Source organism: Amphibalanus amphitrite, unplaced genomic scaffold (assembly GCF_019059575.1).
Source record: "Amphibalanus amphitrite isolate SeventyFive unplaced genomic scaffold, NRLGWU_Aamphi_draft 001560F_arrow, whole genome shotgun sequence".
Classification (NCBI taxonomy): domain Eukaryota; kingdom Metazoa; phylum Arthropoda; class Thecostraca; order Balanomorpha; family Balanidae; genus Amphibalanus; species Amphibalanus amphitrite.
Genome location: NW_024883053.1, coordinates 78,133 through 142,083, shown reverse-complemented (window position 1 = coordinate 142,083; position 63,951 = coordinate 78,133). Strand labels below are relative to the sequence as shown.

The 63,951-nt window shown below is 47.3% G+C and overlaps 2 protein-coding genes across 3 annotated transcripts in view; both read left to right on the top strand.

Moving 5' to 3' along the window:
• Positions 1–3,237: 3,237 nt before the first annotated feature.
• LOC122373837 (acetylgalactosaminyl-O-glycosyl-glycoprotein beta-1,3-N-acetylglucosaminyltransferase-like) lies at positions 3,238–29,671 on the top strand. Its single transcript, XM_043352213.1, has 4 exons — positions 3,238–3,424; positions 15,635–15,771; positions 15,981–16,176; positions 28,597–29,671. Exons 1-4 carry the CDS (start codon positions 3,280–3,282, stop codon positions 29,622–29,624), a joined length of 1,506 nt encoding a protein of 501 aa, XP_043208148.1. The 5' UTR covers positions 3,238–3,279; the 3' UTR covers positions 29,625–29,671.
• A 31,287-nt stretch (positions 29,672–60,958) lies between these two features.
• The window catches only part of LOC122373841, a 20,708-nt gene continuing 17,715 nt past the window's right edge, over positions 60,959–63,951 (top strand). For both annotated transcript variants that reach the window (XM_043352216.1, XM_043352215.1), the window contains exon 1: positions 60,959–61,039. In XM_043352216.1, the coding sequence (XP_043208151.1) occupies positions 61,031–61,039 (9 nt within the window). In that variant the 5' untranslated portion in view covers positions 60,959–61,030. The remainder of the gene's footprint in view (positions 61,040–63,951) is intronic.

Below are 63,951 nucleotides of genomic sequence, written 5' to 3'. Positions count from 1 at the left end.
GGCAGAGTCAAAACAGGCACAGAGGCCTGGCTCGAACCAGCCTCTCCTCGGCTAGTTGAATTGGTCTAGGTCTCTAACTTACGTGTTGTAGTGTGGTTTTAGGCTAGTCGCGTCGATATACGGCACAATCATTGGGGGCAAGATGGTGAATACAACCTAGAGAGGGAGAGAGAGAGAGAGAGAGAGAGAGAGAGAGAGAGAGAGAGAGAGAGAGAGAGAGAGAGGGAGTGAGAGTGGAGAAAGAGGGGAGAGAGAGAGAGAGGGAGAAGAGAGAGAGAGAGAGGGAGAGAGAGAGAGAGAGAGAGAGAGAGAGAGAGAGAGAGAGAGAGAGAGAGAGAGAGGGAGCAAGAGAGATCGGAGTATAAGACAAATTGTCAAGAGGTGGTCCATTTCGATGTTTCCCCGTACTCGCTCAGTTTTGGCTAGGTATTCACGCCCGTTAGGTAAATGTCGCCCTTATCGCCCTTGCCATCACTCCTGATCTTTCTTACACGCATGCCGCTAAACTTTCAGGGTTTTATTCACGCAATACACCTCAGAGTAAAACAAACCAAATTCAAGCGCAAACCTCCTGATCACCAGACGCGCCCTCGCTTCGATTTTTGTTTCAAAACAGAAATAACCTCGCGCTATCTGTTACCCAAATCTACACACCCGCGCAGCAAACCTTCCCATCGCGCAACATAATTCGTCACTTCCGACCAGCCCTGACGCAATGATTCGACAGCGATTCAATTAAAAACTGGGCCCCCAAGTCCTATTGAACTACCCAATAAATTTACCCAATCAATCAATTATAAATATTCACGTCTTCACGCTTTGTCTCCCCCCCCCAAAAAAAGAAGCTTACATGGTGTTGTCGCTATGTGCCTAATCCTTACGCTCAGCCCGAGAAAGGTAGCTCTGAACCATCAGCCGGTTGGTGCAAATCACGGAGTGAATATATGAGGGACGGGAGCTGAATGATTGCATGTTGGCAAGGATTGAGCAGACTTCCTTTCTGTGGCGATTCTTACTTGAACGGCGTTGTTGACCAAGCCGGTCACCGAGAGGTCGATGATGATGGCAGTTTGTCCGTTGTCGATGGCTGGGAGCGTGCACTTTCCTCGATCCAGCTCTCGATCACTGTCGTACTGGATCTTCCCTCGTCAGCTGCTGCCCGTCGTGCTCCTTCCTTTGTGCACTCCGTGTCCTCTGCACTCCGCCCAGTCGGACTCGATGCTCCGTGCACTCCGGTGCCCTGTGCACTCCTCGATCAGACTAGATGCTCCGTGCACTCCGGTGCCCTGTGCACTCCTCGGTTCCTCCTCCATGACTGCCTCGTTCCTTTATACCCAGATTACTATCGCGTTGGTGTTCCAGGTGTGATAAGCATGGCTAGATATTCGTCGGTGTGGCGTGATAGGCCTAGTATCTTTATCTGTATGATGACTCATGAGTGGCATCGGTCCTGGTTATTGACTTTCTTCCAGCTGGTTGTAATTGGGCCGGGTGCAGTGCTTATCACTTTTGCTATCTTCTTGCCATCTGTCGTGCACACCTTTGTTCTGCTGGGAAGCTGAGGTACACTGTCCGGCGTCGGCGCGTTATTGCTTGGTTTGGTTGTAGTCACGATATCTCGGGTATGTATGGTCCGCCATGGTCATTGAACTTCCCAGCTGTTCCTGTTTTGGCCAAACGCTTGTGATATTAGCGAATTCGTCAGTTATTACTCTGTTTGCTGGACGCTCATTTGTCCCAGCTGCCGTCCAGTATCAAAAGTCCCCGACCGTCGGCGTCGCTGCTCGTCAGGTGAATGCCAGATATGGGCATTGGCGTGTCCCACTCTCGGCACGGAACATCTGCTCTTCTGGACGTACATATTTGCACCTCCGATTCTGCAGGGAGGGTGACTGGGACTTTTGGTTAGCATCTGTCGGCGGCTGATAACTTCGTCGGCGTGAGTGTAATTTTGATGGCTTGACGCCTTCTATTTGCGGCACTTGCGGCATGATACGGCCCGAGGGGTCCCTGCGTCAGCTGTTTCTTGTTTGACATGCTCACACCGGTGTCGATCCACTAGGTCGAGGCGGTGGCGGTGGCGATATCCCAGGCGCAGGTGCAGAGGGTTGGCGCACAGGATGCCGGCCGATTGCGCTTTGGAGAGATAAAGTTCCGTTATGAGCTTTTCCTGTAGATGCGGGCGGGGAGGCGGCAGTGTTTACACCTCTGCAGTGCCAGGTGTAGCCCGTTTTTGACGTGGCCACCCAATTGGCGTGCGACCGATAAGAGGGGTCGGCGCTACGTCGGGTCCAGGTGGGGTAGGCCATCTGCCGCCTGCGCCCTGTTGACCCGCGTTATCCATGAAGGTGTCGGGAATTGAAGCGCCGTTCTTCTCAGATGATTTCACTTTTGCGTGTTTGGCTTTTAGTCTCACACCAATATGCATGCCTTATAATTCTGTCAATTCCTGTAAGCTGTGATTCGAAAAAATGTGGCTTCCGTCACACTACGCGCCGCGGTTTTCCCGCTATTCGCGAAAAACCTCAGGGGGGGCGGATATCCGCCCCCCGTCGGTGCGCGGGTTAACAACCAACTTCAAAATTTGACCTCACTTGACCTGACCTTGACCTGACCTCGACCTGAAATTCATCCAGATGTGGTCCATATCACCTATTGAGTGTGCCTATTGAATTCTATGAATAAAATGACCCATAAAACATGTGTCGCACATGACCTTTTCTATATTTTGTTTTTCGTGACCTGACCTGACCTGACCTGACCTTGACCTTGACCTCTGAATGATATTGTATGCAGCGAATATTGTCTTGGTAGCCTAAGAACACGTTTTGGGCAATCAGTCTCAGTCCATTCTTCGGCAACTACGGTGCAAGGCCGATACTGTAGAAACTTGCAATTTGTACCCTTGACCTGACCTTGACCTTGACCTCAAGGCTCAAAATTTAAATTAAGTACATGTTTTTAGTTGTTCGTGATGAGATCTTTCGATTGGCGTTTGAATTTTCCAAATCGGACCATTAGTTCGGGAGATAACAGGGGGGGGGGTAAAATTTACCCACCCCCAGCCCCGCGCGTTCGGCTGGAGACCCCAGCCCCGCGCGGGTTAACAATAATTTTTGTCTCTTTTTGTTTTCTGTCACAATTGCGCTTCAAGGTGACATTTTATTTTCTCCTGTTACTTATGTCATGGCAACCACCTGTCTGACACAATACATGCCTTCTCTCCCATTCAGATGGCTAACGGTGATCTTTTCTGCAAGTGCTCACCCTGTCAGGCATATGACTGCTTGGCACTTGCTACTGGTGGCAGTTCTGGCTGGCACAACTTTTTTGGCAATGGATTCTGTGCTGCCCAGATACGTTTTTCAACCTGTGATGGAACGGGAACTGGGCACACACCTTTGGTCACTCCGCAATCAGCTAGGTAAGTAGGGAAGCCAAAATCGAAACAGATACACTATACATACAGCATGTACATTCACCTTTTTTGGATCCGAATCGGCATCTGGTCAGTTAGTTTCGGCAGATCTGCATTAGGAACGTCAGCTGGAGTGCGTTTTTGACAACCCACACCTCAAACTCGGCATAGTGCAGCAGCGTGACATGGGGCATTTAAAGGCAGTGTGCCAGCTTTCCTGGACCGTATGGAGTTAATGGCCCAGATAAGGAGAACCGGATTTTTAGAACTTATCCATACCTTCAAAATTCATGGAAACGTCTTAAAGTCTTCAAATTTTGAGTACCCCAGTGCGAAATTCGCTCCGACGGGTTGTCGGTCGTACCCCAACCACATTTCACACCACTATGAACAATAAACGCACACACTGAAATCGCTATTACCGATATGCTCATCCAATCAAGTTTCGATAAACCCGTTCATCATCATCTCCTGTGGTTTCGAACACGCCTGTTAGATGGTGCGGTAGACCGCGCCCAAAGCCAGGGCCCCGGTAACGTGAGGTAGCCGAGTCGGGGCAGCGTGCGCTGACCCAAGCCGGGGCCGCGCGTCCTCCCGGTGTCATGTGATAGCCCGGGGCTGCCCGCGGGGATACGGTAGACCGCGCCCAAAGCTGCGGCCCCGGCTTGGGTCAGCGCACGCTGCCCCGACTCGGCTACCTCACGTTACCGGGGCCCTGGCTTTGGGCGCGGCTTCTGCTCATACTTAATGGTGCGGTGGTGGTGCGTCGGGCCGCGCGCTCTGACTTCGGCCAAGAAAAATGCGTCAGCTGATCATTGTCATTTCTGCCACTTGCGTATGGTGAAATGGGGTCATAACTTAAGAGACGGCTTTTTCATATCAATTATTTTACATAAAATGATATTTCAAACCATAAATAATGTTCGACAGCCAAATAAAAGAAACAATACCAATACAGGCTTACAGTTTAAGGCTCGACATTGTGTTGTCTACGATTAGACAGCTGATAACTCATTCCCGTACTTACGTCGTAACTCTATAATGACCTTTGCTTATTGTCACATGTGCGCCGCATTCGCGATTGTTGCCGACGCCTGTTTGCAGGTCAGCCCACTACAGTTGTTATACATATCGAAAAACCGATAAACTTTTAGGCGAAAAAGGCACTATTCCAGGCCCATTTTTGATTTTTTGCGATATTAAGTAAAAAAAGAAGCTTCTTATCCTAGGAAAAATAAAATGGGAAATCTTTAAAAGGTGGCACACTACCTTTAATATCGACATTGAGCGAGGTTTCGACACTGGCCAATGAATTTCGCCACCGCGGCATACGACTGCATGACATCGGGCATTGGAAAAAGGCGAATTTCATTTTACAATGGCAATGGTGATGCAGTTTCGTTGGCGGTATACACCTTTTTGCATCTCAATTAGGCATCTTTTCATTCCATTTCGGCGAACTGTATTCAATATTAGCGATCTCTCATTTGCTTCGAATAGGGGCATTTTGTTTCGTCATTTGGGCTCTACTTTGACATCGGGCACACCACATCGATATCAGGCATCATTTCGGCAAGGGGCATTCAATTTCGACAAGGCCTTACGTATTTAGACGTTAGACATGGACTTAGACACGAGACATTTAACCCGCGCCCAGCTGGGGGTCCTGGATTTCCACGCCCTGCTGGGGGGGGGGGTGCTTGAACACCCCCCTTCTAACTCGGCTCCTGGGCCACGTAGCGATACGCGGAAAGCGGCGTTCGAAAGAGCGTCAAAAATAATGACGAAATCACTTCGGTGAATTTTTTGGTCAGGTCAAAGGTCAGGTCACCAGAGGTCATTGAAGGCAAAATTTCGCCGATTTTCAGGTCGAATGGCGACAATTTCCAAGAAGCCAACGCATAACTCGGGAACCAATAGAGCTACAGCGCCGCGGAAAAGCGCATTCGATAGCCCTATTAACGCCCTTTCTGAGTAGTTCTCTCAGAGTTGACCTAACGTCAACGTTTTGCCTGCAGGGGGCAAAAACTGCAAAAATAGCCGATTTTTTCGGAAACAGTTTTTCTGCAATACCTTTTGACCCAAGCCTTGTACGAGCTTACTTTTACCAGCATCGTGTTCCTCTCGTCAAGACGCATCGAATGAACTATAATTTGACCTTGAAAGGTCAACTTGAAAATTTGACCTCAGGTCAAGGTCATGACCTGACCGGAAAGGGTCATGTTGCATATCAGTCGATCCGTATCGTCGAGCTGAACACATCTATGGCGTTTTCATCGCTCTAGCATGCCTCTATCAAAAGTTATTTGCGAAACACTGTTAGATACCATTCGTGACCCAAGATGACCTCAGGGCATAAACAGGGGTCACGGACACCATTTTCATGTTCAGTGTGTCTAAACCACTTATAATGCAGTGTTTGGAAGTGTTTATAATGTCTTTCGTCCAAAAGAGGCGCATTTCAATTTTCTCCCATTGTTTTATAATGGGGAGGTCGCAAAATTAACCTGACCTTAGGTCATCGATATCAAAATTCTGAGATGAACATTTTGTACATGCTATTGCTCTTAGCAATCGCTGAAAGTTTCAAAGCGATCGGTCACTCGGTGTAGCTATGACAGACATTGAAACTTTTTATGAGGTGAGGTCACTTCAAGTGACCTGGTGACCTGACCTTGAACGACCTTGGTCTGAAATTTTGACAACATGTGTAGAATTGATGTATGATAAGGTGTACCAAAAACGGTGGCGCTCCGCGCCGCCGTTTTTGAGATATTCGCGAAAAACCACAAGGGGGGTGTTCAAACACCCCCCAGCAGGGCGCGGGTTAATCTCGTCATTTTACAATCAAAATTGTAATTACCTACTTTTTCAGTCATTCAAATGGAATGAAAACTGCCAGTCATCTCTGGCAGTTTTAGAGATATTTTGTTAATTTTTGGCATGTGTGGGGCCCGTAAGGGGTTCTCTGACATATGTTCCGTTTAAAGATCCCTAAACTTGAAAAATAACTCAATAAATCTAATTATAAGTTAGAAAACCCATAAAGCTATGGATTTTTATATTTTGGAAATTTCGAGATAACCATTTTATTTTCCATGCTTTTTAATACCTACAGTTCGATTGTTGAGTCGTTAAAGGTAGTGTGCCACCTTCCAATGATTTTCCATTTTATTTTTCCTAGGATAAGAAGCTTCTGTTTTTACCTAATATCGCAAAAAAATCAAAAATGGGCCTAAAATAGTGCTTTTTTCGCATCAAAGTTTATCGGTTTTTCGATATGTATAACAACTGTAGTGGGCTGAACTGCAAACAGGCGTCGGCAACAATCGCGAATGCGGCGCACATGTGACAATAAGCAAAGGTCATTATAGAGTTACGAAGTACGGGAATAAGTTATCAGCTGTCTAATCGTAGACAACACAATGTCGAATTTAAACTGTAAGCCTGTATTGGTATTGTTTCTTTAATTTGGCTGTCGAACATTAATTTATGGTTTGAAATATTACTTTATGTAAAATAATTGATATGAAACAGCCTTCTCTAAAGTTATGACCCCATCTCACCACATGAAAGTGGCAGAAATGACAATGATCAGCTGACGCATTTTTCTTGGCCGAAGTCAGAGCGCGCGGCCCGACGCACCACCACCGCACCAAGTGAGCAGAAGCCACCTGCGGTAGACCGCGCCCAAAGCCAGGGCCAAGGTAACGTGAGGTAGCCGAGTCGGGGCAGCGTGCACTGACCCAAGCCGGGGCCGCGGCTTTGGGCGCGGTCTACCGCATCCCCGGGCAGCCCCGGGCTATCACATGACACCGGGAGGACGCGCGGCCCCGGCTTGGGTCAGCGCACGCTGCCCCGACTCGGCTACCTCACGTCACCGGGGCCCTGGCTTTGGGCGCGGTCTACCGCACCACCTAACAGGCGTGTTCGAAACCGCAGGAGATGATGATGAACGGGTTTATCGAAACTTGATTGGATGAGCCTATCGGTAATAGCGATTTCAGTGTGTGCATTTTTTTTTAATTTATTTCATAGTGGTGTGAAATGTGGTTGGGGTACGACCGACAACCCGTCGGGGCGAATTTTGCACTGGGGTACTCAAAATTTGAAGAATTTAAGACGTTTCCATGAGTTTTGAATGCATGGATAAGTTCTAAAAATCCGGTTCTCCTTATCTGGACCATTAACTCCATACGGTCCAGGAAAGCTGGCACACTACCTTTAAGTTGAAACTCTGATTTTCTGCGATTTTTCTCCGTGAACAACTTTTTCGACGAAAAATCGCCGAACATGACCTCAGTTTGACCTCTATAGCTCGTGACCTGAGATGACCTGGGACCTATTTTTTTCAGGAGTTGTTACGGAGTGAGCGAAGCGAGCGGAGTCTTTCCTTAGATTAACGGAAATTTCTGAGCATGAGCGGCCGGCCGGCCGTGCGGACGCTTTTGCGAGGCTTATATCTCAGCAACCACTTGACCGATTTACACGCGGTATTTTTTGTAGGGTAGCTTCATTCCTTTTACCAAGTATTGGACTAGTCCCGATGCATGTGGGTGACCCCTTATGCACGTGCCACGTGCAAAACGAAGAGGTGTCAGTTTTGTAATTGCTGTAATATCTCGGTAACTACTGGGCCGATTGCGCTGAAAGTTGGTATGTAGGTAGGCACTCACTAGGCACTGCATATCCATGTGCCAGAGTTGGGGTGCTGCTGCACGTGCGCACGTGCAGGGGTCGTTTCCGGATCTCGAGAACGGCTGGACCGATGGCGCTCAAATTTGGTACACGGTTAGGGACCAGTTACACCTTTTTTCAATCCGAATCGGCATCCGGTCAGTTAGTTTCGGCAGATCTGCATTAGGAACGTCAGCCGGAGTGCGCTTTCGACAAACCACGCTCCAAACTCGGCATAGTGCAGAGGCGTGACATGGGGCATTTAATTTCGACACTGGGCGTGGTTTCGACACTGGCCAATGGATTTCGGCACACGGCATAGGATTTTGACATCGGGCATTGGAAAAGGGCAAATTTCATTTTACAATGGCAATGGTCATGCAGTTTCGTTGGCGGTATAACAAGTTAAATCGTACAAATTTCAAATAGGGGAGAGTGGGGCAATGGCGACACCATAAGCATTTTGCTCAATAGCTTAGCTATTTGAAGCTATTTTATGGTGATTTTGACTGTGGTTATAGCCAAAGGAATAGGCTTTCAGATAGCACCCAGTTTTAGTATCTCAGATCACTGATGACAGATTCAGAGCCTACGCGAAAATGTGGTGAAAAATGGAGGTGCAAAAAAGCGAGGGGTAATGCCGGCCACTAAGTGCAATAGCACAAAAAATCGAAATATCGTCGCTGGTATTCATCCTTAAACCGTTCTTTTGATGGAAATTTAAGTGAGAATTAAAGGTAGTGTGCCACCTTTGAAAGATTTCCCATTTTATTTTTCCTAGGATAAGAAGCTTCTGTTTTTACCTAATATCGCAAAAAAAAATCAAAAATGGGCCTGGAATAGTGCCTTTTTCGCCTATAAGTTTTTCGGTTTTTAGATATGTATAACAACTGTAGTGGGCTCACCTGCAAACAGGCGTCGGGCAACAATCGCGAATGCGGCGCACTTGTGACAATAAGCAAAGGTCATTATAGTGTTACGACCATACGACGTACGGGAATGAGTTATCAGCTGTCTAATCGTAGACAACACAATGTCGAGCCTTAAACTGTAAGCCCGTATTGGTATTGTTTCTTTTATTTGGCTGTCGAACATTATTTATGGTTTGAAATATGATTTTATGTAAAATAATTGATATGAAAAAGCCGTCTCTTAAGTTATGACCCCATTTCACCACACGCAAGTGGCAGAAATGACAATGATCAGCTGACGCATTTTTCTTGGCCGAAGTCAGAGCGCGTGGCCCGACGCACCACGCGTATTTGGAAATTCCGACCTCGACGAGCATCAGAAGCCACCTAACAGGCGTGTTCGAAATCGCAGGAGATGATGATGAACGGGTTTATCGAAACTTGATTGGATGAGCATATCGGTAATAGCGATTTCAGTGTGTGCATTTATTGTTCATAGTGGTGTGAAATGTGGTTGGGGTACGACCGACAACCCGTCGGGGCGAATTTCGCACTGGGGTACTCAAAATTTGAAGAATTTAAGACGTTTCCATGAGTTTTGAAGGTATGGATAAGTTCTAAAAATCCGGTTTCTCCTTATCTGGGCCATTAACTCCATACGGTCCAAGAAAGCTGGCACACTACCTTTAAGAAACGACAACTGTATTCAGCAGTTAACAGTACACTGCACTGCAACACAACACTGCACTCGCTGCAACACAACAGTGCGGCACCTACAGAGCAGCAAACTAACACAACCGTAAACACAGCAAGCAAACTAACACAGCCGTAAACACAGCAACCCGAAACTTTGAGCTTTAACGACGGAAGTCGCAAACAAAACCACGTGGAGTCATTCCGGACACGCGTCCGGTATTACCCCGAGGTCAGCTTTATTTTAAGAAAGCAGGTAGCAGTCAAAGGCATTGCGCCGCAAACGCCTCACATCCAGCAGTCGCCTAAGAAAGGCTTAATTGAAGGTCATTGCAAAGCAGCACTTCTGAAAATGCGTTGACACATTTCACAATCAGCAAATAGATGCAACAAAAATTAAAAATCAGATACGAAAAACACATTTAACGCTATAAAAATGAAAATAATGGAGCTACCGTGAAAAACTTGCACCACGTGCTAGAATGGCGCTCAACTGAAATGTAAACAATATCAGCTGATTAGTGATGGACAAAGTACTCACTAGAGATGGGTGGCCGGCATTACCCACCGTCCGCCATTGCCCCACTCTCCCCTAATGTTTTTTACACAGATGCGTTTTCAATGCTTTCCACTAGAATATATAGCATTTTTCCTTTTCTTAGACTTCCCTTGGATAAATGGAGCACAAAATACGCCAAGGCCGTGGTTTTAAGGTCTAAACGTTTTTTTTTTCTGTGAATGGAGTGTGAGTAGGCTAGCAAGCCATGTCAGAGTCGTGAGGTGAGAGGATCATGCGGAGGAAGCATTTGGGTGAGTCTACCAGTGACCGGTGAGCTGCGGCGGCTGATAAGGCGCCGGTACATATAAAACTGTCCCGCTACGGATATGCAGCCAAAGCGATCGATGGGTCAGCCCGTAGGGTTTCCACCTTTCCAGATGGCAGTTTTTTGTCCAGAAATACAGTTGACCATGAGTGACCACACCGCCGTCCTGCAAACATTGTTGCCGCTCTCCGGTGACACGCCCATTCCCATCTCGGCAGACCTGAGCCATCCGCGCTGGCGGTCAGCGCCACTCACAATGTGTCGACAGATCGACACAAATGAAAAAAAAATCAATATTTTTGTTTTTCATGCAAGAAATACGGCCAAAACATTGTCCACTTTAGATGCGTTGAAAGGAGCGAGGCCCCGAATGACCCCCGTCGCCCTTTGGATTCGCCAGTGCTTCCACATTGTCACAGAGTGACGCAAGGATGGTGACCTCGAATGAGGTCAGCTTGTGTGCCGGAAGCGGTTGATGTTAGGGACGAACCGGTGTTCCAGAGCGACTGACGAAATTAGGTGCCCGTTGCCGTATTCCAATGAACGGATGCCGATTCGGATTGAAAAAGGTGTGGTTACTTAGCAACCTAGCGCCCATATTGAGTGTCTCTTTACAGTACCGTGGAACATTTTAACGCACATTCTTAGAATGCCTTTCCGAAAATATAAGAGTTGCTTGATTCACTGATGAGATAAATTGACCATTGTCTAGCTTGGCTGCCAGCTGCCGACGTAAAATGCAATATGACAAAACATAATGCCCTTTGTCGATATTAAATGCCCCTGCCGTTGTTCAATGACCCTGGTCGAATATCAACAGATGCTAGTCTAAATCCGTGAAACGTGTCGAAATGCGTGCTCCAGTGTCGAGTTGTTGGAGTGCCTGTCGAGATAAGGTGCCCGCTGCCGTATTTGAATGAACGGACGCCGATTCGGATTAAAAAAAGGTCTAGTAGGGTGCCGTGCACAAGTCAGTTGGAACCCATTTTGCACGTGCGCACGTGCAGGGTGCCGCTTCCAGATCTCGAGAACGGCTGGGCCGATTTTGCTCAAATTTGGCACATCGCTAGAGACCCGTTAGTAAGGTGCCGTGCACAAGTCAGTTGGAGGTACCCCCTCGCATTTTCGCACGTGCAAAGCCCACCCTCTCGCTCGCTCCGTGTCGCCCCAAAAGGCGTTATACTGGTGTAAAATTGATGTGCAGAGAGGTACTGAAAGTTTCAAGTCGAAATTCGCTGCCATTTTTAGTTATCTGCGAAATACCACAGAGGGAGGGGGCCGAGGCCCTTTGGGCCTCCCCCCAACGGGTCGCGGGCTAGCTTGGCTGCAAGCTGCCGACGTAAAATGCAATATGACAAAACGGAATGCACTTTGTCGATATTAAATGTCCCTGCCGTTGTTCAATGACCCTGGTCAAATATAAACACTGCACATAATATCGGTTAGGTATCGGTATACCAAAAATTCGGTATCCGATCGACACCTCTAGTCTGTAGCAAGGGCGGGAGGGGGTAATTTACAACAAAGTGCTGATTGGTATCAGAAGTGGAAAGTTGGTTGCCCCCCCCTTGTCTCAAATTGTTCCGCCGCCTATGGCACGTGAGCTGTAGCCTCGGGTGCTCGCAGCGGCAGAGTCCCGACACAGTCTTTCTCGGAGAGGCAGTCCATTCATAATCAACATATAGTCGCCCGAGTTATGGGCGACGGCGCATTAGGAGCCCTCTATAGTTAGCATTGTTTTATCTCAACCTTCGCCCCAATGGGGGGGCATATGTTACCACCCTGTCGCTTTTTTTGCGTGTGGATAAAAAACCGCGGCGCGTAGCGCCGCGCCGCTTGGGGTAGCTTTTTGTACATCAATTTTGGACATTGTGTGAAATTTTTGACCCCAGGTCATGTCAGGTCAGGTCAACAGGTCAAGTTAACTGTTAACTGTTAACAAGTTAACTGTCAGAAAGATTTTAAACTTGGTGGATTACATGATGTTATGGGTGCCTATAATTTGTATATCTCGGACTTTTTATATCCGTGACCTAAGGTCAGGTCAGCGGCGTGACCTTACCATTATAAGTCAATGGAGAAAATGAAAATGCCTCTAGATCCATGTGTACGCATAGGACCCGTCCAAATATTTCAGAATCACAATGATTTGGACCACCCGTGACGACCAAGGTGTCTTTTTTTTTTGCTGATAGCATCTACACCTTTTTAGGAGCAATTTCGAAAAGTTAAAGACCAAAATCAAAACGTTCACGTGCATTTCGGACGCAAGCTTTTTGAATTTGGTCTTTAACTTTTTGAAATTGCGCCTAAAAAGGTGTAGAAAGCAGGGTTGTGCTTGACTCATGAGTCGAGTCAGAAATTTGACTCAACTCTGACTCAAATGAGTCAGATTTGAGTCGAGTCGGATACAATGTTGAGCTGTTGAGTTGAGTCAGAGTTGAGTCGGACAAAAATATTAAGGTGTTGAGTTGAGTCAGAGTTGAGTCAGTAATAACTTTTGACATTAATTTGAGGAGTCAACTCACTTGGCTCAACAAAAACATTGAGTCAAATTTGAGTCGACTCATATTTTCATTGAGCCGCTTGAGTCATGAGTCGAGTCAAGGGAAAAAAGCAACTCCTTGTATGAGTCAGAGTTGAGTCGGGGCTTTATGAAGTTGAATGATGAGTCGAGTCGGCAAATTTTTTGAGTCGAGCACAACCCTGGTAGAAAGGTCATCCGAGGTCATTTGAGGCTACAAACAGATTTTTGCCAATAACTCTCGATTGGAAAGAGATAGGACGCTGGGGATGGTCTCATTGTGTTTGTCTTGTTGAGACGCATCGAATGATATGCAACATGACCTTTTCCGGTCAGGTCATGACCTTGACCTGAGGTCAAATTTTTTAGTTGACCTTTCAAGGTCAAACTATAGTTCATTCGACGCGTCTCAGCGAGAGGAACACGATTCTGGCAATAGAAATGTTGTGGCTTTTTTTAGTCAAAAGTTATTGTCAAAAAACATATTTCGTAAAAACAGCTATTTTTTTAGTGTTCGCCCTCTGAAGGCTAAACCGTTGACCTAAGGTCAATTTTGATAATGACCTTATCAAAGAAGAGTTCAAAAGCTATCGATTGTTTTTCCGTGCGTTTTTCTAGCTATCATAGTTCCTGAGATAAGTGCATGTTTTTCAGAAATATAATGACATTTGGCAAATTTTGACCCTTGATGACCTCCAGTGACCCCAATATTGCTCTAAGATGAAAAATGACCGAATATTTTCAAACGTACGCATTAAGAGCTATCGACTGCTTTTTACCGCGTCTTTCTAGCCCTCTTAGTTTTTGAGTTAGAGGTGGGTGGTAACATATGCCCCCCCCCCACACTTGGGCGAAGTTGGCTGAGACCGCCACTGGGGCGCGGGTTAAGGACATGATCACTACGTTTCCATGACACGTCTAAAACGAGTTAGCGAAATTTCACGCGCGTTTTTCTCGGAAACTATTTACCTTATGCAAAAAATGAGCATACGAGTATATATGAGTTTAGCTTGCACCTAATCCTATATTTACATTGTTAAATTATGCCTAAATGCTATGATGGAGGAAATCCAATTTTCAAAATCGGCTTAGCTTGTGCCATGGAAACGTAGCCGATGTGGAGTTTGTTAACCCGCGCCCTGCTGGGGGGGGGGGGTGTTTGAACACCCCCCCTTGTGGTTTTTCGCGAATATCTCAAAAACGGCGGCGCGGAGCGCCGCCGTTTTTGGTACACCTTATCATACATCAGTTCTACACATGTTGTGAAAATTTCAGACCAAGGTCATTCAAGGTCAGGTCACCAGGTCACTTGAAGTGACCTCACCTCATAAAAAGTTTCAATGTCTGTCATAGCTACACCGAGTGACCGATCGCTTTGAAACTTTCAGCGATTGCTAAGAGCAATAGCATGTACAAAATGTTTATCTCATAATTTTGATATCGATGACCTAAGGTCAGGTCAATTTTGCGACCTCCCCATTATAAGTCAATGGGAGAAAATTGAAATGCGCCTCTTTTGGATGAAAGACATTATAAACACTCCCAAACACCGAATTACAAGTGGTTTAGACACACTGAACATGAAAATGGTGTCCGTGACCCTTGTTTATGCCCTGAGGTCATCTTAGGTCACGAATGGTATCTAACAGTTTTTCGCAAATAACTTTTGATAGAGGCATGCTAGAGCGATGAAAACGCCTTAGATGTGTTCAGCTCGACGATACGGATCGACTGATATGCAACATGACCCTTTCCGGTCAGGTCATGACCTTGACCTGAGGTCAAATTTTCAAGTTGACCTTTCAAGGTCAAGTTATAGTTCATTCGATGCGTCTTGACGAGAGGAACACGATGCCGGTAAAAGCAAGCTCGTACAGGGCTTGGGTCAAAAGTTATTGCAGAAAAACTGTTTCCAAAAAAATCGGCTATTTTTGTAGTTTTTGCCCCCTGCAGGCAAAACCGTTGATGTTAGGTCAAATCTGAGAGAATTACTCAGAAAGGGCGTTAATAGGGCTATCGAATGCGCTTTTCCGCGGCGCTGTAGCTCTATTGGTTCCCGAGTTATACGTTGGCTTCTTGGAAATTTTCGCCATTCGACCTGGAAATCGGCGAAATTTTGCCTTCAATAACCTCTGGTGACCTGACCTTTGACCTGACCAAAAAATTGACCGAAGTGATTTCGTCATTATTTTTGACGCTCTTTCGAACGCCGCCTTCCGCGTATCGCTACGTGGCCCAGGAGCCGAGTTACAAGGGGGGGTGTTCAAACACCCCCCCCCCCCAGCAGGGCGTGGAAATCCAGGACCCCCAGCCGGGCGCGGGTTAATGTAATAAGTGAATGAGGACTTTACGGGTCGGCCAGCTTTAGAATTGTATTTACAAAGCTTCGTCAGCGAGTCGTAATCGGGTTCGGGCTTTGTTTTGTAATTACAATTCGAAAGCTCCGACCCGAACGATTGCTTGTGGAGTAAAATCCTCATTCACTTATAAGCTTTGTTTTAGTGTTCCCAAGCATAGCATAGCACAAGCCTCTGATGTTCCAGCCAGCACTAGTGGGGGTGTCCTGACATGCCACGTGGTTTTCCAGCTGCGGTGCAGACCACTGTGACATGCCCTCTCAACGGTCGGCGCTTGCTGCTCGGAGACGCCACGGCATGGGCGTCGGATCGGTCGGCTGGCGGGGCGCCTCGCCTGTGCGCTGTTTGCGAGTGTGCCTTGGACAACGTGAGTATGCACTGTTTTCTTGAGTTTGATGCCTCTCATTGCCTCACCTCTCCCATGACGCGTGACTCTTGATCATCATTTTGATTGTGTGATTTCCTACTTAGAGATGTGTTTCCTATTGGCAGGCATTTATATTGTGTGCATTATTCAAGAAACATTGCGTGAGTAGATACCGATACTTAAAGCCACCAATGTGTCACCAACCGCAGGCATCGGTAGAGCCGGAGGCGACGCTGTCGTGCACGATCCATGACTGCCCGATGTACGGGTGTGGCCCGGCTGGCAGTCACCGTGCTGAGGCCGCTGGAGGGAGCGGGGCGGAGGGAAGCGACGGCCGCTGGTCGGAAGCCGACCCCGAGCACCGGTGCTGCCGCGTCTGCGCCGCCGCCCCGGATGTCAGCTCCGGTAAGTGCCGGTCGTTGAACACCGCGGACAAGTAGGTGCAGTGGCCAGTGGGCATATGTAACTACTTAGACTCAACTGATACTCTCTTGTTGGAACCCTGTAGTGCGACGTCTGGCGCAGAGAAATACGTTCTATATGCTCAGTTGGTTTATTTGCACAATTTATGCAGGTGCCTGGACTGGAGGAGAATTTCACTCCATACTGCCGTACAGCTTCCTAAGGACCATGGCAATGGCGTTGACAGTTACGCCATTATACGAGTATATACAGACACGGACACGCCGTAAACGCCTCGTTGTGCTGTACACTCACCTACTACTGTTAACGCCAGACCCCTTGAGACCCTAATTTTTCGCGATTGCTTTTAAATGCGTGAAGGAATTTCAACCAAGTTCAGGACATGGCCGTTTCAAGACAGGCCGAAACTTTTACAATTTAGATATTTTATCGCCATTTCAATATTTCAGGCACTTGTCATTGACTCGTAATGTTAAATTTCGAGCAAGATTTTCATCCGGTGTGTAGAGGCTATCACCAGTCAGTCTGTGATACGTTATGACGTCACAGCTAAGCCCCGACTCTGTGGTCTTGGCCTGCGGCGGTTTCGGGCCGGCGCGCGGTCACTCTCGCTGTGGCGGGGAGCGGGGACGGGCGACGGTCGAGCGGTGCCGAAAGCCGGCGGAGTTGTGCGTAGCGTCTTGGCTGACAGTGCCCAGAGAGCGACATGATGACTAAGGAGTCATAAATGCTCAATGCGCATTGCTTCTACAATGCTGATATGTTCGCTGATATATTTTTTATAAGCTGCAAATGACGGGCAGATGGCATATAACTGACATAAGGTTAGGAAATATTCACCTGTATTTAAAGCCTATGGCGTTGCAGATAATGCGATAATGGGATGTCGGATGTCACCAAGTAGCTGCCGATTTGTACATCGCTATGCAACCATCGAACAACGCAATAATAAGTTAATTGTCTGAGCTTCACATCATACGGCTCGCTCGTATTTCAAACAGATACCCTACATCGAAAATCGTATTTGTTAGGAATCGTTAACGTTTGTTCGAAGCACGACTGAGTAGTAGGTTGAGGAGTGATGGTCCTCTTGGTCCTATATACAAGAGTTAACAAGAGCCTAACATTTACTTGACCGTCTGCTGCAATTGACTCATAGCACGTGAAGCGTCAGCGAAATTCATAGTCCTTCACAGATGGCAGGGGTGTCGTTTGTACAGAGGTCGCTGATGGGCACGGGTCAATGCCGCAGTCGTGGGCGGAGCCTAATGTCATATGACGTAGAAAGCCTCTATCCAGGATGGAAAAACAGTTAACATTACGAGTCAATGACAAGTGCCTGAAATATTGAAATGGCGATAAAATATCTAAATTGTAAAAGTTTCGGCCTGTCTTGAAACGGCCATGTCCTGAGCTTGGTTGAAATTCCTTCACGCATTTAAAAGTAATCGCAAAAAATTAGGGTCTCAAGGGGTCTGGCGTTAACAGTAAGTGATGTTCGCCCCCCGACGGCCCAGCGTTTGACTGGAGCGGTAGACTGCGCCGTCTCACACCCAGGCTCAGCGGCACAGCACATCCCTCTGGCCTCAACGGTAGACTGTGCCGCCTCACACCCAGGCTCAGCGGCACAGTATATCTCTCTGGCCTCACACTCGCTACAGACGCGTTTGACCGGGTCAGGGACGCGCCGCGCTGGTTGCCTTATCGCTCACAGTCACATATCTGTGGCTAGGGGGCCTGCTGCGAATCGCTGGTCTTTCTGTGTCGACTCGAATATGATGCTTGTAAGTAGTCACGATCGCATTTAGCTCAGTGAGATTAGTTATAGCAATTTACATCGTTTATTTTCTCCCGGGTGGGGTGGGGGTGGGGGTGGGGTGTTTGGCCACACTTGCCAATGTTTGTGTGTGTCTGTAACGGAAACTGCGGCGCACAGCGACGCAAAACTTGGCACAACTTATGAATTTCGTATCGTGTCTGGAATTGTTGACACCTGGTCACATCATAAAGTCAGGTCAAAATGCTCCTCTTTTTAGCGATGGCACCCGGATACAGGTGAATAATGGCACACCGAATCACAAAATTCCACTCTTGACCCATTTTATGCCCCTGAAGTCATCTCACATCATGATACGTCTCCGTAACCCTCGCCGGCACGGGGGGAAGTTGATGCACCCGCCACCCCCCCCCCCCCCCACCCAAGGCTTCAAGCGAATAACTCGCGTAAAAAGCAGCCGATTGTGACAAAGCTTTCAGTACCCTCGCATTGATCAATTTCACATCTACCCTGAAAATTTCATGACCCTGACCAAAATGACCGTTGACATGTGACCTACTTTCCGAGGCCATGTTTGGCCGGAAGCGCGATTCGGCGTATGTCGGCTCGCATTAGCCGCGCGTTTGCAAGCTTTTCGTGGTTTCAAACGTTCATACATGTGATTTGGTGTTGCTCCCATGCAATAGGGTGGATGGCAAGGTCACCTGAAGGTCAGGCCAGGTCAGGTCATTGATCTTTGGTGACCTCGGTTCACTTTTTCGAGTTTTACATATATCTATGCTGGTTTTTGGAGATGAATTCGAATTTAGAAAGCATTTGAACATTTACGAAGTAGTTTTGGAGCCTTCGTAACATGTTACGAAGCTGTCAGAGGCGGTTGACAGGTACCACGAATATCCGTCACGACCCCTACTGGTTGACCTGACCTGACCTGACCTGACCTGGTCTAAATGCTTAAAGACATCATCTGTGATCAAAAGTAGCACGATATTGGTGATCAGCAATCCCCCCCCCCAATAAAAAAACATAGCAGCGACACTCAACCAATGACCTAGAGCCTTAAAATTGGGCATCATCGGCTTTCTCTCGTCACGGGCAACACGCTCGTTTTTTAAGCGACGCTCTAGCTCGATCAGGGGCCAAACGGCAAGGGGGGTCCAACCGATCCCCCCCCCCTACACTTTAGAAGCTGGCAAACGCCGCACACATGCGAGGGTTAAAAATGGGATATAATCGGTTTCCACTCGTGACGGGCAACACGTTTGTTTTTTTCCATAAAGCTCTAGCTTGATCAGGGGCGAAACGCGAGTGGGGTTGTACCCTCCCCTCCCCTTGTGCCGTCGAAGGACGCAAAATGGCCTGTGCCGGCGAGGCAGGGTTGTGCTCGACTCAAAAAAATGTGCCGACTCAACTCATCATTCAACTTCAAAAAGCCCTGACTCAACTCTGACTCAAACAAGGAACTGATTTTTTCCCTTGACTCGACTCATGACTCAAGCGGCTCGATGAAAATATGAGTCGTCTCAAACTTGACTCAAATCTTTTGTTGAGTCAAGTGAGTTGACTCAAAATTGACTCAAGTTGTTGAGCGGGGGAGGTGAAAAAATCTGGCAGCAAAGCCAGGACTAAGAATATATATATATATATATATATATATATATATATATATATATATATATATATATATATATATATATATATATATATATATATATATATATATATATATATATATATATATATATATACTGTTTCTGGAAAGTTGAGTCAGCTGACTCGTGTTTCTAAATGTTTGACTCAACTCAATGTCAAAAGCTATTTTGCTGACTCAACTCTGACTCAACTCAACGCCTTAATATTTTTGTCCGACTCAACTCTGACTCAACTCAACAACTCAACATTTTATCCGACTCGACTCAAATCTGACTAATTTGAGTCAGAGTTGAGTCAAATTTCTGACTCGACTCATGAGTCAAGCACAACCCTGCGGCGAGGGTTAACAGTTTTTGACAATGTCTTTAGATAACACATGATAGAACGCTGAAAAACACCGATGCGTTCAGCTCAATGATAGGAATCGAATGATATGCACAGCATGACCTTTTCTATGAGCTTGACCTGAGATCATTTTTGTAAATTAAATTTCAATGTAGGTATGGTTCATTTGACGCGTCTTCACGAAAGAAACGCGATTCCGGTTAAATCAACGTAATAAAAGCATGACGCCATAGGTTATTACAGAAAAACTATCCGCAAAACGTCAAATTTTGAAAGTTGTTGCCCTCTGGAGTATAAACCATTTACTCTAGGTCCAATCTGAGAAAATACACACAAAAAAAAACTCAAAGAGCTATTCAATGCGCTCTTCTACGGCGCTGTAGCTCTAACAGTTCCAGACTTGACTTATGCGCCGCTTGTGAGAAGTTGTCAAAATGGGGAACCAGAATTCGTGATAATTATAATGCTGGTGACGTGCAGTGACCTTAGCGATAATCTGATGGAATAATAACCCATGAAAAATCCAACAGTGGGTTATAGATTGCTTTTTACTGCGTCTTTTTCTTTTTTGCTTTCTTACCTTCCGAGATAACCATGCGTGGTCAAATACTTGTGTAGCCCCCTCCCTCACCCCCCACCATGGTAACGTTGGCTGAGAGGCCCACCTGTCAATTGCTCGGGATTCACCGACCACCGGCGCCACGCAACCACTCGACCGTTTTCTCCGAAGCGCCAGTGAACAACCTCGCGACCCACGTTCTCCCCTGCCTCGCAGACAAGCTGTGGCTGAGCCCTCACCTCGAACTGGTCACATGACTGACCTCGCCCGAGGCTCATCAAGTGACCAAAGCGCAGACTGGGCGCCGCGGTGCCATGGGGTCGCCACCTATCAGAACAACAGTTTCACTGCGATAACACTCGAAAACTACCACAGGTCCGTGGCGCTGTGGTTAGAAGGTGGGCTTGTAATTGAGAGGCGGTGCGTTCGGATCCTGCGGACGTCGTAACTTTTCTACAGAAAGAAGATCCGTGCCATTGAACTCATAGCTGGCTGTATGAACTCATAGTTTCCTGTATGTCGTTGCATACCTTACCTGTTAACGCGTAGCATTACTCGAAATCATCTACTAGTGTGTATAGAAAGGAAGCATATTGCAGCGACTTCATTAGATAAAGCCCAGTTTCTTATGTCTGCAGAGAGATGTCATCAAGGATGCTAAGTGGTGTCAAGGCATGCCGCCAACACCTCCGCACGTTCCACCATTTACACAGGCTTTGGCCTGCAATTGCAAACTGTAATTGATACCTAGGCTGTCGTCCCACAGCCGTTAGGTCGTGGGCCCCGGACCTGGCTCCGCCTTGTGTTTACAGTGTTAAGTCATTTACCACCGGTCGGCCGGTCACGTGACTGACCAAGCCCGAGGCTTGGCCGGGTGACAGAAGCGGGCCGCGTGCTGACTGATCGTTTCGCTGAGTTCGATGCACCTCCACGGGCGTAAAACGCTGGGCTGCGCGGGCCTACGAGGGTGTGCCGCAGCGGCAGAGATCGTTCCGATAGTGGGATGGGAACGTCCCGATAGGACAGCCCGTCCTGCCGCTCAAACGGTCACCCCGGAAATGGTGTAATCGAATGAGGAGTTTCCGTCACCTGCACCGGTCGTGTGGTGGGGTGACCGCCGTCTGGAAAGGGAAACGTGAGGAGCATGATGACTTCGTCCCGAGGAGGACAAGAATTAATTTAATGCCGCGCTAGGAAAAACAAGTTCCCAACAAAAGCAATCACCCCAGCGTGGCCCGAACACACAACCCTCCAATCTATAGTCCAGCACCCTGCTGCTACGCCATGGAATACGCACAGACCAAGGCACAGACTCCCAATTTGAAAGTAGATAAGTTTGTCGGAAGCCGCGGAGGTGTATCAATTGTGGGCGAAACGATCAGTCGGCACGCGGCCCGCACTCTGGTCAGACAGCCGGGGCTCGGGCTAGGTCAGTCACGTGACCGACCGACTGGTGGTGAAGGACTCCACACTGTAAACACAGGCGGAGCCAGATCCGGGAGCCAAGGATGAAACTAACGGCCGTGGGGTCAGGGGTGCCAGATTATATGTGACAGGTAGGGCCTTGGCCTACAGTTTACAGATGCAGGCTTAAGTGAAAATGGTCCTTGTTATTGCATTGGTGCAACGAGCAGAGATGTTGGCGGCACCTTTGACACCATTTACGTAACATTTAGGAAATGACATGTCTATGCAGTTGTAAATATGTGGGATCTAAGTAGGTATGCAAGTCGCTGCAATAGGTATGATTTTCTATTCTTGATAATTAAAATAAATGCAACGCATAAACACTAAACAGGTAAGGCACGCAACGATAAACACGAAGCTATTAACCAATCAGCTGTCAAGTTACAATAGCACAGATCTCCTTTCTGTAGAAAAGCAACGACTCCCGCGCGATCCGAACACACGACAATTCAAAAGCCAGCCCGACGCCATACCACAGCGCCACGGATCCGCGGGCTGACCCGGCCCGGCCGGCTGCAGTGTCGATAGGTCGCGACCCTATGGCACCGCACCGCCCAGCCTGCACCGCCCGCCCAGCCTCGGGCGAGGTAAGTCATGTGACCGGTTCGAAGTGAGGGAACCCACACAAAATCCAGTAGTGAGTGAGATACGGAGCCCCGGGGCATAACCACGTGCCTGTAGTTAGGGACTTGAACCACCACCAGGGTCTCGAGGGCCGAAGTTTATATGCGGACAATATAAATAAAGTTTTTTTATAGTCTATATTACCTATAAAGTTTATATAGTTATCCTACAAAGCTGCACTTGTTTGTAGGCGAGTGGCTGCTGGCGGTGGTGGGTCTCGTGATGATGTATGATTGATGCGTTTTATAAGCAATTAAATAAATAATCAGGACACAAGAGACGGGCCAACACAGAAGTGAGAGCAGACTTTGGGTTGTTTGCTTTTCTCACTCTTTTTTTAGCGGGATAGCCGGGTTGTTTTCCATTGCCGCGCAGTTCCTTTCAAGCGCTGACGGATTTGTTCAGCCGCAGCTTGGCTACGGGCAGGGGAGAACGAAGGTCGCGAGGTCGTTCACTGGCGCTTCGGAGAAAACAGCTGAGTGCAGTGGTTGCGTGGCGCCGGTGGTCAGCGAATCCCAACATCTGACAGAACCAAGGAGCTGTTCGTGACCGTTTCTCTCACTCTCTCTCTAGACCAATGTCAACGGCCAGATATTTCGACCATTGTGTCAAGGCCACAGGTAGGGTTCGCTAACGGACCACCACGGAGGGTTTTTGAGAATATAGAGATAATATTCTGATAATATTAATGTGAAATATTGCCATGAATGGGCTGCAAAGTGCCAACATGGACCACAGCCCAATCTAGCCGTCAAGGTTTAGGTATTCCATATTCTTCATAAAATAGTTACAATAAACACAGTTATAGCATAGTTATAATGAGCCTTGTATTAGGCATACTATAAGAAAGGATGAAGGAAAATTAGGAAGGAAATTTCGAATAAGTATGAGAGTGGTTCAGATGTTCAGAGATTCTGAGGGCAAGGCAGAAGGATGCCGTGTTTTGAAGCTGCACCGGCAGTTTTGTAGCCTATCCGGATGAGATGAACGGCATGGCATCGCTCTCGCACGGTTCGTCGGAAAGTGAAATCATTCACAAAAGAAACGACATATACCATTCGAAAGCTGACGGTGGGACGATGCCATAAATGTGTTTTTATCGAAATCGTTTGATGGCCTTTTTCAAAAATTGTGTTTGTAATAATTCTTTATTCAACCAGCTGTCCAGGACATTCTTAAAAACATATGCATGTTTGTTTCGTTTTCCAGTGAAAGCTGAATGCCAAAGAAACAATATGTAGCAATAAAATATCCTCAAATATTAATATGCGCTTCTCACAGCCGGCAACAGGGCGCAATCACACAACTGAGCGTCACGATGGATCAAAGTCATCCACACAGACGGCGTGAAATGACCCTTATCGACTCGCCGACCCACCGCTACACAATGATACAAATGGGGTTCACGACTCACGAGTGGCCATAAATGCCGAAAAGGCCCAAATTTCAAGTTCACCTTATCGAATAAATCGTAAAATGGCCAGTCAGGCAAATGTTTGGAGTGCCTGAAAAACATGATTTTCATGTTTTTGTCAAAACCGACCTCGTGTATGATTGTCAGAAGTCGTGACATTTTCTATGTCGTAAAATGACTGTCAGATACTCGCAACTTCAAACGCCGCTAGCGTGCGTTCATTTCATACAAATGGCAAATATATATATATATATATATATATATATATATATATATATATATATATATATATATATATATATATATATATATATATATATATATATATATATATATATATATATATATATATATATATATATATATATATATATATATATATATATGGCAATGATCCACAAAGTCTTCTGCTTTTGATGCAGGGTCACAAAAAGCCGTATCTCTTTTGGTTTGGCGTTGATCCAACTATTTGTCATCATATTGCAATCGCAGTTTTTTATTTATAAATATTTGCTTTCGTTTCACCTACAGCAGTTTACACAGTGTGAGCCCGTTAGTGCACCATACCATAGCATTCCCTAATCATTTTTAAGCCGTACTGTGAAAGAATGAAGGCGCTAGCACAGGGCTGACCGGCGCTACTTAAGTTTTCGTCCGTTGCGGTCGGGTGCCGCGGCGCGGTGGTCGGCCCGGGCGGCCGCGCCGCGGGCGGGCGGCCACAGCGGGGTTTCGTCGGTGCATCCCTCTGCTGTTCCTAAATCAAGTGTCCTAGCGCCTCGTGACAAAATCCAACGGATTGCTCTTGACAAGATCTCGTGCGTGAGCATATTACTTTTGAGTTAAGGTCAATATTTGACCCACTTATAGCAGGTCAAAGTTAAACGTCTGTCGAAATTGCAATCCGCGGTGAAAGCAATCCGCCCCGACTGCGACACCCGACCGCAACGGACAAAAACTTCAATAGCGTCGGTCTGCCCTGTGCTAGCGCCTTAATTCTTTCACGGTGTGACTTAGAAATGGTTAGGGAATGCTATGGTATGGTGCATTAACGGGCACACACTGTGTAGACTGCTGTAGGTGAAACGAAAGCAAATATTTTTTAGTAAAAAACTGCGATTGCAACATGATGACAAATGACTCGATGACCGCCAAACCAAAACAGATGCGGCTTTTTGTGACCCCGCATGAGAAGCAGCAGGCCTTAGGAATCATTGTAATGCATGATTTTTGCAGTTTGTATTAACCCGCGCCCGGCTGGGGGTCCTGGATTTCCACGCCCTGCTGGGGGGGGGGTGTTTGAACACCCCCCTTCTAACTCGGCTCCTGGGCCACGTAGCGATACGCAGAAGGCGGCGTTCGAAAGAGCGTCAAAAATAATGACGAAATCACTTCGGTCAATTTTTTGGTCAGGTCAAAGGTCAGGTCACCAGAGGTCATTGAAGGCAAAATTTCGCCGATTTCCAGGTCGAATGTCGAAAATTTCCAAGAAGCCTACGCATAACTCAGGAACCAATAGAGCTAGAGCGCCGCGGAAAAGCGCATTCGATAGCCCTATTAACGCCCTTTCTGAGTACTTCTCTCAGATTTCACCTAACGTCAACGGTTTTGCCTGCAGGGGGCAAAAACTGCAAAAATAGCCGATTTTTTCGGAAACAGTTTTTCTGCAATAACTTTTGACCCAAGCCTTGTACGAGCTTACTTTTACCGGCATCGTGTTCCTCTCGTCAAGACGCATCGAATGAACTATAACTTGACCTTGAAAGGTCAACTTGAAAATTTGACCTCAGGTCAAGGTCATGACCTGACCAGAAAGGGTCATGTTGCATATCAGTCGATCCGTATCGTCGAGCTGAACACATCTAATGTGTTTTCATCGCTCTAGCATGCCTCTATCAAAAGTTATTTGCGAAAAACTGTTAGATACCATTCGTGACCTAAGATGACCTCAGGGCATAAACAGGGGTCACGGACACCATTTTCATGTTCAGTGTGTCTAAACCACTTGTAATTCAGTGTTTGGGAGTGTTTATAATGTCTTTCGTCCAAAAGAGACGCATTTCAATTTTCTCCCATTGACTTATAATGGGGAGGTCGCAAAATTGACCTGACCTTAGGTCATCGATATCAAAATTCTGAGATATACATTTTGTACATGCTATTGCTCTTAGCAATCGCTGAAAGTTTCAAAGCGATCGGTCACTCGGTGTAGCTATGACAGACATTGAAACTTTTTATGAGGTGAGGTCACTTCAAGTGACCTGGTGACCTGACCTTGAATGACCTTGGTCTGAAATTTTCACAACATGTGTAGAATTGATGCATGATAAGGTGTACCAAAAACGGCGGCGCTCCGCGCCGCCGTTTTTGAGATATTCGCGAAAAACCACAAGGGGGGGTGTTCAAACACCCCCCCAGCAGGGCGCGGGTTAAATGAACGCACGCTAGCGGCGTTTGAACTTGAAAGTATCTGACAGTCATTTTACGACATAGAAAATGTCACGACTTCTGACAATCATACACGAGGCCGGTTTTGACAAAAACATGAAAACTATGTGATTCAGATGCGACATTTATTTGGTTAGCCATATAGTGATTTACTCGGTTTGGTAAACTTGATTTTTTTGGTATTTATAGCCACTCGTCAACCCCATTTGCATCACTGTGCGATAGGTCCGCCTGACCGGCCACGGAATACGTTCGAGTCTCGTCCTACTAAACAAGTGTCATATTTGTTTGTTTAACGATCCATATCACTATCAAAGTTTTCAGGATACCGGTGAAGAAAGTTCATTCTTCTGCTAGATTGACTTACAACATGCTTTAACTTACATTTTCTTATACAGGTTTTGCTCCGTCCCGCTGCGCTCAATGCCCGCGCGGGGAAAGTTAGCGGGGTTTCACTGTCAGAGGTTGTACCAGTGACAACTGTTTGGCCCTGTGACCGGTCGAAGGTTACCCCGCCCCGCCGGGCGCTACCCCCACTTCTGACCAGTTGAAGTCGATACAGCCTCTGACAGCTCAGCGCGGCCAACTCTTCTTGTATGGGCATAGCTGAGTTGAGCAAAGTAGACAAAAACAAATGCAAATTCATACATGATGTGAAAATGACAGAGCAATGAAGCTTCCTCTCAGGTATCCTGAACAGCTCAAGTACCGACTTGAATTGTTAAACTAACAAAAATGACGTCTGTTTAGTAGGGCGACAGCCGAACGTCTCTTCTGTGGCCTGTCAGACAGCTGAGAGCGCCGGGTCTGCGCGTCGATAAGGGTCATTTGACGCCTTTGTGTGGCTTACTTTGATCCGTCGTGACACTGTGTTGTGTGATTGCGCCTTGTTGCCGGCTGTGAGAGACACATCTTAATATTTCAGAATACTTTTTCGCTATGTATTGTTCTTTTGGCATTCAGCTTTCACTGGTAATCGAAAAAACATGACTATGATTTAAAGATTGTCCTGGACAGCTCGTTGAATAACATAAAAGATTTTTACGATTTTACAAAAACGCAATTTCTTAAAAAGGCCATCGAACGATTTCTATATAAAATACTGTTTTGGAATCAGCTCACCGTCAGCTTTCGAACGGTATATTTCGTTTCTTTGGTGGATGAAATGACTTTCCGACGAGCCGTGCTGGTTCAACCGCCAACGCATTCCACCTATAAAAATAAAACCAGCATAACGCCATTTGGGGCGACTAACGGAGCGAGCGAGAGGGTGGGCCTTGCACGTGCGAAATCGCGAGGGGTATCTCCAACTGACTTGTGCACAGCACCCTACTAACCGGTCTCTAGCGATGTGCCAAATTTGAGCACAATCGGCCCAGCCGTTCTCGAGATCTGGAAGCGGCACCCTGCACGTGCGAACATGCAAAATGGGCCCCAACTGACTTTTGCACGGCACCCTGCTAACCGGTCCCTAACCGCGTACCAAATTTGAGCGCAATCGGTCCAGCCGTTCTCGAGATCTGGAATCGACCCCTGCACGTGCGCACGTGCAGCAGCACCCCAACTGTGGCACATGCAAAGGCATTGCCTTGTGGGTGCCTACCTACATGCCAAGTTTCAGCGCAATCGGCCCAGTAGTTACCGAGATATTGCAATTGTTACAAAACTGACACCTCTTCGTTTTGCACGTGCCACGTGCATAAGGGGTCACCCACATGCATCGGAAATAGTCCAATACTTGGTAGAAGGAATGAAACTACCCTACAAAAATTACCGCATGTAAATCGGTCAAGTGGTTGCTGAGATATAAGCATCGCAAAAGCGTGACCACGGCCGGCCGGCCGCTCATACTGTCCGTTATTCTACGAAGACTTCGCTCGCTCCGTAATGAGTGGTAAGGCGGCCAGCGCAGCGCGGCGCGTCCCTGACCCAGCCCAACGCGTCTGTGCCGAGCGTGAGGCCAGAGGGGTATACTGTACCGCTGAACCTGGGTGTGAGGCGGCGCAGTCTACCGCTCCAGTCAAACGCTGGGCCGTCGGGGGGCGAACATCACTTAGTAGGTGAGTGTACAGTAAAAGGCGCGTCTTTGACGCCTTCCATATGCCCATTCTCCTTCAGAGCCACGGAACGTCACGGTGGAGCCGCCGCGGACGATGGACCCGCTGGTGCCAGTCACGGCCGACATTTACCCGGGCACCTTCCTGCACCTGCCGGCGGACCTGTGCGCCGAGGGACCGCCGCTGGCCCTCGTCTCTGTGACCTCCCAGCCGGCGGCGGCCGAGCGCAGGGCTCTGTTCCGGCGGCTGTACGGGGCCGCCGCCGCCGCCGCCGGCCTGCGCCTCGTCTTCCTACTGGGAGCGGATGAACCGGTGACACACGCCTACAACCAGTTCGCCGACGAAGAGGACTGGTCGGCGGAGAGTGCAGCGACCGGTGGCGGCGTGTCGGACTGGGAGCGGCGGCGCGCTGTGCAGGCGGCAGTGGACGCAGAGGCGGCGAGGCACGGTGACATTATTCAGAGCGCCGTGCCCGAGCATTACTACCATCTGGCCTTGAAGACGGTCGCCCTGCTGGACGCATTCAGGCGGGTGTGCTCCGGCGCGCGCTTCCTGGTGAAGACGGACGATGATGTGCTGGTGGACGTGCCGCTGCTGGCGGCGGAAGTTGCTGCGCTACCGGACGGGCCCGCCGTGTACGGCCGGCCGGCGGCCTCGCTGCAGCCCAACCGGCCCAGCCTGGCATGGCAGGGGTACGGGAGCAGCGTGCGCGAGTGGCCGGCCGACTCCTACCCTCCCCTGGTGCTCGGCAACGGATACCTGGTGGCGGCGGCGGCGGCGGGCCCGCTGCTGCGCGCCGCGCTCGCCGCCCGCTACCACCACCTGGAAGATGTGTTTGTGACGGGCGTGGCGGCCGAGGCGGCTGGGGTGGAGCGCCGCCCCTGGGAGCGGCATTGTCTGTACACCAGCGGTATGGGGGGCCGCCGGAGAGCGACGACAGTGTGCGAGGTGGCCGGCTGCGCCCTCACCCACCGAGTCAGCTACGAGCACCACGCCGACCGGCTGCGGGCCATCCTGTACGCCACTGAGCGGCTCGACACGGAGACGCTGTGTAGGAGCAACCGGACCCGGCCGGCGGCCGGAGGGTGACGGCGCGGTGCGCCAGCGTCTGCCGCTGCGGGGGCGGCTCTGGCCCCTGATACAGGTGCCGCTGATGGTGATGGTGGTTTATAGATATTTCCAGTGCTGTTTTCTGGCTGTTTAACAACTTGTGATACTATCGGTAACAGGTGTCGTTTCGTGTGCAGTGCACCGTTTTTTTTTTTTTTTTGGCGCATGAATGTAGTGTGCGATTGGACTGTTTTCAGTCAAAGCTACGTTGTTAAATGTTACACAGGCGTGGTATGAAATTTATGCCTGTCTGTGTTTGCCTCTTGGCTAGGGTCACTTGAATAGCAAAATTAGTCTTTCCAACTGGTGACCGGCCTAGATGTCTTGTTTTAACATGTCAAGTGTGATCGGATGATTCAACGGAAGGGGCTGTGTTTAAACGTGATAAAAAGCTGGCTTCGTGATCTTGAAAAGAAATTGATGTGTTGACTGAAATACTTTGTAACAGTATTCTGTTTCGACAGTATTAAGTGTGTTGTGATAATTTCCATTGGATATTTGCTGTTGTGGTTGTTGAGTCGATTTTTGTTGAGTTCTTTCTTTTCTCGCCTAGTTGCCTGCGATATGATGTGATCTTACAGAGCTTTGGGATTAGGTATAGATTGCCAAATGCCAACCTCACGCTTGTCTTTGGCATATTTTGCATTGATTATTTACCGAACAGGTTTAAATCGAACGATTTCGACTTCGATTTTTTCATTACGATGGGAGTACAATTTTTCCAGTACATGCGATGTTTTCCATCGGTGAAGACCGCCGAGTGCCGACATCACCGTGGTTGTTTTTTTTTCTCTCTCTCTCTAGCGGCTGTGAGCTATAGAACAATGTAATCGCTTTTGTTCAGAAGCCGTTGTGCATACTGCATGATATGCTGTAGGATGCGTTAAGTACCTATCTATAATCAGTATAACGCCTTTTGGGGCGACCATGGTGTGTCAGACGTGGAAATAGCCATACGACTTTAGTTCTCCAGCCTTGTCAATAGATGGCAGCACCGCAATATGGGCGGCGGAACGTGCAATTGACGTCAAATTTTCGGTACCTGCTAAGAATTAAATGGCGGATCTTGTTATGCAAGAATCAAGTAAATCGGTCCACAACTTTTCTAAAAACAGGGGTATAAAGTCAAACACTCTGCCAGAGCGGCGGCGCGGTGGCCGGCGGCGGCCGGCGGCGGCCGTTACGCGCCGCCTGGGAGATTGCCGGCGCGGGACGGTTCCGAATTCCGACTCTGCATAGCACTAAAACCTGTCAACTGCTTGGAATAGTTATTATAGCAAAATTTTCAGTCAAGTGAGGAATAATCCAAGGGCTGGAAGCATGTACCTGTGTTTGTGTGCATTAGCCAAGAAACTGCATTAGCAGAGACTCGCTAATATTAGATCCAGCCAAGTCCAAACGCATTCCACGGGATGTGTTTCTGATGCATCAACAATATTTATCGTTCGAGGACGGATACAGTTGTAACAATAGGTACAAAAATATTTTTGCACAGCTTTTTTCCTTGAAAAATTATCTTCAACGCCTTATTCCTAGTTAAGCGAATTAGTCCACCAGGGTTGTGCTCGACTAAAAAAAATTGCCGACTCGACTCATCTTTTAACTTCAGAGAGCCCTGACTCAACTCTTACTCAAACAAGGAGCTGATTTTTTCCCTTGACTCGACTCATGACTCAAGCGGCTCAATGAAAATATGAGTTGACTCAAACTTGACTCAAACTTTTTATTGAGTCAAGTGTATTGACTCAAAATCGACTCAGATAAAAAAGTTGTTGAGCAGACGGGGGGGGGGGGGGGGGTGAAAAAAATCCGGCAGCAGGGCCAGGCCTAAGTTGTTAAGCGGGGGGAGAATGAAAAGCTTATATATATATATATATATATATATATATATATATATATATATATATATATATATATATATATATATATATATATATATATATATATATTGTTTCTAGAAAGATGAGTCAGCTGACTCATGTTCCTAAATGTTTTTGACTCAACTCAATGTCAAAAGTTATTTTACTGACTCAACTCTGACTCAACTCAACACCTTAATATTTTTGTCCGATTCAACTCAACAGCTCAACATTTTATCCGACTCGACTCAAACCTGACTCATTTGAGTCTGAGTTGAGTCAAATTTCTGACTCGACTCATGAGTCAAGCACAACCCTGTAGTCCACTCTGGTTGAATAGATATTAGATAAGGCGATTTCGCCAAAAGGTCGCGGAAACCCGACCGAAAACGGCAGCGCTCAACGTTAATTTGGGCATGTAGATAGACTCTTGAAAACTCGCATTGGGCGGATAGGTTTTCCGAGGTATTGGCTCCAAAACAACGTATTTGGCTCTCAAATACGTCCAAGTGATCCGCCTCGTTCCTGGTTAACCTCTAATTAGATCAACCCTCGCCCGTAAACGGCGATCTGCCACCTTCGCCCATGCAGGGGGGGGGGGGTTGGTGCGACCCCCCCCCCCTTGACGTTTGAAAACGGAGCGTCGTAGAGCTTAGCGGAAAAGACCAACGGATTGCTCTCGCCGAGATCTCGCGATTGGTGGTATATTTTTTGGTCCTAGGTCAACATTTGACCTACTTTTGACCGGTCAAAGGTCAAATTTTCGGAAAAATAGATTTTTTTTCAACTTTCGGCGGCGATTGCGGCAAAACGGTGGGAGATATCGACTTGAAATCTTCACTATCGTGTTCCTTGATTAATTCTCTATCGTTTGGTATGTATTTCGTTTCCCTAGCTCTAAAAATGGCGCGTTGGGAGCGCCGGAAGTCGGCAAGGTCACAGTCGGCGGCAGAAATTCGAAAAATCAAAATTTAAATTTTTGAAATCTGATTGTATTTTTGGATTTGGGAGGTCCATTTGCTCCCTATATAAGCTAATATTGCTGCATATTCCCATTGAGGTGACAAGAATTAGCAAAATAGTGGTTCGGGCGCTTTTCAAAAATAGTACCGGACGCTGTTCCTCTTGTGACGTCATAGCTCCGTGACCTGACCTGACCCGGTCAAGTTTCTTATACCATATGATAGCCAATACTTGCCCCAACATGCATGGGAAGTTTCATCACGATCCATCAACCGATGTCCGTACCATCGGCAGGAAACCTCGGGCGTTGGCACTCAGTTTGTGAAAATCCGGCCGGAGGCTGTTCCCTTTGTGACGTCATAACTCCGTGACCTGACATGACCCGGTCAAATTTTTTTTTTATCAAAAGATGCGCAAGGTTTGCCCCATAAGGTACCCAAAATTTGGCGGCGCTGCGCGCCGCCGTTTTTGCACTATTTCCGAAAAGCCTCAGGGGGGGGGGGGGGGGGGGTTGCACCAACCCCCCCCCCTACATGGGCGAGGGTTAAGTGACTCATAAGGAGCAAAAAAGCGACAAAACACATGAATTTCCCTATGGCGGCGGGCTGCCGGGTTGCCAGACAGCGCACCGGCTATTTCCACTTTTGACACACTATGCCAACGGAGCGAGCGAGAGGGTGGGCCATGCACGTGCGAAATTGCGAGAGGGTACCTCCAACTGACTTGTGCACGGCACCCTACTAACCGGTCTCTAGCGAGTAGCGATGTGCCAAATTTGAGCTTTTTTTAATTTAGTCTTCCCGGCATGCCTAAGGCAACCGCCAGGGAAGGGGAAATTACTTAGGCTGGCAATGAGCCAGATCTTTCGTTTTACTTTACTTTACTGTCAGCTATTTAATTCTGACCCAAGCAAGAGAGAGAAGCAAACCTTACTTTAATTCGGCTCATGTGGCCGCGTCCGATTAACAAGGCAAGGGTGTCCAGAAAGGGGGTAGAATATTCATACTTGCTGCTGTAAATCTTGCTGCTGATGGTGTGAGGTGTTGCAATGTGTAATGATTGTTGTGGGATGTATTTACCAGGAAAAGTCCTAACTAGAAAAAACCTGGTGCCTAAGTCAAGGGGCAAAAACTGTTGAGTGCAGTAAAAATCCCCGCAATAGTTAGGGTGAAGTCGTATAAGAGTACGCACTTAGTGGATTTCTTGCTCTCATTTGTTTAATATTTGAAAGAAAGAAATCGCAAATAGGGAATATTAAAGTTCATTGAATTAGCCATCAACCCGTGGGGCAACGATCCTTCAGCGTAAATGGAAGTGGTCTAAAACTGACATTTTCTGAACCGCTGCAGTTGCGTACTCTTACCATATGGGGTGTGTAAGAGTACGCACACCATGCGGGTGGAGTACGCAAGCATATGAACACACACCTATGCAGCTTGTACTGTCCAAATGCTTAACTTCAAACTCAGAAGGCATTTAAGTTAATTCTAGTATCCAAAAAGAAAAACTTAAAATAAATATTTCAAGTCTATAAATCAGGAAATAATCATGTCGTGTGTTTCTTTAAAAAAAAATGCACAATCAAAAGGGAGAATAACTCGTATTTGGAAGAATTTCGGGTACGCATCTGCATCACAGGGCTCCATTGATGATATACCTACAAAACAAACGTCATTCAGCGATATATTAATAATTTTATATTTCTGTATATTCGATTTAATGTATAATTCTGCGTACTCTTACCCTCCTGACCAGTGCGTCCTCTTACCGTACATGCAATTCGCGCACAAAACAACCCCGAAACGTTGTGCAAAACTTCGGAAACATAATATTGCACTGCACAGTATTTCCCCAGATAACCTCACAAGTTTCCCACAACAATCACGGAAATGTACCTGATCTCAACTGCCAAGTATCAAAATTATTGTACCATACCATAATAATATCATAACGCTCGAAAATAATATTCATCGCCTTAAACTCAACAGCGTCGCCGCTCAACGCCCGCGTTCCGTTGGTGACAAGCACGCACTGGCGGCTTCATGTCACTTCATGAACTCGACAAGCCCGCGTTGCTAAGCAGCCAAAACAGCTGATGCGTACTCTTATCGCCCGCGTACTCTTACCCGCCCTTACCCTACGTTACGTTATATCTCTAATGTGGACAGTGAAAGTGTAATTGCGCAGGCTGTTCGCAGAGATCGGCCAAAATAAAAACCGGCCTACCGAGTGAGACAGCCAGCGGGTTATGGCAGCCGGTGTGACCCCGGACCCGGGTGCCGCCAGTCATGTCCCGCCCGTCTTAGGGGTACAACTTTGACTGGGATTTGGTGGCTCTGGAGGAGTAGCCGTGAGGCATAGCTCGACTCCTAGGCAGCGATGTTGGTAGGACTATAGTGGTTACCCGTTGAAGGAATTCTCTGAAGGAAGAAACGGCGTCCGTGGTGAGGGGGTCCATCAAAATAGAAACCAGCCACGGCTGCCCTGTACGCTTTGGATTCTGGGCGAAGGTCAAGGTCGAACAGTCGGATTTCATGGTCAAACCAGGTGGAGGGAGGGTAGGAAGGTCGCCTGCCGCTGGCATACTCAAATCTCAGCGACCCGATTTCAGGTGGAGGGATCTCACCCCGGACGTCTCTTCGGGACCAGGTCTGGATCAGGATCGTCAATGTCGTTTCGGGAATCGTCAGGCTGGAAGCTTGCCATGTGGCTTCGGATGAACGGCCTGCTTCGAGAGTAGCCGAGGTCGTCGGGGTCCGGGGTTGGTGTCGGTGGGTCGGGGATGTCAGTCTGGACTTCAGCGGAGACCAGTCGGGCAGGTCGAGTTTGAGAGGTCGAGTCGAAGGTGGTCAGTTTGGTCGTTTGGGTGCTGGCGTCGGTCGTCTGAGAGCTGGCTGTCTCGGTCTGGGTCTGAATTGGGACCGCGGTCGCCTTAGGGGCCATGACCTCACCATCTGTCTGGACAGAGGCGTCTGTGCGAGCCGGAGGGGGCTGCATCGTTCGGTGCTGGCTCTCAAGTGGTGGCCAGGCTGTGGAGTTGAGCGGCGGGGGTTGGTATGGCGCTCGCTCTCGAGTGTCTCGTTTGGTGGCTTTCCAGACGGGGCAGCTGTTTCGGTCCCATGCTGGGTGTGGACCAGAGCAGAGAGGGCACTTTGGGACCGAGGTACGTACAGTCGCCTGTGGGGTGGCTGTCCCTGGCAGAGCACTGCCCGCAGACTGTCTCTTTCCGTCGGCAAGAGCGCATGGAGTGACCTAGCTTCCAACACCTACGGCATTGCCTTGGCAGCTGGATCCAGGGTCGGACAGGGACGGAGAGGTACCAGCAGAGGAGCTTTCTTGGAAGGTCGAGTCCTTTGAAGCGAAGTCGAATCAGGGGGTTTGGAGTTCGATCTTTAGATTTCAGCCTCTGCACCTCGATAACACCCTGCGGGGCTAGTTCGGCGAGAAGGTCTTCGTCAGACAGGTCGCTGAGATCCGGACAGTGAATAAGACCCTGCGATGATATCAGGTTGGTAGCAAGGACGGCCGAAACAGGTTTTCCGAGCATGGTTTGGCAGGAGAGAAAGGCAGAGCTTTGGTCTTTGTTGAAGGTCGAGATGAGAATTTTGCCAGATCCGAGTTGTTTCGTTTTTTCGACTTCCGAGTCACAGATCGAGCGGATTTCCCTGATGATGGCGAACGGGTTCCCTCGCAGTGGAGTGCCATCAGGCCGGCTCATCAGGATGAGAGCGCGGCCTTCTGGTGGGTCAAGGTCGGGTGGGAGACGCGCCCAATCGGCCCAGCCGTTCTCAAGATCTGGAAGCGGCACCCTGCACGTGCGCACGCGCAAAATGGGTCCCAAGCGCCCAGTTCCTTACTCGTGCAACCTAAATCCCGGTCGTTTATTTACATTTTTCTTTTGATTGCATCGTGTGCTCGCGCTCTAGCCACTGATGTTTCTTGCATTGTGTAACTGGCATGTGTAACTGGCGGCCCCCTATTGCGCTCTCCGACCCGCAAAGGCGGAGTCGTTGAGAGCCAACGCCGACTGGCGAGTGGCGGCCAAGGTGTTAGTACGCCTGTGGTCGCCGGTCGCCCCTCCCCAGCACGGGGCCGTTATTATCCCTTCCCTTTTGCCTCTTACACATTAGATTAATAACTGTAGGGTTTTTTCCCCGCGCTCTTTGGCTTCAGTGCGGGGTTTTCCCCTTTGCAATAGGCGTCAGGTTTTTTTGTTATTTAGGACTTTTTCCCTGATCAATACACCCCACACCAGTACACTGACACCTTACACAAGTGTATGAATATGTGATGTAAATAAATGTTACCGTTTCTTCATCTGTGTTTTTTGTTCCGGCTTTTTCGGCACTTCGGCAAAAGTAAGTTCCCCCATTAGATTTGCTCACACACGCTAAGGATAGGCTCCCACGTTGCTATTGCTTCCGGGTTCACATAAACCGGCTTAACGTAAAACTTTGTTCCTAGCCAAAATTGCCAGATGTAATGACCCCCGGCTCCAGACTGGCTTTTGGCTGGCGTAGCAAAAAAAAAAAAAAAACTTTTGCACGGCACCCTACTAACCGGTCCCTAACCGCGTACCAAATTTCAGCGCAATCGGTCCAGCCGTTCTCGAGATCTGGAATCGACCCCTGCACGTGCGGACGTGCAGCAGCACCCTAACTCTGGCACATGGATATGCATTGCCTAGTGGGTACCTACCTACCTGCCAACTTCCGGCCCAATCGGCCAAGCAGTTACCGAGATATTGCAACTATTACAAAACTGACAACCCTTCGTTTTGCACGTGGCACGTGCATACGGGGTCACCCACATGCATCGGGAATAGTCCAATACTTGGTAGAAGGAATGAAGCTACCCTACAAAAATTACCGCATGCGGTCAAATTACCCCATCCTCCCCTTCTTAGGAGGCTGGTCATTGTGGTCAGTGGTCAACTTTTCCTTTGGGACGGGCTCAGCCCCGGTAACTCGCAAGGTTGCCCGCCCACACCAATGTCTTCCCCTAATTCCTTTCATCCTTTTATAGGCGGCGGAACGGGGGAGGGGGTGGGGGCATCGGGGAACCGTACCCTCCTTTGATCTTAGTATTTTAACATTAGCCCTATGGGCTTTGCATGGAAAGAATGGGACCAAAAGTCGGCAGTGCCCCCCCCCCCCTTAATTGAAGGTGTCCCGCCGCCACTGTCCAGTGGTTGCTTGCTTTTCATCTGAGACACAAATTGCTTTGCGTAAGCCGCGAGGATAGTGTTTTTCGGTTCCCGCGCTCATAGGCGCGGGAACCGGGGGGGGGGGGGGAGGGGCAGTGGGGCCAGCTTGTCCCCCAACTCTGGGGCCGTGGGGGCGGTGCCCCCACAACTTTGAGACGGAATACCGCACTTGTTTTGCAAATGTTTTCTTCTTTTTTTTTTGTTGGAAGAGCCAATTCATGAAAAATAAGTGGCCTATAAACCGGTGAGAAAACTTGATTTGGGGGTACCCTAGTTTAATCATGGTATGCCCCCCAGTCTAAAAGTAGTTACCGCGCCCCTGGTGATGCTGCTGGAAAGGCGTGCCTTCAAGGGCGGATCCAGGGGAGCCATAGGCCAAGCTACCCCCTTTGGCGCTAAAAGGGGGGGAAGCAGCATATGTTTTGGCCCCCTTTTTCATCCGTGCTGTTTCTCAAACCCGGCTAATTTTCAGAATTATTTTCACCATTTTTATCGACGCCAAGGCCGAACATTAACTTTTTGGTATAGGTGAATATGTACAGAAATTTACGTACGAACGCAATTTGGCGTGCTGGCAACCAGCTTATGCAGCACAGACGGCTGGATTTTCGACCGTGTCCGTGTGGCTGTAACTTCAGGGCGGCATATGCAGGGCGGCACCCTGTCTCGTTTTTTTGCGTGTGAATAAAAAACCGCGGTGCGTAGCGCCGCGGTTTGCTTTTCGGGAAATGCTTGCCTTACTTTTTTCATCACGAAGTTAGGGTTCACGAAGTTGAGAACGTGGACAATATTTTTTTCATTTGGCAGCATTGCAAAGGTTCAGGGAAAGCGGGACAAAAAGGTCGCCCACTGACATACATGACATAGACCTAGCAAACCAAACACCACTTGTTAATTCTCAATTCGGTAAGTTGAGAAAGATACCCTAGTTAAAATAAATACAGAAAAAGAAGAACTGACCTCGAAAAATATATTTAAGGTTATGCCATATAAACCGCGGGAGGGACAACTGCTTACCAAAAAGTCACTTCGCCTACTGCCCGAGCCCCACAGGATGAGATGGTTGATAGCGCTGCAAGTTTTCAGGTTTCTGAGCAACTGCAAATCACGAAGTTGAGGATTTCACGAAGTTACCTCTCCTTACTCCTTACTTACTGCTACAGTGCCTCCTGCCCCGGGTCGCATGAACCCACCGCCCCGGAAAACTGTGATAGGTGCAAAGAAACATGGCACAATCAGGGCTGTGGCCACGTCCAGGCGTTACTCCATGTTCATGTCGCGACTCCCGCCAGGCACTGGTGAGGAGGCAGTCAGCTCCTACGTCCGGGAGCAGACTGGTGCGGAGGCGGTGACAGCGGTGAAGCTGCCGACTCGTTTCGACTACGAAACGAGTCCTACGAGTCCTACCGCCTCGACATCATCAATTCGCCGGCAGACCTGGACATTCTCGATCCGCAGCTATGGGCTGAAGGACTGATCGTCAGGCGGTTCTTCCAGAGGCGGGGAGCTACATCATCCACTTCTGGGGTAGCTGCTCGTGGGACGGGATGAATCGTACTGACTTGTGTGTCTTCTGCGCCGCATTGTTTTTTTTCTTCTTCTTCTTACCATGACCAAAATTAGCTCTTATAATTGTCAATCCTCCAAGCGCAATACTGTAGGCATTCAAAAGTTATGCGATGACTCAGATGTGGTTTTCCTTCAAGAACACTGGCTGTATCCGGAGGACCTCCCCTCACTCAATAATGTTCACGATGATTTCATTTCGTTCGCCATTTTTTCAATGGATGCATCGTCAGGTTTAACTATAGGTAGACCATTTGGTGGTGTGGGAGTTCTGTGGCGCAAAGCCCTGTCCTCATATGTGAAGCCGGTAACTTACGATGATGACCGTATTATAGGATTAGAATATAACAAAGATGGAGCTAGGATGATGTGGTTATGGGTGTCATTATCTTGGTAGCGTAAATCATCTGTATTATGCAGACGATATGGTCTTACTTTCTCCGACTCCCTTTGGCCTGCAGCAAATGCTGCACATATGTGAGAGGTATGCAAAAGACCATGATATTTTGTTTAACTCCACTAAGACAGTCTGTATGGCCATGCTTCCAAAGAGATTCGGTGGTATGCATGTACCTACGATATTGCTCTGTGGACATATGCTGAGTTTTGTTAGTACGTATAAATATCTTGGGTATCAAGTGTCTAATGATTTCTCCAGAGCAGATGATCTAGAAATCCGCCAGCAATATCGAGCATTGTGCTGTAGAGCCAACTCGCTCATCCGCAAATTTGCGATGTGCACGCACAGTGTGAAGAAGTGTCTTTACAATGCTTACTGCTCAAATGTCAGCTATGTACACTTGTGGCATTCTTATCACTTGTCTGATCTGAGAAAGTTCAAGGGCTGTTTTAACAACGCCGCTAGGATGTTTTTCGGCTACGAACGGTTCTGTAGTGCTTCTGATATGTTTGCTCAAGAGCATATAGATGGTTATGATGCACTGTATCGCAAAGCTGTATATAACTTTATGTCACGCTTATCCATGTCTGAAAATCGTATAATATCTGCATTGTACAACAATGACCTAAAATGCTCTTCATCTATTAGGAGGGTGTGGTCTCGAGCGTTATATGGATGGTAGACGCTACCATGGACCGGGGTGACTGTTGAACACCCCTTTTTGTTATGGACTTCGTGTCTGTTAATAAAGTGATCTCTCTCTCTCTCTCTCTCTCTCTCTCTCTCTCTCTCTCTCTCTCTCTCTCTCTCTCTCTCTCTCTCTCTCTCTCTCTCTCTCTCTCTCTCTCTCTCCTCTCTCTCTCTCTCTCTCTCTCTCTCTCTCTCTCTCTCTCTCTCTCTCTCTCTTACCCTACACTGCATGCCCGATGTCGGTGCATCAATATTTTTCGAACAAATACTTAACCCTCGCCCTGGCAGGGCATTTTTCATAACACGGCCTGGCAGGGGGGGGGGTCGATGCGACCCCCCCCCCCTCGCGATTGGCTCCTATGGCACCTAGAAACACCAAATTTGGTAGGTGGGTGGGCCCTCTGGAGTTCTCGCCCCTGTGCAAATTTGGTTGCTCTAGATCAATATTTAGGGGGGTTTTGGGGGGTATAAATGTAAAAATTTCGCTAAAAACAGGCCAAAAGTTTTTCGCTTATAATTTCTGATCTAATTAAGATAGAGCAAAAAGAAAAGCACCAGTGAACTCAGCACGTCAAGGCGCGTCGAATGATATACTTTTTAGCTTGCTTAAGTGTACTTAAAGTTTTTCTTAATTTTTAAGTAAACTTTAATCAACTAATTAAGTTCAACTTAACCAAATTGCGTCATATCGCATATCATTCGATTCGGCTGATCATAAGGAACACAATGACACCATTTTTTAAGCTCTAGCGTCATTATGTGCCAAGTTATTGGCAAAAAAGTCATTTGACCTCAGTTGACCTCACTTGACCTGACCCATGGATAAGTACACCAAACAAATGAGCACCAAGTGACCTGCTGTTAAGTACTGTGGTTTCAAAGCACAAAAGTGATAGAACGAGGCGGATATCTCCAGTATTTTCCGATTTTAGTATTTTCCCATAGGCTTAACATTACGGCGTAATGACCTCTAACTGACCTCAGGTCAGTGACCTCAAAAAACCCGAACTATATGTTATACGACTCAGTGAACTTAACACATCCTGAAAGTTTGAAGGAAATCAGTCGAAAACTGTGAGTTGGACAGGTGCAAAAAGAAAATTGAAATTTGACCATGACCTTGTACCGGTTTTCCTGACCTGGTGACCTGACCCAAGGTCACCCGGACCTGAAATTTTCAGGTAACATGTAAAAAGGTTGCCCCATAGGCTGTGCCAAATTTGGCGGCGCTGCGCGCCGCCGTTTTTACGCTATCTTCGAAAAGCCTTAGGGGGGGGGGTCGCATCGACCCCCCCTGCCAGGGCGAGGGTTAAGTACATACGTACCTGCCTCCAAATCAGTAAGCTGGAAGTCAGCTATATCAACCGTAAAGCCTTACAAGTTACAATCTTCTTTAGATAACGACTATATCAACATATAAAACTAGTTGCTAGGCCATGGCCAGAACTCGGGGAGATACGTGTGAAGTTGACGCGGCGGCATGACTAGGCGGAGCGAAGTTGCCAGTCACATGACTAGTCCGCTGCAACTGCCCGGTTGCAGACCAGACCGCCGCCGGCTCAGTGCAGTCGGTACGGAGAGAGAGAGAGAGAGAGAGAGAGAGAGGGAGAGAGACGGGTCAATGACCCAGATCACCGGGTGACCGGGCCGCCATGGAGCCTCCCGACCCCACCGCGCCGCCATCCCCAGCTGACCGATGAGCGTCTGCCGCAGCCGACCAATCACAGTGCGATCTCGTCAGCCGCTGCTGGCCCATGCAGATTGGCGATGAGCCAGATGAATGAATGAGTACTAGGCATGAAATATGCATGCATACTATAGATATTCGCAGAAGCAGAACCAAGCGGGGGGGGGGGGCGTTATGCCTAAAATTAGGTTTGCAATTTGTATGCGAGTCTCTTTCTGTTTGTTTTCCAGCTTTCTAAATAAAAGAAGTAGGCGAATATTTTTGACACTTAGTTGCAATTAGATACCGCAGGTAGTCGCATCAGAGGTGTTGTCCTATTTGTGGACGGCAAACCGTATATGAGGGAACTTAAATATTGTCACGCATAACAACTAACAAAGTTGTAACATCGATCCCTAAAGCGGTGGGCGGAAACATGCATAGGTATCTACTTTACTTTGAAAAGCGAACAATAATATTGTATTCTTACAGCAAAATGCATTTGCAAAGATAGACACACACATTTCACATGCGTGCTAGACACCGTCCGTCCCTTTTGAGCGAACTACCAACGATTAAAGGGACCCTCCCACCTTCAAAGAAGCTAATGAATTAGCATAAACGTTGCGCGCAAAGCAGTAAATACCACCCATTATAGAGTAACTCAGTGATACCACCACGTGTTAACGATGGTTTTAGTATAAAATTTAAAATCTCAAGATCTCCGCTGACGTCCTAAATTCTAAGGGGGCATTCAAATGCATTAACCCCTTAGAATCTGAAAACTGCAAGTTTGAAATTAAATATCTCCGAATTAAAGCAATTATCGATGGTATGAGTGCCGAAACCGGTAAGTGCAGGCCCGGGGCCCCAATTTGGCTATCTCAACTCAAAGCTTATGCTCAGGTGAGATGGTCACTTTACAGCGTTTTATGCGCATTACGCAACGATTGTGTGAGAGTATTGAATAAACTTCATTAACACTAGCTTCGCCATTATCGCATATAATCCCTCGTTTGACAATTCCTTAGCCGTTCCTAGTGTGCTGAAGCCATGAATGGTGATTATCATAAGTGGTGGTTTGTGCACTTGTTTGCCGACACCGTTAGGGCGGCTCTTTGGTCCGTCCATTTCGTCCCGCCCTGACAGCTATAAGTCGGTTGTGAGCGGAGTAGCCGAGCGCCTGACCACCGAGTTCACCGGGGAGGTGATAAGTTATCCGATGTAGCCGGCGGCCTATTCGTTGTCTGCTGTTGCCACCGGTGGTCGTTCAGTGACCGTTTTGAGGTGGGCCATTGCACTGCAATTAAAGCCCAACGCTGTGGAGAGGGGCTGACTGGCAGTCTCAACTCACCGGTAGCTTTCCAACTCTCATGACGTCAGAAGAGGACAGCGACACGACTCAATGGGGTATCCCAACTCACAGGTATCAGAAGTGGCACACCGACATGGACTAGGGGAATCCAACTCACAGGTGCCAGGACACAGCGACACGAGTCACTGGTGGGCATCCAGCGCTAGCTGTCTTTGCTCATCAGCGGTCTTCTGTCTATTACGGTTCCAGTTTAAGGATAAATCATCGTTTAAAGCCACGATCATTCGTACACGGTACAGGGCCAATAGTGCCAGAGCCTCTTCGATGGACAGGTTGGTCAGGAGAGATTTGCCAAGAAAGCGGATTAGTTTCTTGTTTGATACCTACTCACCAATATTCTTCATAAGTATCTTCAGATGCTTGCCCAGTTCTTTTCTGTGAGCAGATGACAACTTTATTCGACTCCATTGATATCTCATCCAGCACAGTGATCGTCACTGGTGATTTTAATTTTGACCTATGCGCCCTGAGGAATGATCATGGTGCGGGGATATTTTTCAATATGATGTTGTCCTTTGGCTTTCTTCCCTTGATATTCCTCCCCACCAGACAAGGTGAAACAAGACTATCTCTGCTAGACAATATATATTGTAACAATATATTACTTGTTAAAGACTCTGGAGCAATTTACGAAGACTTGTCTGACCACTTCCCAATCTATGTTACCTTAAAAACATATAAACCAAAAAATGTGAGACTGAAAAAACAAATCACATCATTTAATTATAACAAAATCACTGATCTGCGAATACATTTGCAAACTGATTTACAGGACCTCACAGATGTAATTGATCCTAACATAGCTTGTGAAAAAATAATTCGTTCTTACTCTGATGGTATACAAAAATTTAGCGCTACTTTTGTACATTCGCGGAAAAACTCGCCAATCAAACCCTGGATCACGCCTGGCATACTGGCGTCAATAGGCAGAAAAAAATGAACTATTCTTATAAGAAAATAACGAGCCGGTGCATGAAAATGCAACCAAGTATCGCAGATATCGCAATGTACTTGTGATGATAATAAGAGAAGCAAAGAAATCATATATCCAAGCAAAACTTAAAACATCAGATTCTTAGAATACTTGGAAAATCATCAAGGAAATGTCCACAGGGTCCTCCGAAAACACAAAATTGCCTGATGCGTTCAAAACCAACAGCGGCTTATTGCATGACACTAAGGACATAGTTGATAAATTTAACACATTCTTCACCAACATTGGAAAAGAGCTTAAAAGTAAGATCAGAGACACTGAAAGCAATCCAACTGATTATCTTCCTAACTTTGTAAGAACACCACTTCAGCAATTATGTTCCACAAATGAAAACGAAGTGAAAAATATTGTGAATAGTATGCGCAATGTGGGATTTGGTCAGGACAAAATAAATACAAAAATATTTAAATCAAAATACACATCAAAAATTACTGTGATTGTTCATCTCATGAATCTCTGTCTTCTCCAAGGTGTGTTTCCCACCTCATTAAAAAGAGCTGTTATAAAGCCAATTTATAAGACTGGGGATAAACAGTTATTCAAATAACTATCGCCCAATATCTTTACTCCCGGTCATTTCGAAATTGCTAGAAAAACTCATTTATGCTCGATTAAGTGAACACTAGACTCCGCGACTTCCGCGCCGGGCCGGGGGGGGGGGGGGGTGTGTGTCTGAACACCCCCGTCTAACTCGGCTCCTGGGCCGCGTAGCGACACGCGGTAAGCGGCATTCGAAAGAGCGTCAAAAATAATGACGGAAATACCACGGTCATTTTTTGGGTCAGGTCAAAGGTCAGGTCACCAGAGGTCATCAAAGGTCAAATGTAGCCCATTTCAACAATTTTGGAAACTGCCAACGGCTTACTCGGGAACCAATAGAGTTACAGCACCGAAGAAAAGCGCATTCGATAGCCCTTTTACAGACCTTTCTGAATAATGTTCTCAGATTTGACCTCAGGTCAACGGTTTAGCCTCCAGAGCAGGGATGCGGAGCCGGAGCCGGAGTCGGAGCCGGAGCCGCCGGAGCCGACATATTTTGCCCGGAGCCGGAGCCGGAGCCGGAGCCGTGAAACAATATAGCCCGGAGCCGGAGCCGGAGCCGGAGCCGCCAAAAAAGGGGGCGACTCCGGCTCCTTTTTATTTTTTGAAGAGGAAAAAAAATAATTGACCTAGTTCCCCACGTCTACTGCATCCCCAGAACATGAGGACCGGTCATCAGGTGACGGCCATTGTTTTCAAGCCAGTGGCAGTGGACTGCGACTCCCAGCACCGTCTCTTCCCCTCCCCCCCCCACTCCCACCCCCCAATGCAGCCGAGACTGGTGTCAGCTTACGATGGTTCAGTGAACTCCAATTCGCGGCGACTGCGTTTCCAATGCCATCGCTTCCTAGTCCTTTGTTCTGCCAGTTCTCTCCGAGGTGCGTTTGCGCGGGGACGCGGTGAGCCGGTCATGGCAAAGAGTAACGCGTATAACCAATCCAATTTTTCTTCCACTCGTATTTAATTGATTGCATAGGGGATGTACTGAGTCGGAGCCGGAGCCGCCGGAGCCGGAGCCGCCGGAGCCGGACCATTTTACTCGGAGCCGGAGCCGGAGCCGGATGGGCGCAAAATGACCTTTGCAGTCGACGCGCCCTAAAGCCCCAATAAACAAACAACAAACAAACGAGCCGGAGCCGGAGCCGCCACAACATTTCACCCGGAGCCGGAGCCGGAGCCGGAGTCGATTTTTTCCTCCGGAGCCGGAGCCGGAGCCGGAGCCGTCTGAAATTTCCACGGCTCCGCATCCCTGCTCCAGAGGGCAAAAACTGTAAAAATAGCAGTTTTCATGAAAATGGTTTTTCGTCAACAACTTTTGACTCAAGAGAGCCACGGCATTACTTTTAGCAGCATCGTGTTTCTCTCGTCGAGACGCGTCGAATGCACTATTTGTTGACCTTGAAAGATCATATTGAAAATTTGATCTCAGGTCAAGGTCACCTGACCGGAAAGGGTCATGTTGCATATCAGTCCATCCGTATCGTCGAGCTGAATACATATGACGTGTTTTCAGCGCTCTAGCACGTCTTTAGCAAATGTTATAGCCAAAAAACTGCTGGTGACCGTTCATGACCTGAAATGACATAGGGGCACACAGAGGGGTCACAGGTGCATTTTTCCGATTCAATGTGTCATGTTTACCTATGAGCCGATGTTTAAGAGGATTTTGAACACCATTCGTCCAAAAGAGGCGCATTTCAATTTTCTCCCATTGAATTATAATGGAGAGGTCGCAAAATTGACATACCTAACCTTAGGTCACCGATATCAAAATTCCGAGATAAGCATTTTGTACATACTGCTACTTTGATCAATCGCTGAAAGTTTCAAGGCAATCGCTCAGTCGGTGTAGCTCTGACGAAAATTGAAACTTTTTCTGAGCCCACTTGACCTGACCTGGTGACCTGACCTTGAGAGTTGTGGGTCTGAAATTTTCACATGTGCGGAAAAGATGCATAAGCAGGTGTGCCAGAAACGGTGGCTCTACGCGCCGCCGTTTTTGAGATATCTGCGAAAAACCGCAGGGGGGGGGGGGCGTTCAAACACTCCCCCCCGGCCCGGCGCGGGTTAAAGACACTATTGGTGGAACTCGGAAAGGGTCAGGGCGAGTCTGACAAACGATTATGCAACAATTGCTCATGAGCTGCGTGCTAGTTCTGGGACCAGCATGCCCGGAGGACAGCCATTTGGTGCGGCGGTGCCGCAGACGAGGGCGGCTATTCACCCCAGGACGGATATCTCCTGTGGCGGCCCCAGAGAGGAGAGCGGCTGTTCACCCCGGCCGAGATGGACGCCGGCGCTGTCCAGATTTCTCTCCGCAGCATCCCGGCACCGTTAGCATCTGCCGTTGCAGGCGCCCGCGGCCACCTCTGACCTGCAACCGGCGCCGCCAGAGCGTGCCAAGGCGACGCCGGCGGCGGCAGCGGTTCCGCATGCCTGCATGTAAGGAGAACGAACCAGCTGGGAGGCACACTGATGAGCTGGCAAAATCAACGAACCGCTCCCGGTCAACATCGCCAGTCGCTACAGGCCTCACACGATCGAGCTGAACTCGCAGGAGAGACACCTCGCAGGAGTTGTACCGGACAGCGCTAATTGTGAAGTTGCAACAAGTTCTTGTACTGATACATGTTTTAATTAAACAAAACCTGTGGTACTTAGGTATTGGAAATTTTTTCGTTATTGCTCTCAAATATGAGCGTGAATATAGCGCCAGATGAATACTGAGAATATTTGACAAACGTCGCATGGGTAAGGGACGCGTCTCAGCTGACTTTGTCTTGACGGGGGCTATACACTGGCAGCCCCCTATCATCTGGGAAAATTAACCCGCGCCCCGCTGGGCTATTCAGCCATACGCGCCCTGTCTAACTTCCGAACCGATGGTCGTAGAAAGACGGGGAAAACGGTGAAAGCTCTCAACAAGGCGGATCTTAACCCGGCAGTTGCTGGGGTATTTCGCCACCCACCGTTTGCTGGGGGGGGGGGGGGGCGTTAAACGCCCCCAGCCGATAACTCGAGAACCAATAGGCGCAGCGAAACGCACGAGGCGGCAAACGAAAGAACGCGACGAGATGCTTCAGATGAGTACTTCTTCAGTTGAATTTTGAGGTCACAGGTCAGGTCAAGGTCAGGTCAAGCACCTGAAATCGGGCTTTCAGTAGCATGGACTTCAGGACTTCGCAATGGGCGCCTCTCGTCATAAACTCTGTCAAAACGGTGCACAATAAGGCACAATAATCATATAAGGCCTACAAGAGTGTCAGCTCCATGCAGGGGTCAGTCAAGCATAGGTCAGGGTCAAGGTCAGTTCAACCGGGCAGGCACATATCCCCGAAAATAAAAACTGATATTCGCAGCCTGTGACACATGTTTTATGGGTAATTTGGGGCGTAGAACACGATGGTGACATTCATTTTATCATATGTGTACGTGTTTGGCTAAAAAAGTTCAATTTAAGAAATTCATGTATCATGGTCGCGAAGTAGTCACGAGAAATTGCCAAGATTCAGTTCAAGATTTTGGAAAATGCGGAACGATAATCAATAATCGAAGATAGCCATTTGATTCTCCATGGTATTGGCAGTCTAATGGCGTTTACGGCATGTCTATATGTCTATTCTGTGATTTTATATGATTTTTTGAACATATGCCGTTTTTGGTCGAAAACTCAGAAATCATGACGTCACTAAAACCTCGATATCTCAAAAATTTTCCGACCGATTTTTTTGAAACTTTGTCACAATAAACTTCAATCAATTCCCTACAGGTACCCAAAATTTGGCGCGCCTGCTACGCGCCGTTTTTATGCTATGGCCCGGCGAAAAAAGTGGGGGCGTTTAACGCCCCCCCCCCACCAACTCGCGGGTTAACCCTCGCCCGCAAGTTCTAAGGCTACCCCCAGGTAGTCTTAGAACTTCCAAAGACTACCTGGGGGGGGGGTGGCAACCCCCCCCAGGTAGTCTTTCTGCTCTGCACTCAACATTTTTAGAGCTAGAAAGCTGATTTTTCGTATAGCTGCTCCTCAATTTTTTCTTGATGTCCACTGAAAATTTCAAATTGCTGTGGTTTTTGGTTTCGGAGATATGACCTTGTTTTTTAGGTCAGGTCATGACCCAAATGGCCAATTCTCAACATCTTGCGTTGGCTATAGGGCCTTGTCAGCTTTTAACACCTTGATTTCGGCCTTTTATGCCAATCTTACCTCCCACCTATCATGAAACATGTTGTTCGACGATATACAGATGTCAAGGTCAGGGTCAAGGTCAACCTAGGTCATCTAAGATAATTGCGTTTTAGGCAAACTGAATTTACTTTTTTTGAATTTTTTGACTAAATTTTTGGTAAAAGCTTCTCAGATCATGATTTCATGTAATATGGACACATAAACAATCGGTGCACACATCAGTATACACACAGACACACACAGACACACAAACACATATTATTGACCTTGACCTAACTTGACCTGAGATGACCTCAGCAGCAAAAACCTGGTCGGGTAGTGTGACAAAGAGGTTCTAGCTGGCTTGTCGCCAGAAAACGGCATCGTCATCGGTATATGACAAGCAGCGCACTTGATATCCAACGGTGACCTAAAGCAGCAACATTTTTTAGTTTGACCTGACCTAGAAGGTCAATGACTGACCTGAGAAGGTAAAACTGGGTATCATTGGATTCGTCTCTTCCCAAAGAATCTTTTTGGTCTTTACCGCTAAGCTCTATCTCCAACAGGAACGAAATGGCGCGGGGGGAAGGGTGGCAACCCCCCCCCCCATGTGCGTTCTAGGATGGGAAAATGGCATGTGCGGGCGAGGGTTAAGTAAGAGCCCAAATTTTTTTGCTTAAGTAGGTCAGAGGTCAGGTCAAGGTCAGGTCAAGGGTACAAAATGCAAGTTTCTACAGTATCGGCCTTGCACCGTAGTTGCCGAAGAATGGACTGAGACTGATTGCCCAAAATGTGTTCTTAGACTACCAAGACAATATCCGTTGCATACAATGTCATTCAAAGGTCAAGATCAAGGTTAGGTCAGGTCAGGTCAGGTCACCAAAAACAAAATATAGAAAAAGGGCATGTGCGACACATGTTTTATGGGTCATTTTACTCATAGAATTCAATAGGCACACTCAATAAGTGATATGAAATGGACCACCTCTGGATGAATTTCAGGTCGAGGTCAGGTCAAGGTCAGGTCAAGTGAGGTCAAATTTTGAAGTTGGTTGTTAATGCCTAAAAAGGTATCTATCTGATACAAGTTTTCACGGCGAGTCGAATGGTGCTATTTTTGGTTCTGTACGAGGTCTAGAACTTCCAAAAAATCATTTTTCAAAATTTTTGTGTGTCGTTACGTCATAAAATTTTGAATAACTCCCACATTTTTGAACCGATTCTTCTAAAAATTGGTATGTAGGTGCACATAGACCACTTCTCTGACATATGTCCCGGTTTTTTCGATACACTCAAAATTCTGGATTTTATAATTATTTTCCCAAAAAAGTCAGTTTTTTGAGAAAAAAAATTGGGCCATAATCCAGAATTTTCAAAAAAACTGAGATTGCCATTTGATAGACGAAGTAGAATCACGTATAACCTTTTTTGTTACGTCTTGATTCCTTTAAAAATGAAGATGTTAGCGGCTTTGAAATTTTGCCGTTTTTGAGGCGAAAATGGCGAACATGACGTCACTAAAACGTCAATCTCTCAAAAAAATTCCGATGGATTTCGCTCAAATTTTCAGGGAACGTGTCAAATTGATGTATGATAACGTACTGAAAGTTTGACGTCGCTGGCGTAACGTATTTAGAAATTTTTGGCGAAAAACGAGAGGGGGCAGATTCTGCCCCCCTCCCAGCGGGGCGCGGGTTAACCCGCGCACCGACGGGGGTCTGCGCCAACTTCGCACCGACGGGGGGGGGGGGGGCGGATGACCGCCCCCCTGAGATCTCGAGATTGAAGCAAGATAACGACAAGCGGTAAACGGCATCGGATACGCACGGACAAGGTCTACAATTTTTACTAAGGTCATTTTCAGGTCAGGTCAAAAATGACGTCACGGGGGTCGAAAAAGTCAAAATGGCGGCGCTAGAAATGGAGAGCTAGCAGAAGATGGGCGTCCCAGATAAGTGGGCCTCCTACAGCAAATTGGTCGTTCTTAGAAGGAAGAAATGAGGCGACTTAAGCAAACTGGGTCTCTCCATAATGGATTAGGCGATCCAAGCAGAGGTTGGGCGCCCCCGGGAAGTGAGGCATACCAGCATAAGTGAGACGCTTCCAGAAAAAGGAGGGGGCATCACTGGGAGAAGAAGGACTGCACCAGTAAATGGAGGCCACCTTTTTGCTAATATCTTTTGCTAGGGTAGCGGTGCCCATCTACGACTTTTAACCCGTGCCGTGCTGGTGGTCTGAATTTTCCGTGTCATGCTGGGGAGGGGGGGGGGGCGGGCAAACTCCCTCGTCTAACTCGGCTCCTGGGCCGCGTAGTGACACGCGATAAGCGGCATTCGAAAGATCGTCATAAAACAGGACGAAAACAAAACGGTCATTTTTAGGTCAGGTCGAATGTCAGGTCACCAGAGGTCATCAAAGGTAAAATGTTGCCTGTTTCAACATTTTTCCGTTTTCGAAGCAGCGGCACGTAACTCGGAAACCAATAGAGCTATAGCGCCGCAGAAAAGCGCATTCGATAGCCCTTTTAAAGGTGTTTCTGCAAGCTGCGCTCAGATTTGACCTCAGGTCAACGGTTTAGCCTTCAGAGGGCAAAAGACTCTAAAAATAGCCTTTTTACGAACAATGTTCTCCTGCAATAACTTTTGACTCAAGAGAGTCTCGACATTACGTTTGTCAGCATTGCGTTTCTGTCGTCGAGATACGTCGAACAAACTAAAGGTTGACCTTATGAAAGGTAATTTTGAGAATTTGACCTCAGGTTAAGGTCATGACCTGACCGGGAAAGGTCATGCTGCATAGCAGTCGATGCGTATCGTCGAGCTGAACACAGCTGAGGTGTTTTTATCGCTCTAGCTTGAATCTATCAAAAGTTATTTAAAAAAAAAACTGCTGCGGACCTTTCATGACATGGGATGACCTCTAGGACATAATGAGTGGTCACACTAGGTGCAATGTTCTTATTCAGTGTGTTAATTTTATATGTATCCCAATGCTTGATATTGTCTAGAATGGCGCTCGTCCAAAAGAGATGCCTTTCAGTTTTCTCCCAAAGACTTAATTATACCTACCTACCTAATGGAGACGTCGCACAACTGACCTGACCTTAGGTCACAGATATCGAAATTCCGAAATATATGTACATTACATGAATAGTGTTGCTTTCATCAATCGCTGAAAGGTTCAAAGCAATCGTTCGGTCGGTATAGCAATGGTAAGCATATGAACTTTTTCTTAGGCTAGGTCACTTGGCATAACCTGGTGACCTGACCTCCCATCACCCGCGTCAGACATTTTCACAACATGTGCAAACAAGATGCATGATAAGGTATGCTGAAAATGGCGGCGCTGCGCGCAGCCGTTTTTCAGATATAGGTATGCGAAAAACCTGAGGGGGAGCGCGATAACGCCCCCTAGCACGTCGCGGGCTTTTAGCTCCCGATTTTGACGGTTTGGCACCCCCTTTGTAGTGAGCGCCCCCGGATTGCCAAGTCGCCCCTATTTTGACTTGCCGCCCCCCCTCCCGAAAATTCCTGGATCCGCCCCTGTCCCACCTGACTTGGGAAAAACATGTCACCGCAATCGTCCAACGCTGCAACCTGATATTGATCAGTCTCGCTTGGTTGCGCAACAGAGTACCGAAATCCACGAAGCTCATGCTCATAGAAACGCTCGCATTCCTGCACATACATTACTGTATCAGTGTTTGGGGTAGCTGCAATGTTACCCAGAAAAAGCGCATCCAAAAAATAATCAATTTCGGTGCGCGCATAACGTGCGGTTTGAGCCGGCGCGAACATGTAACCCCTAAGTAGCACTGCAGGAGCTAGCCTGAAGCGTGTATGGGCGATCTGATTCGCGACAATGATCTCACTATTGTACGACATCTGATGACCTCAGCTAACGCCCCTGATATCTTGCGTAATAAGCTGGTCTTTAGATCACGCGAGTCTTCCAGAAGTAGGTACTCGTGCGACTGAGAATGGGCGTTTGACTTCGCCTCGTGTAAGGACAGAGTTTGCCCGCCGTGGCTTCATATTTCACGCTAGCAAGCAATGGAATGATTTTTAATGCGCCTTTATCTTTGCTACGTGGTTTTAACCCGCGCTCCGCTGGGCTATTCAGCCATACGCGACCCAGAGGGGCGCGGGTTAACTTGCTATTTTATGTTTTTTGATCTAGCCTGTATGTATACATGACGTAGAAACCACAAAACCCATTGTATGAAGGTTCCGAACAAAGGTCTGTCAATGTTTTGCATCAAAATTGGTCGAACATAACGTCATTCTGATATCATTTTCGGCCGATCTATAGTAGTTATAACGAAATTTTTGCTCGAACGTAAGGTGTCAAATTGATGCAGCCGAAGGTACCGTAAAGTGGGGCTATTTGAAACGGATTTTACAGTTTTTGGCCTCTCCCTTTAAGACGGCTCATATTTCTTATAGCATGTAAATTGCAAAAATGTAGTTCTCTGTGAGCTCTTTCATATAGGTGTATTTTGGTTCAGCTACTAATAATGACTGAGGTTATTTTTTATGTTAAAGCCTGTCTCAAATAGCCCCATAGGGTGGGGCTATTTGAGACAGTTTTAGTTGCAAGGAAATTAAAGAAAATCGGTGACGCTAGAGATAATTTTTTAAACGCCTTGCATTTGGAAATTGAATTTTGATCATCTTGGCAAAAATTGTTTTTTTCAAAGACTGTTATATGACCTTTATATTCAATCTTTTCCTTTTTCGTAGGACACTTCATTTCGGTAGGGTATAAAATTGCATCACTATATGCTAAGGCTATCATAATATGATGTGACCCATAGCTTTCAAACTGACAGGATGATCATCAAGGACTATTTTAAAGTCATCGACAGTAAAATTTTCAAAGTAAGTTTTTGTATATAGCCCCGGTGACGTGAAAACAGATATACCGAAAGTCGGTGGGGCTATTTGAGACAGTCTCGCTACCTTATGAAGCACACTGTAATGAATCAAACAAGGCAAAAGGTTTCCCAAAACATTTGAGTGAATGGTCTGCATGATTGTTTGTTCCATTGTACATCTCCATGCGAAGAAATAACAGAAAAATGTTAAACGGTTTTGATTTTATGCCGATTTTCCTCGATCGCTGCATGCCGTATCAATTGGCCGGTTACCCTACCACATCAAGTACTTGGATAGGCTCACCTAACAGTACGTTCATGTGTTAAGTAACATTCGATGGTGTTTTTTGGTCCACCAAGGTAGACATATGTTGATTGTCGAATGAGTCAGTGACTGATGAAGCACATTTTAAGCACATATTCATCAGAATAACTAGTTTGGTCACCAGCTAAAGGGTTATTATGTTACACTACGAACATGTAAATATTGCTTGCTGCTAAAAGTACCTACCATGAACCCACTGCACGTTTATGACCACGACCGATTCACCGGTGTTGCTTATGTCGAACGTTCGATGCACTTCAGGTAGATGGCGGTAAGTCTTCTCGGGCGCATTGCATCACCGTTATCATCAGCTATTTGGCATATCCGTTGAGGTTTAACCAGGTGGGCATCATCGGGATTCTGAGACAATGGGTTACGCAATCGGCAGTACCGTTAACAATATATAATATTTTCATGAAAAATGTGCTTAACCTATAAGCAAAAAGGTAGTAGCGATAGATGCAGTGGCGAAGCTGTTAAAACTTCAACTTTTTTAAGCTGCAGGTAGGAGTCCTTTTCGAGCAACTTAAATTGTGCGTTTTTCTGTATTTCGTATTTTATTGCAAATTTCTTTCAGAACTTTTCGAAATTTTCAAAAAGGTTATTCAGAGCATTCATTGTTCAATTCCACATCAGCTTAAGCAAAATGACGAAATAACATCAAACGGTTTTCATTTTACAGCGATTTTACTATACCATTACCTTACTGTCTCAAATAGCCCCACTGTCTCAAATAGCCCCACTTTACGGTACTAATAGTCTTGTGTTGATGCGTCTAGCGGTCTAGAAGATATTGTAGAAAAACGAGAGGGGGCTATGAATGGCCACCCCTCAGTCAGGCGCGGGATGAGGTGTTTAACCCGCACCCCGCTGGGTTATTCAGCCATACGCGCCCTGCTGGGGGGGGGGGGGCAGATTCTGCCCCCCCCCTGTCTAACTTCCGAACCGATGGTCGTAGAAAGACGAGGAAAACGGCAATCGAAAGCTCTCAACAAGGCGGATCTAAAGAGCACAATTTTTTTTTTGCTTAACCCGCGCCCTGCTGGGGGTGTGTGTTTGAACACCCTCTTTGTGTTTTTGGTACACCTTATCATACATCGATTCTACACATGTTGTGAAAATTTCAGACCAAGGTCATTCAAGGTCAGGTCACCAGGTCACTTGAAGTGACCTCACCTCATAAAAAGTTTCAATGTCTGTCATAGCTACACCAAGTGACCGATCGCTTTGAAACTTTCAGCGATTGCTAAGAGCAATAGCATGTACAAAATGTATATCTCAGAATTTTTATATCGATGACCTAAGGTCAGGTCAATTTTGCGACCTCCCCATTGGGAGAAAATTGAAATGCGCCTCTTTTGGACGAAAGACATTATAAACACTCCCAAACACCGAATTACAAGTGTTTTAGACACACTGAACATGAAAATGGTGTCCGTGACCCCTGTTTATGCCCTGAGGTCATCTTAGGTCACGAATGGTATCTAACAGTAATTCGCAAATAACTTTTGATAGAGGCATGCTAGAGGGATGAAAACGCCTTAGATGTGGTCAGCTCGACGATACGGATCGACTGATATGCAACATGACCCTTGCAGGTCAGGTCATGACCTTGACCTGAGGTCAAATTTTCAAGTTGACCTTTCAAGGTCAAGTTATAGTTCATTTGATGCGTCTTGACGAGAGGAACACGATGCCGGTAAAAGTAAGCTCGTACAAGGCTTGGGTCAAAAGTTATTGCAGAAAAAAAACTGTTTCCGAAAAAATCGGCTATTTTTGCAGTTTTTGCCCCCTGCAGGCAAAACCGTTGACGTTAGGTCAAATCTGAGAGAATTATTCAGAAAGGGCGTTATAAGGGCTATCGAATGCGCTTTTCCGCGGCGCTGTAGCTCTATTGGTTCCCGAGTTATGCGTTGGCTTCTGGGAAATTTTCGACATTCGACCCGGAAATCGGCGAAATTTTGCCTTCAATGACCTCTGGTGACCTGACCTTTGACCTGACCAAAAAATTGACCGAAGTAATTTCCTCATTATTTTTGACGCTCTTTCGAACGCCGCCTTCCGCGTATCGCTACGTGGCCCAGGAGCCGAGTTAGAAGGGGGGTGTTCAAACACCCCCCCCCCCAGCAGGGCGTGGAAATCCAGGACCCCCAGCCGGGCGCGGGTTAAGTAGGTCAGAGGTCAGGTCAAGGTCAGGTCAAGGGTACAAAATGCAAGTTTCTACAGTATCGGCCTTGCACCGTAGTTGCCGAAGAATGGACTGAGACTGATTGCCCAAAACGTGTTCTTAGACTACCAAGACAATAGTCGTTGCAAAAAATGTTATTCAAAGGTCAAGGTCAAGGTCAGGTCAGGTCAGGTCAGGTCACTAAAAACAAAATATAGAAAAGGGCATGTGCGACACATGTTTTATGGGTCATTTTACTCATAGAATTCAATAGGCACACTCAATAAGTGATATGGACCACCTCTGGATGAACTTGGGGTCGAGGTCAGGTCAAGGTCAGGTCAAGTAAGGTCAAATTTTGAAGTTGGTTTTTAACCCTCGCCGGCACAGGCCATTTTGAGTCCTTCGACGGCACAAGGGGGGGGGGGGGTTGGTACAACCACCCCCCCCCTCGCGTTTGGCCCCTGATCGAGCTAGAGCTTCGCGGAAAAAACGAGCGTGTTGCCCGTCACGAGACGAAGCCGATGATACCCAATTTTAAGGTCCTAGGTCATCGGGTGACCTTCCAGGTCAGGTCAATGACCCGAAAACCGGGAGAATCGGGACCTGTTAGAAAGTAGTAAAGTGTGGCTGCTATGTGGTTTTCCGGGGTGCTGATCACGAATATCGTGTTAGTTTTGATCAGAGATGATGTCTTTAAGCATTTAGACCAGGTCGGGTCAGGTCAGGTCAGGTCAACCGGTAGGGGTTGTGACGGGTATTCGTAATACGTGTCAACCGCCTCGGACAGCTTCGTAACATGTTACGAAGGCACCAAAACTACGTCGTAAATGTTCAAATGGTTGCTAAATTCGAATTCAGCTCCAAAAACTAGTCTAGAAACATGTAAAACTCGAAAAAGTGAACCGAGGTCACCCGAGGTCACCAAAGGTCAATGACCTGACCTGACCTTCAGGTGACCTTGACACCCACCCTAATGCATGGGAGCAACATCAAATCACATGTTTGAACGTATGAAACCACGAAAAGCTTGCAAACGCGCGGGTAATGCGAGCCGACATGCGCCGAACCGCGATTTCGGCCAAACATGGTCACAGAAAAGAGGTCACAGGTCAAAGGTCATTGGGGTCAGGGTCATGAAATTTTCAGGGTAGGTGTAAAATTGATTAATGCGAGGGTACTGAAAGTTTCGTCGCGATCGGCCGCTTTTTACGCGAGTTATTCGCGAAAAACCTTAGGGGGGTTGCATCAACCCCCCCCCTGTGCCGGCGAGGGTTAAGACCTAAAAAGGTGTCTATCTGATGCAGCGATTCACGGCAAATCGAATGGTGCTATTTTTGTTTCCGTACGAGGTCTAGAACTTCAAAAAAATCTTTTTTTTTTCAAAATTCTTGTGTGTCGTGACGTCATAAAATTTTGAATAACTCCCACATGTTTGAACCGATTCTTCTAAAAATTAGTATGTAGGTGTACATAGACCACTTCTCTGACATATATTCCGTTTTTTCGATACCCTCAAAATTTTGGATTTTATAATTATTTTCCCAAAAAAGTCAGTTTTTCGAAGAAAAAAAAATTGAGCCAAAATCCACAATTTTCAAAAAACCGAGATAGACATTTGATAGACACAGTAGAATCACGTATGACCTTTTTTGTTACGTCTTGGTTCCTTTAAAATTGAAGATTTTAGCGGCGTTTGAAATTTTGCCGTTTTTGAGGCGAAAATGGCGAACATGACGTCACTAAAACGTCAATTTCTCAAAAAAATTTCCGACGGATTTCGCTCAAACTTTCAGGGATCGTGTCAAATTGATGTATAATAAGGTACTAAAAGTTTCACGTCGCTGGCGTAACGCGTTTAGAAGTTATTAGCGAAAAACGGGAGGGGGGGGGGGGCAGATTCTGCCCCCCCCCCAGCGGGGCGCGGGTTAACCCACGCCCCGATGGGGTCCCATGTGTTTCTGCGCCCTGCTTGGGGCGTGTGTGTTTAAAGACCCCCGTGTAACTCGGTCCCTGGGCCACGTAGCGACACGCGGTAAGCGCAATTCGAAAGAACGGTCAAAATAAGGACGAAAACACTTGCGTCATTTTTTAGGTCAGGTCAAAGGTCAGGTCACCATAGGTCAGCAAAGGCAAAATGTCGCCCATTTCAACAATTTTCGAAGCAACGTCGCATAGCTCTAGAACCAATAGAGCTGCAGCGCCACGGAAAAGCGAATTCGATAGCCCTTTTAACCATCTTTCTGGAGTACGTTCTCAGCTTTGACCTCGGGTCGACAGTTAAGCTTCCCGTGGGAAAAAAAACAAAAAATAGCCTTTTTACGAAAAACGTCTTTCTTCAATAATGTCTAACTTGACAGAGTCACGACATTACTTTTGCCAGCATCGTGTTCCTTTCGTCTTGACAATAATTTGACCTCAGGTCAAGGTCATGACCTGACCAGGGAAGGTCAAACTGCATATCATCAACTGTGTCGGCGAGGGTTGAAATGGAGAGGTAGCAAAATTGACCTGATCTTAGGTCACCGATATCGAAATTTCAAGGCTAACATTTTGTGCATATTAGCCGTTTTCACGACGGGCTATCCGGCGAGTGCACCTTATTTGACCAAATCTGTACCTTATCTCTTTTCCAGCAAATATCTTTATTTTATGAATTTATTTCAGTGTAGTCATTGATACTACTCTTTGATAATATGACAAAGCAGGCATATGAGCAATTAATGCAACCCTTTAGTTGATAGCTACTAAGAGACACACTGAACCTGATTTGACCAAATCTGCACCTAATCTGCACCAGATGTGCAACAAATGTGTACCAGATGGCCGTTGTGAAAACGGCTATTGTAGCTCTTATCAACTGCTGAAAGTTTTAAGTGATCGGTTTCTTAGTGTAGCTATGACAGACATTGAAACCTCATTGTGTTTTCAGGTCAAAGAACGTAGACGAGCAAAAGAATCTCGTCGTAGCCTGAGTTCTTCAAAATACCTATATATTTTGCCCTAATCGCCTATATAGGTATAAGCCGTAATCGCCACGCAATATGTGGAAGGCTTTTGGTGTCAATACATACATACATACATACATACGTATTTTTATAGGCTAGCTAAAGCGCTAACGATTTTGAATCATTTTAACCCTCGCCGGACCTATTGGTTTTCTACATACGCGGTGGCCGGGGGGGGGGGGAGTACGACCCCCCTCGCCGTTTCGCCCCTGGTGGAGCTAGCGCGTCGCGGTAAAAACAAGCGTGTGCGCCGTTACGAGACGCAGAGATTGGTACTCGATTTTAAGGTCCTAGGTCAACCGGTGACCTCTGAGGTCAGGTCAAGTGCCCCAAGGTACGGTTCTGTTTTTGGTGAATAACTTCGCAGAAAACGGTCGCAGAGCCGCGATTTTGGCAGCATCGTGTTTGCCTTGCTCAGGCGCGTCGAATGATATACTTTTTGTTCGGGTCAGGTCAACTTGGGGTGTTGACCTCAGGTCAAGGTCAGGTCAGCACCCCCTGGTCACAAAGTTGTTTGAAATAGGTCATGTCGCATATCATTCGATTCGGCAGGTCTTCCTGAGTCCATTGGTGGCTTTCTCGACTCGCTAGCTCAATTTGATCAAGAGTTATTGACGAAAAACTAATATGACCTTGATGACGTCATAAATGACGTCACGCAAGGTCAACATTGCAAAAGTGACGCATCTAATCTTGCAAGGAGTGCATCAAATCACGATTCTGTGTGCTTGAGATAGTTGGAGATCGTTCCCAGCGCCAGAAAAGCAGTTTTCATTTTCCCCCATTGACTTATAATGGTGAGGTCACGAAAATGACCTGACCTCATATGACCTTTAGGAAAAATCCGAGATATACAAGTTGTGAAACTCATAATGGATACTAGATTCTGCAAGTTTCATTTCCCTGTGACATCTCCTCTGGCAGTGAGGGCGTTGCGAAGTTGCGACATCTGAAGACCGTGCAGAGGTTCACTTATGACGTCATAGGTCAGTGACCTGACCTGACCCAAAAATGCGGTTGGTGTCATAAGATCCGGCCTGGATCAAAGGTCAGGTATGCTAAGTTTCAGCTCTCTATCGCCAGTGTGTTCGGAGCTATCGTGAAAAAACACTATGGGGGGGGCACCCCCCCCCCCCGGCCGGCGAGGGTTAAATTACGTTCTGAACATGTTTTTGGCATCCATCTCAAGGAGACCGTCATTGATTCGATAGCTATTTTAGATGAACTGGGGCATGGTGTGTCTAGAATCGTGACTGCTATGCTATGACTGCTATGAGGTGAAGATATGAAAATATTCGTAAAAAAATTTCGTGCAGTAATTCTTGGGGCTGCTGTATTCTTGGGGCCTGTGGCCAAGACCTGCCGAGTTTACATAATTCGTTCAGTTCACTATGCATACAGCGCTGACGTCCGTCGCGTTGGTCGGTCGGTGCTCGTCGCTGCCGGCGGCGGCACCGGCGGCCTTCCTGATGTGCCCAGGAGCGCTCCGTCTCGGCATCCGTGTCGACGGGTCGGCGCGGCAGTCGCTCGCCGGTCGCCGCCGCCCTCAGCACGCGCTCGTCCCGCCGCACAGTGCGCCAACATGAAGCAGGTGAGAGTTCAAAACACGTCTGCTTCGGCCAGCGCCTGCTCTGTCGGCTATCAGTGCTTGAAAATAGAGGTGTTGCTGAAAATAAATCTTCAACGGTGACCTGTTTTACAACGGCCTTAGCAATTGTGAATTATTGATGGGTCATTAGGGCTTAGGTAGGTAGGTTAGGTACTTGTCTAAAAGGAAATATATCACTTTTAACTATTTAACTATTAAACGATAATTATCTATTTAACTTAACATACTCAACTATAACACTATTTAGCCTCTACCAAGGATGGAAAATAAGTATTCCTATTTAAAAACATTTAAATTCCTTTTGTAAAATAATATTTTTTTTTCTGATCATTGTAAGCATAAAAACCAGTATAAAGCCTTTTGGGGCGACTAACAGAGCGAGCGAGAGGGTGAGCCATGCACGTGCGAAATTTCGAGGGGGTACCTCCACCTGACTTATGCACGGCACCCTACTAACCGGTCTCTAGCGATGTGCCAAATTTGAGCACAATCGGCCCAGCCGTTCTCGAGATCTGGGAGCGACACCCTGCACGTGCGCACGTGCAAAATGGGTTCCAACTGACTTGTGCATGGCACCCTACTAACCGGTCCCTAACTGTGTACCAAATTTGAGCGCAATCGGTCCAGCCGTTCTCGAGATCTGGAAACGACCCCTGCACGTGCGCACGTGCAGCAGCACCGCAACTCTGGCGCATGAATATGCAGTGCCTAGTGGGTGCCTACCTACATGCCAACTTTCAGCGCAATCGGCCAAGTAGTTACCGAGATATTGCAACAATTACAAAACTGACACCTCTTCGTTTTGCACGTGGCACGTGCATAAGGGGTCACCCACATGCATCGGGACGACGGGAATAGTCCAATACTTGGTAGAAGGAATGAAGCTACCCTACAAAAATTACCGCATGTAAATCGGTCAAGTGGTTGCTGAGATATAAGCCTCGCAAAAGCGTCCGCACGGCCGGCCGGCCGGCCGGCCGGCCGCTCATACTCAGAAATTTCCGTTAATCTAAGGAAAGACTACGCTCGCTTCGCTCGCTCCGTAATCATGAAACTGTAGCAAAAAAAAAAAACTTTTTGAAGAAATTGACATATTTCCTTAATGGTATTAAAAAAACTTCCAATTGCGTCGTATTTGAAATTTTGATTTTACCATAATGAAACAATTCAACCAAAAACGTTTTGTGTCTTAATACAAAATAAATACTTAAATAACTTTTAACCCGCGCCCGGCTGGGGGTCCTGGATTTCCACGCACTGCTGGGGTGGGGGGGGGGGGGGGTGTTTGAACACCCCCTTCTAACTCGGCTCCTGGGCCACGTAGCGATACGCGGAAGGCGGCGTTCGAAAGAGCGTCAAAAATAATGAGGAAATCACCTCAGTCAATTTTCTGGTCAGGTCAAAGGTCAGGTCACCAGAGGTCATTGAAGGCAAAATTTTGCCGATTTCCAGGTCGAATGTCGACAATTTCTAAGAAGCCAACGCATAACTCGGGAACCAATAGAGCTACAGCGCCGCGGAAAAGCGCATTCGATAGCCCTATTAACTCCCTTTCTGGGTAATTCTCTCAGATTTGACCTAACGTTAACGGTTTTGCCTGCAGGGGACAAAAACTGCAAAAATAGCCGATTTTTTTCGGAAACAGTTTTTCTGCAATAACTTTTGACCCAAGCCTTGTACGAGCTTACTTTTACGGCATCGTGTTCCTCTCGTCAAGACGCATCGAATGAACTACCAGTAAAACGCCTTTTGGGCGAAGAACGAGCCAGCGAGATAGTGAGCCCTGCACGTGCGGAAGGGCGAGAGGGTGCTTCCAACGGGCTTGTGCAAAGCACCCTTCTAACCGGTCGCTAGCGGTGTGCCAAATTTGAACGCAATCGGCCCAGCCGTTCCTGAGATCTGGAAGCGGCATTCTGCACGTGCGCACGTGCAAACGGGGTCCAAAATGACTTTTGCACGGCACCCTACTAACTGGTCCCCAACCGTAACCAAATTTGAGCGCAATCGGCCCAGCCGTTCTCGAGATCTGGAAACGCCCCCTGCACGTGCGCACGTGCAGTAGCACCCTAACCGCAACACATGGGAAAGCATTGCCTGGTGGGTGCCTACCTGTATGCCAGGTTTCAGCGAAATCGCCCCAGTAATTACCGAGTTACTGAAATGGGAACAAATTTGGCACCTCTTATTGTTGTATTTTGCACGTGCACTGGGGGTGACCCACATACATCGAGAGTATCCTATTTTGTGTAGAAGGGATGCTGCAACCCTACAAAATATACCGCAAGTCAATCGCCCCAGCGGCTGCTGAGATATGAGCCTCTCAAAATCACTACTTTTGCAAAACAGCTTGAACACCCTTGACTTTTCACGTGGCACGTGCCACGACGGTCACTGAGATGTATCAAAAGTAGTCAATTACGGGGCAGAAGGGATGGGGCTACCCAACAAAAAAGACCGCAGGCCAATCGGTCCAGCGGTTGCTGAGATATAAGCCTCTCAAAAGCGTTACAGGCCGGGCCGGGCCGGGCCGGGCCGCTCATACTGAGATTTTTCCGTTATATTGAAAAGACTCACTTCGCTCGCTGCGCTCGCTCGCTCGTAATAACTTGACCTTGAAAGGTCAACTTGAAAATTTGACCTCAGGTCAAGGTCATGACCTGACCGGAAAGGGTCATGTTGCATATCAGTCGATCCGTATCGTCGAGCTGAACACATCTAAGGCGTTTTCATCGCTCTAGCATGCCTCTATCAAAAGTTATTTGCGAAAAACTGTTAGATACCATTCGTGACCTAAGATGACCTCAGGGCATAAACAGGGGTCACGGACACCATTTTTATGTTCAGTGTGTCTAAACTACTTGTAATTCAGTGTTTGGGAGTGTTTATAATGTATT

Bases quoted from the DNA above. Each gene is read 5' to 3' on its own strand.
- LOC122373837 (XM_043352213.1), top strand. From the start codon at position 3,280: ATGACTGCTTGGCACTTGCTACTGGTGGCAGTTCTGGCTGGCACAACT. The intron at 3,425-15,634 runs GTAAGTAGGGAA...GTGGTTTTCCAG, and splicing joins GTCACTCCGCAATCAGCTAG to CTGCGGTGCAGACCACTGTG. The intron at 15,772-15,980 runs GTGAGTATGCAC...CACCAACCGCAG, and splicing joins GCGAGTGTGCCTTGGACAAC to GCATCGGTAGAGCCGGAGGC.